We start from the raw sequence: 72089 nt of genomic DNA, 5'->3' as shown, positions 1-72089 counted from the left end.
ACCCTTCAGTATTATCTGAGAACAATCAAAGACCTATTTTTAAATATAAAATAACCAAAAATCTGTTCAGTTACAAAATTACACTCCTGTTTATAGTCTTAAATGTTACAATTTTAGTGAAATTCAATTAAAAATCGAACGTAATGTTTTAATACCAGGTTAATAATTACAACACAATAATAGATCAATAAACGTTCGACAAAATCATATACATATGTACATAACATGGATGCGGAGCAGCTGTCGTTACATTAAATATTGTTAAATTTACTGTTGATTATTTCATCATTTTATTGCAGTTAAATCCGAAAGTTTGTAGGGCCAACTAATTCTCTTTTGTCCGTACAAACAGGTGAGTATATAAACGGAAATTTTTTTCTTCTCATTATTATTAAAAGATCGTATTGTCGTATACAATTTTTTCCCTTTTATTTTCTTTTTACAAAATGTTAATGGTAAAATAGTAAGTACATAAATTAAAAGGATGTCCTGGGCACCTCTTTTTTTTCTGCATTTACCTTAAACCACAATTATTTTGTTTTTATTTTAATATTACAATACCTTTACGTATACACGTTCCCATTCACAGTTCATTTAAAATAGAATAACGTACAGAAAAGAGAACCATAGCAGAACAAATGAAATTATTTTTTTCCTTTTTGTTTTTGTATTCTACTTCAACTTGTAATTTATAATAGCTTTAAAGATTTATATTTTATTTAATAACATTTTTTAATTTAAAATATTTAAAGATTTGAACAGAGCTTTTAAATGCTAAAAATTTTTTTAGCATTTAAAAGCTCACATCATCCCTTATTTACGATCTCAATAAATTGATGTGTAAACCACCTATCGTAACTATAATAACTGTAATTGCAAAATATTTAAGAAATTTAAATTTTAGTTGATGTTTAAAACTATTTGCATTTATTGATTTGATTTCATTCGGCAACTCATTATTTTATTTACATCCTAAGTCGAATATTGTGTCATGACGATTGAATCGAGCATTTGATGAAACAACTCTTATGTTCTTGACCAGTAAATAGGAGTGCAAAGTAAGTTTATTTTTAATTAATAAGTCTATAGGCAAAATATTGTGAGTTCTTATATGGCATCCGAAAATATTTTTTATAGCCCTGTTTTGCGTCACTTGTATCAGCACTATATCCTCGCCGTAAGCGTTTTCTCTTATATCTGAATACAGTATCTCCATTTGGGCAATGAAACATGGAATAATATAATTGGAGTTTTAAATTAGAAGACACATGTTACCCTATAAAACTAAAAATTGCTCCTATTTTCCCAGCTTTTTTGTGTACACTAATAATTTGAGAACCCAAGTTAAATTACTATCAAGTTGCACTCCTAAACATTTGAATACGCTTACTCAACAGGTTTGCTATCATAATAAATATTCAAATTATTGGCTGATTTATCTCTAAACATACACTTAGTTTTATCTGCATTGATATTCAGTCTATGATGCTCTATCTAATCATATATTAATTCTGCATTCTGATCGATTGTCGCATGTATTTTCATGTAAGAAATTAAGCAGACTATTGATGTAGAACAGGAACAGTGTTGGACCCAATGAGCTACCATTAGTATGACGTAAACAACACACTATTTTTCTATTAATATGAATAAAAACTAATAAATAAATTATTAATAAATATAGAATAACAAATTCAGCAAAATGATTTCAAAAAAAAAGAGAAAAGGAATGGAGCAAAATATTTGCCAAATTAATTTTATAATAAACCTTGAAGAGAATATTTTTTTATTTCCAAATAAAACCCAAATTGTTTGTAATTAAATATTCATGGCAGCTCTTTTAAAAAGAATTTCAATTTTTTTTTTGTTATGAAAAAAAAATTACATTCCATCAACTTTAAAAATATTTTTTTTTATATAGATACATATATACATACATAGGTATGTATGTTATGTAGGTACTCTTCTTTTAAAATTTTCACAATATTTCACCACTAAAACCATAAAAAAATCAAATGACATATACAAAATAGTAAAAAAAAAATATATATTCTGACTCTGATTCTGATAAGTTGAAGTGTATAACAGTTATATTAAAATGTTCTCATATACTGTATAATATGTATATACATATTATGTATGTACGAGTATCTATGTGAATTACAAACTGGCAGTGCAATAACACTTTTCTGTAAACTGGTCAGATCCATAAATATTAAATCTGTCATTCAAATTACAGTCATCACAATATATAATATTATGAATTTTTATGATTCTCAGCTATTTGCTTTACTTTTATAAACTTAAACTGTACTATACGTAACACATAAATATGTTATACAGCAAAATCATAAAATAGTATTATAATGACAGTAAAAAGTACACAATAATTAATGAAGAACAGTAGTAATATAATGCAGAGTTTATAAGTTATAAAATGAAAGTGAAAGTTAGAAGTAAAATTTAATTTTTTTATTTTAACGGCAACACTGCAAAAATTATTTTGAGTAACTGCGTAATTACAATTTATTAAATAAATTTTTGTAGTGTACAGGAAAAATTGGTTTAACTTGGCATTTTACCACGAACATAATAAATATTGAAGTCTCCTTAAATTTTTCCATCACTATTGCGGCAATGCAAATAAACGGGTATTAACTTTCATAAATGACTCTACATACACTTAATCGTCACTCTTCAAAGAACTCATGTGTTTTGTTAATTTAATATGAAATCAATACTTACATTTTACTGATTTTCTTGGATTATTCTCATAAATAACAGTACATATTTAATTATATTTCTCACAGAATATGATTTTATTTTTACTATAAAAATATCTTCTCAAATAAATTGAATAAACCACGACAGAATAAATTTTTAAAACAGAAAAATAACTAATAAAAAAATAAGAGAGTAAAAAATTAAAACCAACATTGGTTTTCAATTTGTAGGTACATTTATATTTTAAAACTAGCATTTACATGTAAATGACAAACTGTGCTATAAAAAGTAAAACAAGATGTTTCAATGTTCATTTACTTTCGCTAATACTGATAGTCAGTGTTACGATATTGTGGGATTTTTCCCATATTGTGGAAATTTGAACGAAAAACAAAATTGACAAAGGGAAAAGGGTATATAAATTACAATAATTTCACCGTTCACACTGTTAACTGACCTGATATTAAACATATACAATCAAACAAACTATATGAAACAAAATTTGTGAGAGTTCTCCACACTATCTATTTTATTTGCAAATTTTTATGGAATTTTTCTATCGTAATAATATTTTGTATGAAAATAATTTTGCATCGTCAATTTTAATACATCAATATCATGGCTATTATTGTCTTATGCTTTACGAGTATCATAATGTCATTTTATTTTCACTGAATTTTGACAGGTGTTTTTCATGTTTTATGCGAATATGGGAAATTTGTGAGAATTTCTAAATCGTTTTGTGGGATAATCTAGATTAAACATTGTATTTTGAGGGAAAAAAGATAAATGATAAAATCGAAAACCTTAATACAGCACTGCTGATAGCCAAATTTAAAGAAAAAAAAAAGTTTACATGAGTTTTTCCAAAACAAGCGTTTTCGTGTATTGAGAAATTTTGAGTCTTATTTCAAAAGTGATTAAAAAAGAAAAGAGCCGCTTTTCTCTTTTATAAGAATTCGCCGTTTTTTAAGAAATTTTTAAAAATTAATTTTTATTGACGTTTACTCTCTATTACTGTTTTCGTTGCCGCTCAACTTCTTTGATGAAACACACTGTATTTATCCATAAAATATGAAAAATAAAAAATTGATGACAAATCGTAAATAGTTTTCTTTTTAAATGACTCAAAATATCAACTCATCACTCATTATCGCATATGACAGCATAATGAAGTAAACACAAAAAAAAATAAAAATAAATAAAATATTAATTTATTTTTTATGCGAAATTTTTTTACTTTTTTTTTGATATTCAAGCAATAACTATGTATAAAGGCAAAAAAGCTATACTTTCAATATGTAAGTTAATTATATTTGTAAAAAATGAAATTTTTTTGAGATAATTTTGGTTTTTTTTTTGTTTGGTACGTAAAAAAATTTTTGAGTTCTTTTAAATTTTATGCCTGTATGTATGGGCATAAAATCTAGTTATATTGTATGTGTGCTTATTACAAATTTTTAAAGTAGTTTTTTTTTTTGTTTTTCAATAAATTCATTAAAAAGTCAATTATATCGAAAAATTTATATGGCAAGACTTTCATTATATGAAATGAAATACATTGTGTGTATAATGAGGTTATAAATTTATAGAAACCGAATATGATTTATGGATTCTATAGGCAATTGTATTATGTATGGATATGACAATATACCTACATATGTAAGTGTACATATGCATAGTTGCAGAAATTCATTTACACATACTAATCGTATACACTTAAAATTAACATTAAAATGTATTATGTGTATAGTTTCTTATTGAACACAAAAAAAGTTCTAACAAAATTATTCATTAAAATTCTAACCTACAAAATTTTGCAAGAAATATCTGCTTTGTATATTTGACATGATATGAACATAAATACAGCGGTGGATCTGCCATCTGCCATAATGTGTAAAGTACGAATTTGCAATGAGCGCCAGAAAACTGGGGCCGAACTTGAAAACTTAACGTAAAATTTAATTCCAGACTATAAATCTATGGCTAATCTCCCATTCACCATGATAAAGTTACAAGAAAGTGATTTATTATGCACTGTGCGCAATGTTTATTGGATATTGTTTCCTGTTCTGAAAGTGCGGAGGCCGTTCACACTTTTTAGAAATCGCATTTAGGGCATCGAACCGGTCAGAACCGGGTTTGCATTCATATTGACATATTATATTACGAGTAAGTATATATTTGAAATTAATTCAATGTCAAAATTTTATAATTTTATAATTTATCACACTTAATTAACTCAATTTTTTTCTTAACTTTGAATCACTTTGAATAAACACTTTTTACATAATATGAGATAATTATCTCAGTTATTGCACTTAATCAACCCAATAATTATTAATTATACTCCTCGAGATTTTCCTTCAATAAAATTGCCCTTTAAAATTTCACACCATACCATGGCATTTTAATTAAACTTCTAATTATTCTACGTTTAATCTTTAATTAAAAACTTGTAAGTTAATTTTTCTTTTATTAAAAAAAAAAATTAAATTAAATTGATAACTAAATTAAAAAATTATTTCCAAATGAACACTTTTTTATAAATCTAACATTTTTGTCTCCTTTATGGAATAGTAAGGTTCTAATTGAAAAATTTATCACATCAAAAAAAAAAAATTTTTTTTTTAGGGAAATTAATTCAAGTAACAAAGGGAGATATTAAAAATATTTAATTATAAACTTGGTCATTTTCCTTAAAGAATTGAAAAGCATTAAAATGAACAAGTCGGAAAATATACAAGTATGTACCTACATATACACAGATATGTATAACAGTTATTAAAGTAAAATTAACAATATAGTAAATGAGAATAAGAAAAAAGCAAAATATAACAATTTTAGTAAAATGTTCGTATATAACAGATACATATATATGTTATATACATAATATACACTTATATCATTATTTAAAGAAAATGTTTTCTTAAAGGATAACTCCAGGACATTTGAGTTACTTCAAAATTCAAGATTTTATATGTATAACATTCTCCTACCAATGTACTCGTATATATACAATATTATTAAACAAAAAGTATCTACTTATACATATAGAAAAAGTGTATATCTAAAAAAAAAACAGAAAGACAGAAAGAAGATAACAAAAAAAAATGTACATTTTCTCTTTGCTTTCTTTGTTTTTTTGGAAAAATGGAAAAAAATTACTAAACTCAAAGAACAAAAATTAATAAAATAATACGAGTATAAGAGTCGAAAATTTTTACAATGTTCAAATTTCATAGAATCCATTTCTAATGACTCAATATTTAAAATAATGAAATTTTTGCCTAATATGGCAACATCATACTAAATAATGTCTTAAATTTGATACTTTGGACATTTGTATTCCTGATAATGCTGCAAAACCTCTAAAGACAACAACTCAAATGTAGACTAGTATTTTGATCAGTTGTCATTTTGAATGTGCAAGTAAAATTTTTATTTTAAAATCTGTGATTTTAAAATTTTTATTTTAAAATCACAGAACCAAAATAAATAAATTTAAATAAATTCCGATAGTAAATGATGGTTTGTGTATGTACTAAAAATTAACAACTGAGAATACTGAAAATGTTGTGATTCTTATTGACATGTAGAGCTTTTACGTCAAAAAATTTCTAATTTGAAAGAGTATACAATATGGGAGAGGAATTGGAAGTAACAACGTCCAAAGGATACAAATGTACAAAGGGCCTATGATTATCTTAATTTAATTTAAAAGCAGTTGTCAAAAAATAATAAAAGCAACTAAATATAGTGTTGAAAAGTTGACATTAACACCACCCAACAACTATTCATGCAGAAGTCGTCGTGTAAACATAAGTAATAAAATTTGTATATAAAAAAAAAATTTTGTCAATCATTTTCAATACTAAGAGTCGAAATATTTGGACCACATTCAAATTTTACTTTTTTTTAATGCTTGCCCTATAATACCCGTAATGATGGTAACATTGACCGGATTTCAATTTAAAAGAATACAAAAAAAAACCCAAATTGTCCTATGAGATTTACGAATAAAAGCAGGTTACATTTCTTTAACTTTTTATACTTTTCCCATTTTTTATTTTTTTTTTATATCTAGTTAAGAAAATTAAATATTTTGATTCTTTTCCTTTTATAATTCCTTTTCTATTCTGTTTACTTTCATTTCCCTTTTGTATAGAAAATTACGTACAGCTGTATAAATATTTGCAATGGTTCGCCTTTTTTTCTCTTTTTTTTTTTTGGAACTCTAATATTTTTCGTTTTTATTCGATAAAAGTGTACAAATCGGCATAATCTATGAAGAGGGTTCATTTAATACATGAATTGATTGGTTATTCTTTCCTTTTTATTTAATATAATATTTTAAAATGGATAGATTTTAAAAATGAGGTACAATAATGGAATAAGTTGGGCTGCTACCCAATAACATGGATAATCCAAAAATAATTTTTAGTTTAATTTTTTTAAGTATTAAATTCTAAAATAATTTTTGTATGTTTTTGAATATAATTTGTAGAATTTCATATTAGAATTTAATTTAATGAAGTGTACGACAGCAGTTTCTTACAGCTTATTATCATATATTGACGGATTCTGTGAGTTCCTATTGATCATGATAAACACTTGGAATAACTCTATATTTTCTAGTTTTAACATATTTGAAGTTCGATAAAATATAATAAATGGCAACATAGAATGTCATGAACGTAATAATGCCAGTAAATTATGTATGTTTGTATAACACTATATTTTGATTATACATATATTCAAATATTATTAATCACTATGATAAATTTCCACGTAACGATAAGGTACTGTTTACATATCAGACTAAAATTATCTGATGTTGCCAAGACTTTACGACAATATTTAATAATTTTAGTAGGATGAAAATAAAAATCATCTGATCACTGTTCAAAACTCCCAGAAAAAATTAATTTTCGTTATTTTACTTTTATAAAATCTGGCAAACAAACTGATGAGAATCGAGTAATTTCTATTATTTGCCATCATACAATGTGTGATATCAAACAGAGTTTACATATTATACGACTTTCATCAGACTCATATTAAATTGTAGATTTTGTCGTAACACTAAATTTCAGTAAAAATACGATCACCTATTATATGAATTATCAATTTTGACATACTAAATTTCTGACAACTTATATCTGTGACCTAATTAGGTCATGTATGTAATTAAATTCAAATACGAATGAATATTTTACGATACGACATTGAGACTTTTATAAATACTATTTATTTGTTATATGAGTTCAAATTTCATTCCATTTTTAAAGATCTCCTCAAATAATTAATAACAATTATTTTGAAAAAGTAAAAAACAAAAATTAAAAAAAAATAAAATATTCGTTAATATACTCAAATTATCGTATTTTTAAAATACTTTTAATTTTATCGTAATAAATCTTGGCATATGCTCATCATATCATACATACGACTACAATTATATGGGATTGTCATAAAAATTTTTTTAACAAAAGAAAAACTTTGATATAAACAGCTAAATGTTGGTTTGTTGTCCTTAAACATGAAAACACAATAAAAAATTAATTTTTATAACATTTTCACATTTTACTTTCAATTATTTATTTCTTTTTTGTTTTAGGTTTTTTCCTATCTTCTATGTAGATTCTATATGTAAGTCTAATGGTTATAGAATAAATTATCAGTGATATACTCGTACTATATACTCGCTAATAATAATAAAAAGGTCTTTAAAATGTATAATAGATTATAGTAATTCAAAATAAAAAGCTAGTAAATTTTAAAAAAATAAATGTCAACATTTTAAGTGGTAACCATTATAAAAAAAACGATCAATATCTAAAATATATAGGGTGTGTTATAAATAAAAAGAAAAACTAAATTTTAAATAAAATTTAGAATTAATTATGGTAATAAAGCACACGTTCGTACATATACACGTGTATAACAATTAGGTAGACAACGTTAATAAATAAGAGCTAAGCCAGTTTTGTTTTCACTTTTAACATAACTGTACTATATTATATACGATTTTTAATGAATTAAATAACAAAATACAGCTGTCAACCATAATGCAAGCTTTGATTATAAAAAAATCTAATTTTAGCTTATAATTAAAACTGTTATATGCGCCAAAAAATATTTTAGGTATAGTGATTATGAGTATACGACAAAATCTGTGAATCGAATGAAAGTCGTATAATATGTAAATATTGCTGGATTCCAAATAATAGAAATTTATTCTATTTTAATTAGATTTTTTAAAAAATAAAATGACAACAATTCGTTTTTTTTACGAGATTTTTAAATAGCGATCAGGTGATTAACGTCAAATTATAAATTTTGAATTAAAAATTATATGTCACATGACTTGTATGTAAACAGCTATTAAAACTTTGCCGATTTGATATATATATACATATATATGTGCTTTTGTATAAACAGCACCTTACTATTGAAATTTTAAAAAAATTATAATATCAAAAAATATTGCATATTTTTAGGCCCACATTCCTTTTTTTCGAAATATGTACATATTAATTTACTTTAAAGCGTGTTATAATCACAAATTCGAATTTAAATTTATATAGTAAAATTGAAAATCATACAAAACAAAGTTATTATTTATTATACAATTCATGTTATACAACAGCGTGTTATACAAGTACATGTGTTTTAAAAATTAACAACCAAACCTTGTGATTCAAGGTTTTTGAATTTTCAATAACATGTTGTATAATGTCATAATACAAACATTTTCAAATATGACGTTTAATTATTTTGTTGTCTAATTCTTGTACAATTCAAGTAAATTCACAATTTTATATAACAGTTATAAAGCTAATATTATATTTTATAATAATATAACAATTACAAAATAAACCTAAGCAATATAAATATGAAAACATTTGAGATCATTATTTATGAACAAAAAGTAATTATTAAAACTGGTATACTGTATAATAAACGTAAATTTTTATTTCAAATTTACAATTCAAAAAATTATTACATGTTATATGAATTAAATTATAAAATTTTAAAATCAAATCATTTACTTTTTAACCTTAAATTTTATATGCTTACATAATACGAGTACGTAATAAAGGATAATCCACTTATAATACGATATTATCTAACATATACTTAAAAGAAATATTAAAAATACGGTATTAACGTATATAAGAATATATATATGTATATTCTAAGCACATAACGTAATAAATTAAGTATGTAAGTAATAAACAGTAGCAAAGTACTCGTACACATACACATTGTATATAGTAAACAATTTTATTACTTTATTATTGTTATACTAGTATAACAATACATGATTTCACTTTATTGTTATACATATATAATTTATATTCTCCATTTTGTTGTTTTTATGTTATTTTTCTTTCTTGTTTTTATTATCAAAGTTTTCAATGACATCAAAATTTATGTATTGATATTAAATTAAAGAAAGGACACAAAACAAAATGAAAAACAAAAACCGAAGAAATTATAGTACTTTAACATGCAAATTTTTTTTTTTAAATTTATTATTTAATTTACATAAATATACATAATATATACATATTTAATTATATACATATATTAGATATATATATATATATATATACTCTGATGTAAATATTATTGTATCTATAAAATCCGTGACGAATGTAAATTAATTTTTTAAGTTAGACCAAATGTACTAAAATTACAAATTACTTGGTATATAATAAATATTTTTGAATTACCAGACTGTACCTTAAATATAATAAGTATATGTAATATAAATATGGTACACTGGTTCCCCAAAATACGACGGCTTCTAATACGACAATTGCAACATTTTGAGTTACGACACAATATAATTTAAGTTAACATTTTTGCGATTTGCGCGACGCGACATAAGCTTCGTGATATGTCATTTTTACAGTATTTCACATTCTTTATTGCTGTATTTATTTATGAAAGACTCCATTTATTTCTTTTTTAGTTTAACTGTGTTTTTCCATTTTCCCGCATTTTCATTGTCTAGTTTTTTGTACAATGTTTAATATAAATGTAAAATTGCAGCTGATGCAAAACTCGAAGTTCTTTCTGTGTCAATATGAAATGTATTTTTATTTCTTGTGTTTATATTTATATTTAGACAACCCTCCCTTTTTGTCAATTTGGAAGTTTTGTGTATGCTAACACTGGTAATATCATTTACATGGAGAATTAATTTCTTGTCAATAAAATTTTTAATAAAAATCTAATGAAGAATTTAATGACATATATAGGACACCAATCTATTTATCAGGTCACTAAAGTGAAGTTATTTTTCGAACTATATTCCGAACTAAAAAAAAAAATACTAAAGCAATTCTTAATGTTTTTGTAATTCATGAGCATTCGTGATTCTCATTTTTATTTTGCTTTGAATTTGAATAAAAATATTAGTCAATTTATACAAAGTATTTCCAACACACCTAGCGTTTTTTATACAAATTTGAAAATTATTTTTGATTTGCTATATGAGGCCTGGCAGATACATGTGATATTAGAAGAAATCATTTAGTATTTCAAGTAATTTGTAATGAATATGTTCCTACAGCTATATTTTCATATTTTATATCTAATTGTAGTTGCAATTTGAAAAGATTTCATACCGGTTAAAATGTGTGAATTTAATTATCCCATTCTTGCTACAATTCGACTTACAATTCGACAAATTTTTGTGCTACAAATAATGTCGTATCTTGCGGACATAGTGTATAATTTAAAATTTTTATATTTAAAAGGATCATTGTTATAAGTAGTAATAAATTTTCTATTTCATTTCAAGTATATTATATTTAAAGTAAATTTATTTAAAGTAAATTTTTTAAAGAAAAATTGAAAAATTAAGGAAAATATCAAATCAATTAACACCTACATATTTTTCAAATTATATTTAAAACTGAAATAGCTATTGAATATAATTATATTTTCAAATTTATTTTTAAAAATAAATTTTATTATTCATAAAAGAGAAATGTAAGAAGTACGTGTATTTTCATAAAAAAAAAAAAAAAACATAATGCATTTGCATGCGAAATGAATTCAATATTATTATAGAACAAAAATAGAAATTTTTTTTTATAATAATTGAAAATCGAAAATGCTAATTAAATTCGAATGAAAATTGTTTAATATTCTACAATTATATAAAATGTATGTAGGCAAATAGTAACATTTAATTTTAACAAAATTTACCAGAATCGAATGGAATTTAAATGAGTTTTTAAAGTATTAAATTTCTAAAATATTAAATTATTTTTTTCTTAAGAATATTTAACTCGAAAATATGAGAATTAATATTGTTAAACCTCTTATATGACAATTAAATTGTCATTCTTTAAAACGTCATTTAGAATGACTTAAAAATTTTAAGTTAATAAATTTAATTTAAGACTTTATATTTAAAGATTTTAAATCCTGTGTTGTTGTATATTTCATAGCATAATTTGATATTATTTCATAGCAATCTTTTAAAATTTTTCAAAAAATGACACTATTGAAATGTCAATGCGTATATGCAAATAGCAATGTTCTTGTGTTACTTCAAGATAATTTAAAATATAATTAAATATATTATGAAGTGTCATAATTTATTCAAAATTATCTTAATTTTGTTTTGAAAATATATTGTTGTCATAATATGTCAAATTGAAAGATTGACAGCATAATGACACATTTTAAGAAAGTTTTATAAATTCTAGCTGTCATAATATTATGAAAATAATTTAGATTTTTCTAAATATTTCAAATAAGGGTCCGGACATTTCCTTTAGTTCCACATATAGAATCTGCAGGTGCCTTCATTCTCTCCAAATCCAATTTACTCAGAATTATTTTATTACAAGACGTAACAAGTACCACACAAATTGAAGTATAACCTAAAATTTCTAAATAAGTTGACATAATTCTTATAATTTAAATAATTGACACCTAGACTTTAAAACATTTAAAAATCTAAAATTATTAAATAAACTTTTATAAGATTATTCTAAATGAATACTATTATTGGGGAATACAAAAATTATTCTTCCATCATAAAACAACATTCATATATCGAATAGAATGGACCTGTAAGAAAAATCAGAATTAATAGTAATAAAATTAGTTTTGCATCACATGTTTTTCTATATAGAATTTCCTTTAGAGAGCAGATGTCAAACTAGCAAGAGCAACAATCAGTATCTATATATATTAATAATTTACCCTTGTACATATAGAATAAAAGAGAAAAAAAATTCACTTAAATTTCAAAATTATTATAAGCATAATGTACCTGTGTCCTCTATAATTTTAAAAACAACAACATAAATTGAAAAATCAACAGCCAACATTTTATGAATTCAAGCATATCAAATTCATTTATAAATCACAAGATGCAATTTTGTACTCGTACATAAACCAATCTCTATTTTATTCTCTTATTTCTCTTCTTCCGTTATTTTTTAACTAATGTCAAACTCTATGTAACTATACTTTTATATTCTCTAGCCACCTATACCTTCTAGCAACCTAAATCTCATTAAAAAACAACAAATTTTTTCTTGGTTTATTTTTGAAAATGTCAGTACCAATACGAGTATAACAGTAAAGTTAAAATTTTAAAACTGTTCAGTTATGAAAATTTTTCCATTTGTACGATGACAGATTAAATCATTTTATAACGCTTTTAAATTTTTATGTACCGTATCCGAAAGTATATAGAAAAACTGAAGACAACTTAAAATACACCTGGATGAAAGCGGCAGCAACGAATATTATGGGAAAAAACAAACAAATAAAAAATAAAATTAAAAAATAATTTTTTTTCAAAGGAGAATGCTAAAAATGTCCAGTAAGTGATTTTTTCTCATATTTTCTCATTTTTTACCGACTGTATTGTGTAAACAATAGGTAGGTTATGTGATGGCAACAAATTTTGCATATCGAGTTTTCGGTGGGAACGTACTTCTCCATAGTAGGGAAGTGTAAATAAACTATTTTTAGCAACCTGTCGGTCTGTCGGTCTGTCGGTCTGTCGGTCTGTCGGTCTGTCGGTCTGTCGGTCTGTCCGTCTGTCGGTCTGTGTGTGCACGCGTGTATCTCAAGTTCGGCTGAACCGATTTTGATGAAATTTTATATGTAAGTTTGTTTCCACCATGGCACGGATCGATCAACTTTTGGTATATATCAGGCCTCGGGAACTGCACTTTTTAGCGGGCCTGTTTTACATTTTTGAACATTTTGAAGAAAATATTCAACCGATTTACTTGAAATTTTATATATAAGCTCAGCTCGACCGTCCGCAAAAATTCGTATGTTTTGGAAAGATCAGGCATCGGCAACTAGACGTTTACTACGGGCCAAACATACATTTTTGTGTATATAAAGAGAAATAATCAACCGATTTCATTGAAATTTAATATATGAATTCCTCATATTAAAGCAATGAACATATAACTTTTTTGGAAAGATCAGGGCTCGAGAACTGATTTGCGGGCCGATTTTACATTTTTCACCATATCCACAGAACAAATTGATGGAATTTCTTGAAATTTGATATTTGAGTTCTGGTTGTTACCGAAACTAACTGGCGAGCATTTCAGGGAATTCGGGTAGCACAAAGCGAAACTCTACTAAGAGCCAAATTTACATTTTTCTAAGTATGTTAACTATAAGCTTACTAATGTCCTAAAAATTGGAAAGAAGTATTTAACAGACATTTTTATAATATTCTGTAACACTTTCATTTAACTAGACAATACACAATGCGGTCGGTTATGTGCTGACCACATCAGATTTTTTTTTTTTTGGTTCTCTCTTCTTTTACCGTCAAAATGAAAAACTATATAGAAACTGATTTTTTAAAAAATACTACACAAAAAAAAACTTTTAAACATGAATTTTACCTCAAATCACCTACAATCTGTATATGCCCTAAAGGGCTGACAGTTATAACAAAAACAAAACAAATATAAAAAGACTTGAATAAAAAATAAAAAAAAATATGTTTTTTTCTTTCATATGTACAAAAGTCATGTACTCGATTGCATCCATACACATATTGCACGTATATATATATATGAAATGGTCAAATGGTAACTGCAATTTTGAACCGGAAAAGTTTACATAAATTTATTGCTATATATACTTACATATTGTGTATATTTGCACATGGTTGTATGAAAATAAATCCAAATGTTAATACGGCCATAAAATCATGTTTTATCAAAAATTTATCGACTTAAATAGAAGTAAAGCGAAACTAATAACTTAACAAGAGCATTAACATGTTCTTTAAGTCAAATTTTTCGGGAAAATACAAAAAAATTATATGTATGTAGTTTATCATAAAAAATTTTAAAAATTTTATTATAGACACGAATCATTTGTATAAATTGGTTTGTGTTTACAATAATAATATCAAACTTTTTACGATAAAAATCACTTGTGATTCGATATTCAGAATAAGCTCTAATCTCTCATAATTATTATTAAGAATAATATTTACATATATTATGCGCCTAAATATATGCAATTTTTTGTATGTGAAATTTACATTCAATCCAATATGAATTTGTTTTGTCCAACTGAAATTTAACCATTTTCTCTCCAATCTGCTCAGTCCACTCTAAATTTAATCGAATTAATTGATTTTTTTTAAACATACTACAATAAACCGAACCCTATTATTATTTTCGCATTTGATTTTATTTCAAAACGCTTTATTTCTTATAGAACACGAAAAAATGAACACAAACAATTTAAGTTTTCATATATAAAAAACATTTTTATAGTCATAAATTACAACATGACTCTGTAACTATGCATAAAAATCACTTTAAGAAACTCTAAAATTTTTGTTTTTTTTTTGTAAGGATGCAATTTTCCATAAAAGAAAAACTTTTCTCTGCATTTTTTATGCATTTTTTGGTATATGCACAGAAAAAACGAACACTAGCAAGAAAAATATTGTTTTTGGGGTATGAATTATATGAAAAGTGTTGATGCTATAAAAATGCTATATTGTATACATTAAAAATATTGAAATGAATTTCATAATTCGTTTATAATACAGAATGTATACACTAAGAAAATTATTGAACAATATGTAGATTATAAGAGTAAGCGAAAAATATACATTTAATTCGAATATCACCAATAATCTTAAATAAACATACCAACACTTTGTGACTTATTAATCAATTGCCAGAAAATTGTATTAAATCACAAATCTTCAATTGAACATAATTCTTCTACACGAAATTTAACCCAACAACTTTTCATTATAATTGTTTAACATTACTGAACCGGGACAATATTGTACTGTGTCTACTCGATTATTAAGTGATGAAAAATTTCATTTAATTCCTGTGCCATAATACCCCAATACGTGAATTGAAAAGAATCGTATACATATGAAGTATTTTCAATGCCATCTAGTAACTGCAATTAGGTGACCCACAGATGATATAGAAAATATACTAGCCTATATATAAATTAGAGTAAGAACATAAGCAGGATCAACTACCCAAAAAAAAAAAAAAATTTTGCTCAAGAAATTTAAATTTTTTGTTTTTTTTTTTTATTATTTTACTTCAAGTTCTCGTAAATAAATTCAAAAGACGTTATCGTAAACCATAACCAATTTTCTTTAAGTTCAAATATAAGAGAAAGATTTCGGTTTTTTTTTTGTTAGGAAGGGTCATTACTGTAAAAAAATGAATACATATAGAAATTTTTAAGGAAGAAATGGAAATTGCAAAAAAAAAATAAAAAAATTTTCTATTGAACAAAATTATTATTATTTTCTTCTAAATAAAATTCTTTAAGAAACCAAATGAAATTTAAAAGTTAACCAAGGAAATTTTTTTTTTTTCTTCATCAAAAAGAAAGTTTTTCTTTTATACATGATTTTCGTTTGTATATAAATTTATGGAATACGCAAATAACATTCTTGTAATATATGTAATATGTGTATATACAAATACATAAGTAGCTATGTATATTGAAATTTTCTCTCATACTGGCCACCCTTAAATAAAGGAAAAGTTTTTAATTTCTATTAAAAAATAATAAAGAAGAAAAAAAAATTGCTTAAATAAATACGTGGCTTTATTCCGAAAAAAAAGCAATGTGGTACCGTTGCATAAATAATTTAAAGCAAGGCTCGATTTTTTTTTAACTCATTCCTGTTAACAATTCCAATTTCTGAACGCACTCTAATGCATATATAGGGCCTTTCCCAGTATCGTCAAATGCATGCAACTGACGTTAGTCATGAATCCCAAGGCAACATGACGCTAGCGTCATAAATCCCAACATATGTTGCTAACGCAATTGATTGTCATTTTAGTTTTTTTTTCGCATGTTTTTAAAGGCTAATGCATAAGTGATTTGTTTGAAAATTGCTCAAATTACAGGTGATTGTCATTTGCAAAATCAAGCGATTGACGTGATTGACATGATCGTCAAATCTTTGACATACTGAGAAAGGGCCATAGATTCAGACGCTATAGGTACTTATATGTAATTCGATGCCAATAATTATTGCATATACGTTAATTTTAAATACCATATTATTGCATATTTTAAGGCTTTTTTTTATAATTATAATGTTTTCATCTAATATTCACATAGTGTTAAGGGTATATTAATAATTATTTATTTTATTTTTAATGATATTTTTGTAATTTCAAGATAACACTCCAAAACTACACCACTCTATTCAAAGCAGTGATAATATTGAAAGAAAGGTAGTAACGTACGTAAATTTATTCCAGTAGATGACTCCAAAAAATTTTTGCATGAAAAATAAATCTTTAATATTTAAATTTATAATCCTATAATTTTTAATTATCCATTTTCCAATTAAAAATTATATATCCAATTGTTCCAGAGTAATTTTGAGTTCTACATTCCTTTAAAAGAAAACAAATTATTAAATGAATTACAATTAAATGAATAGTATTTCAATTACATACAATATACATATAATTTATTTTGTAGAGTACAAAATGACATATAAATATTAAGTATCTCGAATCTAGCATAATATTGTAAATTTTAATTGTTCTATATACATCAAATATGTAAACTATATTCATTATTAATTCTAGGAACTTATTGAATTTTACTAAATGACCACAGTATATTTTAATTTCCTTTAATTATAAAAATGCTATCATCTGTATGCCATACTACTCGTATATGAACACAAACATTTAAGTACACACAATATTCACAAGTATATTTTGTACATATATAAATTATTTTAATTATATAAATAAACTTATATAACAGATTTTGTAAAAATCTCATTATTATTTTATTTTATTATTTTAATTATTAATAAAATATTGATATTTTTATATTTAAAATATTATAAAAATGAAAATCACTTAAGTTTGACAACAACCTATACATACATATATAGTATATATACTAGATACACATTCAACAATAACTGTTTAAAAGTATTATTTTTAAATGTATGTATTTTTAAATATTGTTGCTTTATGCTAAGTATCATTTGAACTTGAAGTATTATTATAAGATAATAGAAATTTATTTAATTAAAATTTTAAGTAGACTTTTTAAAATAATAAATAAATAAATTTAAATTATGTTTAAATAAAATAATATAATATTGGATATTAATAATTTATTTGTTATACGTTATTATTTTGTTTATTATTTTGATTTTTATTATGTATAAAATTTTATTTACTTACAAATTTTTTCATGAAAATGTAAACTAAACCCATAATTAAAAATTCGACAGAATTTTAATTGTTAATTTTTTTTTCATTTTCATTTCTTCTTCATTCTCGGTGGGAACACAGGGCTTCAGCAATGCCCTCTGAATTGCATTCTGTTTCGGAATAGGCACTTTATTTCTGCCCAGAATTTTCCATTTAATTCGGCTCCATCAAGTGTGGTTCGTCGCCGCGCGTTACGTAGTCCCAACCAGTTTAATTACTGAATATGAAAGTATGTCAAATTTACATTAGATCTACATTCATGTATTTGTTCCATTATTTGATTATAATTGCGGGTACAGTAATATATAAATTTACCCTTCTCATATACGTATAATCTGTAAATTTTGAAATTTGTGTATAGATTTGATTTTATTTTTTCCAAGATTTATTCGATTAAATATAGTTTAATTTTCAGTTATAGTATTGCCATATATATATATTTTTTTTTATTTAATTTTCCAAACTAATTTTGAAGGAAAATTGATTTTTTAAGAAAAAAAAAAAAATATGAGAAAATCACTATTGTCTTTTTATAGTAACTCAAAAGATTAATTGAATAAATTATATAAGAAATATAGTAATAATTCTTCTTTTCGTTTTAAAAGTATTGCAAGTGATTTTCTCAAAAAAATTTAAATATTTATTTTTATGCACGGAGTAAGAATAAATTTAAATGTAATGTATAAAAATATCTTCATTGAGAATACTAGCATAAAAATCGCGTTGCAGATGTTTATGAATTCACGCGCTTAACAAAAATGATTTTATTGCAAAATAAAAATTTTGATAGATAAAAAATAAATTTGCAATCAAAACTGAATGCGACGACATGATGTCTTTCAATTTCACCAACATTATTAACACTTTAAGAATAATTTAAGGAATTAAATAAAATATTGATAGCAATTTGTGGAGTAAGAGAATAAGAAATTCGCAAACACACAAACAATGTGCATACATAAATATATTGAAAACTCTTTTGATTTTTGATTTTCGTATTTCAAATTTTACAAGTATAGCAATGAAATAAAGAGGAAAAAATTATTTTGATATTTAAAATATTTGCATTTGAATCTGCATAAAATTATTATACATCGGATTATCCATGCATTTTAAGTTTTTAACAAACCAAGAATGAAATTTTGATCCCGAATTCTCTGGAACATCAATTGCTTACAGTCATAGGTAGAAGATTGCAATTATGAAAAATGTTTTTTGTACTTTTTAATTTAACTCGAAAACTTTTGAAATTAACAATTTTTTAAAAATTCAAATTTTAAAATTTTAATAACATTTTAACATCTCATGTAATTTGTAGTATGCCTGACATCTTTTGGAAATATTTTAAAGTAATATAATATAGATATGGCAGCACTGTCATAATGAAACGTCATTATAAATATTTATATGTATGTTTGTATTTAAATTTATGACATAAAACAACGTGTATTTTGTTTTCAATTATAAAAACCAAAGCTGTAGTAAATAAAATTTTGTACAGAAAGAGTTCACATAAAATAGAGAAAATTTTACACCAATTGCAATTTTTCTAAAATTAATATAAAATCATGTCTTTATTGAGGATAAGGTAATTAAAATAAATAAATAATTCGGAAAAAATCGATTATTGAATGAAAATTTTTAGAAAACCAAAAACACGAAAAGGAAAGAAAGTATTGGTATCCAGAGAGCCACAAGTACTTGAACCAGCAAAAAATGTATTATTTTTAGAAGGCAGAAAATGTTCAGGTGCTATTAAAACTTTATTAAAAGATATGTATCAATTGAAGAAACCATTATGTAAAATGCTTAATAGAAATAATGATATTTCACCTTTTGAAGATACTTCATCATTAGAATTGTAAGTATATTATAGCTTTACCATTATAATCCAGTGGGAAACATTTAAAAGCTTTGCAAATTTTTTTATAAATTAATTTTAGTTTAACAATGAAAAATGAATGTGGTATATTTATGATGGGTTCAACATCTAAAAAACGTCCAGACAATTTAGTATTAGGAAGAATATTTGAAAATGAACTTTTAGATATGGTGGAACTAGGAATAAAACATTATCAAGGATTAGCTGATTTCCCTAATGAAAAAATTGGTACATGTGTAAAACCATGTTTAATATTTAATGGTCCAAAATGGGCGCAAACAGAAGAATTACGCCGTTTAAAAAATCTCTTCATAGATTTATTTTATCGTGAAAAAGTTGAAGCAATTCGTTTACAAGGTATCGAACATGCATTATCATTTACATTACTTGATGATATGACTGTATGTATAAGATCATATAAAATTCTATTAAAAAAATCTGGACAAAAAACTCCAAGAATTGAATTAACTGAAATTGGACCATCAGTTGATTTTTCAATAAGAAGAACAAAAATTGCATCAGATGATTTATATAAACAATCTAGAAAACAACCAAAAGTTTTGGCTGTTAAAAAGAAGAAAAATCTTACAACAGATGCTTTGGGAACAACACATGGTCGTGTTCATATTGATAAACAAAAAATACAAAAAATACAAACACGTAAAGTTAAAGCATTAAAGAAAACTCCCGAGGAGAGAAAAGAGGAAAGAAAGAAGAAAAAAAATGATTTAAAAGCAGCAAAATTAGATTTGTAAATTTTCAAAATTCCAATAAGTTTTTTTAATTCAATTAACTATTATTTCAAATATTTCATTTTTAATTATATACATTTTATAAATTTGATTGTCTATTGAATTTGTGGTATTGAAAATAAAAATCATTTTATATATGAAAATCAAGAATATTATAATGGAAAATTATAATACAATTAAATTATCTTGTTTTTTTTTAATAAGAGTTAATATAAAACTCTTTGGTTTGTTACACGATTTATCCAAAATATTAACAAATTTATCAGATTTGTTTTTATATAGAAAAACCGACTCCCACATCGAATTTCCCGATTGAAAGACCTGTTTGAAAAAATCAGCACCAATTTACCAATAATTTGATTAATGAATTGATTCGAAATAATTGTAAAAACAATAAATTAAAATTAAATTTTTTGATTTTTCATAAGATATTTTTATTTTTGTTCTTTTTTTTTTTAATTTTTTTTTTTGTTTTTTTTTTTTAATTTTTTGCATTGATTTTATGCAGCCCTTTTTAAATTTTTGTATGTCCCTTATTTTTTATTGAATTTCATTTTCTTTTTAAGTTTTACACAAATAGAAAAACTTGCATTTTTTTTTTTTTGTTTATTTTAATGTTATAATTTTCTAACCTATTCTCTATAATTATTTATTTTTATTATTACATATTTAATTTTGATATTAATATTATTAATATTAATTAAATGTATGTAGTTTCATTTTTTTTTCTTTTTTTAATTTATTAATGTATTTGTAAAATTTCAAAATGCAAATACTACTGTAATTAAATTTAATTCAAATGAAAAATGAATCAATGAATTCACTCTAATCACACAATTTTAAATTGCATTCAATTATAATATTACTGCATTTTGGAACTCAAAGAATTTTAACGATAATTTTAAAGATAATAACACAAAATATATAAATTTTATAATTAAATATATTTCCTAAATTTGTTAAAGAAAAAATTAAAAATAATTTACATAATAAAATTTTTTTTTTTTTGTTTTTGTAATATTATTATTTACAAAGAATAAAAATATTTATTATATTTTTATTAATTAATTGTTTTTTATTTATTAAAAAGTGCTTATATAAAAATTAAATATTTCATTTCAAAATAAAATAAAAATTGCAATGAAAAACAAAGTATGTATGAATAAATAATGAATTATTATTAATTTATTTTTAATTAATAAAAAATGAATTTATGAAACATCAAAGCTATTTACAAAAAAAAAAAAATTTTTATCAAATTTATCAATAAAAATATTCTTATATCATATTTTTATAAATTGTTTTCCAATATTATCAAATTTAATGTTGATATAATTAAATTGCTTTAAAACAAAAAAAATGTTATTTTTTATACATTTTTGATATTTTTTTCTTTTTATAAATGCCCTTGTTACAGAAGACGAAAAATATAACTAGATGTTACAATTCCCTGTCTTCAAAATTGCAGTAATACAGTACTTAAAAAATAATTCAAGGAAGATTCTTGACTTTCAAACTGCAGTAATATGGTGTTAATACATAATTCAGAAATACAAACTTATACCCTGAATTATGTATTAATATTATACTACTGCATTTTGGGAGTCAAGACTTGTGAGATAATTGTAATTCAGCTTGTTATTGGTGAAATTGTGTAACAAATTTTATTGCAATTTTGAAATTAAAATTGCAATACAGAACTTCAAACATATTAAAACTCTCATTAATTTGACATTTTAATTCAACTCAACTTGACGTTTGCACAAATATACTTTAGTTTGCTGATTTTCATTTATTTTCATTTATTTATTTATTTATATTTTCGTCTATGTTTCGACAAAAGTTTCTCTTTTTAAAAATTCATAAGAACACGTATAAAATCGCAATTTTTTCATCTTTAATAAACTATCATTTTACCTGTGTACGAGTCTTTTTCGTTTTCTGTAATTTCAGGTCAAAATTTTCAATATTATTCTGACATATAAATAATTATTTTTTTTTTTTAATTTTATAACTTATGTTGTATGTTTTTCACAAATCTTTTTATAAACGTTTACAACGCAATATTGCATACATACTTATAGTTTTAATTGAACATTTTATATTTATCATATGTATGTATATAAAAGATTATATATGTACAATGCATATTATTCAATTCAGAATCAAAAAAAAAAAAAAAATAATTTTATGAGAAAAATAATTTTAAATTTTAATAAAAATACAGAATTAAATTCAATTATTTTGAATTATGACTGTAAAAAATGTACCCTAATTTTGTACACTTGGAATAAATTATTTTTTAATAGTTATTTAAATCATGAAGTAAAGAAAATTGTTTATAAATTAGAGAATCTATCAGATTTAACGACAATTTGACTTATTCACCAATACTGTTTTTATTACTGTATAAGTCAATTTGACATTAGATCTGCATTTAGATGGACTCCCTTATTTTATAAAAATATTTTATGTTATTCAAAAAACAAAATTTTCTTTTCAAATTATTGATTAATATTTTTCAATATTTTAACAGATTTTAAAATATGTATTTAATTATTTAAGAAAATAATTATTTATCTTTCAAATTAGCTGACATATTATCTGACATATCGCAAGCGTTATATCAAAACTACTATAATTTTGATTTGATTAGTAGGTGTCAATTGATTTACAAAAAAAAAACCTCAATTGATTTATAATAAATTTTAATTATTTTAATTTATTCAAATTTTTTTTTTTAAGAAATAGAAGAGGAGAAATATTTGTTAAAATTCATTAATAATTCAATACAAATAAATTTTTTAAGATTGAAATAAATAACTAAATGAAAATATTATGAAAAATTAAAAAAAAAAATGATAGTAAAAATTCTATTTTATCACTAACACATTTTTTTTTCACTAAAACTAATCAAAATATACAATTTTTATTTTTATCCAGTTTATATTTTTCAGATCATTTTGGAGAATTTATTATTTTGCACATACATGCATTTGTCATTTTAAAAAATATATTTATTTTTTTTAAATTCTGACTTCAAATTTCCAGCAAAATTGTAATTACTACACACACCACTTAAGTTAATTTATGTACCAATACAGTATTATTGGAATTTTGAAGTCACGTAGAGTTGATAGTCAAAATTTTTAATTTAAATATTAAGACAAAAAAAAAAAACAATATAACTAAAATATAAACTTAGGATTTAATATATCGAAAAATTAATATAATTTTTAGACTATTTTAATGTTTGAATATTAGCAGGTTGATTTTTAACCAGAAATTTTCATACATAATAAAAAAAATGCTTTTTATTTCATTCAATAGCTTGAATTATAATATTAATGTATGTATGTATTCAGTCTTGTTATTTCTAATCTCTCTGTTAATTATTATTGATGGAATTTAATATTCCATGTTACCACGCCCGTATGACGTGATTGCTAACACTTGATCTAAGCGAATTGTTGAAAAAAGTGCAATTATTTTCATTTTAAATTGTTGCATGGAAGAAATAAATGCTATATACGAATTTAATTCATCGTTCAGCTTGTGTTCCATAATGCAGTGCAGTTTTTAATTGCATAATTCAGTAAATTTTGTCAAACAAATATGTGTCATTAAAATATTATTAATGCGATTTGGCTAACAGAAATCAAAATATGTAAAATTCTAAAAATTTTTAAAAAAAAAACTAAATGTAGAAAAGTTTATAATTGTGCATCAAATATTACAATATTATGATTTTGTATTATAATATTGTAAAGAAATTCTCCAAAAGATTTTTTTTATTTCATTATGATATGACATATTAAGTTCTATGCTAATACATTTTTTTAAGGATATAACAAAATTTTATCCATAATTGCAAAATTTAAAAACCCATTTGAAGCTCTTTGCTTTTATTATTTTTTTTTTTTTAAAGAGATTTTACAAAACCTTTATTAATGTGATACTTTATAAATTTCATGATGTGAGCGCATTTTTGAAATCACGGATATAATTTTTGTTTTCTAATCAACAAATCAATATTTATATATTTTTTTTTTTGAATATGAATATAATGTGCATAAATACTTTTAAAGTACTATAATAAATATTAAAAATAACAAATTATAAAAAAAAAAAAATTAGAAATTTTTGTTTCATTTTTTTATGTCAAGCTCAAAAATTGTAATTAAATAATTAATACACAATTCAGCTACCTAATTGTAATTGCTGAATTGTTTAGCAATTATAGTATTAAAGCAATTTCGAAATTATTTTTTACTAATATATTCTGTATATGCGTTGTTATATGTAATATATGTATAAACAAAAGTATGTAACAATAATGGAAAAAAATATTATGATTAAAAAATTATTTAAAAACAAGCTAATATAAAATATTTAAAAAAAAAAAAAACAAATAAATAATATTATTATATCAAATTATTCTTTTTATACTTTGTGTTTCTTTTTTGTTCTTTCTTTTCTCAGCCAGATTAGAAACTATTAAATTAAAAAACTAGCTATCTTAACAAAATTGCTGACTTCAAAATTGCAGTTAATATGATATTAATTAAAAAAATTTAGTTTATAAATTTTAATTGCTGAATTGTGTAATAAACAATATTAGCACAATTTTGAAGCCATGAAAACGTTACTAATTTATAAAGTTTATTTCGTTCTATAAATTAATTAATGCAAATAATTATGGAGATTATTTTTTTGTTTTTTTTTTAATTTGACTCATTATTTGCCTTCAAAATATTTCTTTAAATGAAGGAAATATTAGATTTCTATAATTTACTTAAATTCAAATCAAAATAGTATTAGATTTTTAATATATCAATTTTAATTAGTATACCACATAGTTTTAAAAATTTTAATTTTCTGAAAAAAGACCAACATTTTCCTCATTACCTTTCTACAGCACTATTAAATAGATCTGTTTATATAGATTAAGTAAATATAGATTAAGTAAATTTTTAATAAAATTCTAGTTTGAGCAATAACAAATAATAATTTTATCTTTTATCATTAAAACTCTTCATAATATAAAGGTTCTTTATTTTACATTCTAAAAGAATTTACTGAAATTAGTAAAAAAATTTTAATTACTTTAATTTATTAAAGTGAAATTAATTATAATTAATTAATGCTCTTTATTATTTTAAATACTTTCTGTGTTTTAGAAGTGAAAAAAAATGAAGAATATTTATTTTGAAAATTTTTTTTTGATCATTCATAATTAAATAAAATAAATTATTTTAATTTTTACTTTTTTATACTTAATTCTGTTAAATTTTGTTGGAATAATACAATGATCATTTTTGATTTTTCATTTTAAAACTAATAATTTCAGTTTATAACAAGAAAATTAAGTTTCTTTAAAATGAAATGTATAAATTCCTATTATATTTTTACTATATTTAATTTTGAATCCGAAAGTTGATACTTTAAAATCAAAGTATAAAATCGTTTAACTTTCTAAGTACGCTTACTTTACAACTTTTTTAAGTACCTTCAACAATTTTATATTCCTACCCATTATTTATACGCACATAGATGAAAAATCGAGAAAGTTTTAAAAGTAAAAATTTTCAATTTTAAAGATATAAAATAAATGTTTGCAAATAATTTGCATTTAATGAAATGTGAACTTCTTTAATATTACTATTTTATAAATCTAAATATATATTACGGGTATAAAAAATAAAAATTCAAACAACGAATTGACAAAAACAACGTTTTATATTCAACTTTTCAAATTGATTATCAAATTTATAGAATTTTTAAAAATTTAGTTTTATAAAATTTTCCATCATATCGTGAAACAATTCAAAAAAATAAAATTGAATTTTAATCAACCCACGACTTAAACAGTAGATTTATTTTTTGTATAAAAACAAGTTAAGCTTTAAAATTAAAATAATGCAAATAGAAAATTATCTCCATAACTATTAAATCAAAACTAATATCATTACAAATTTCTTACAACTTCTAATTTGTCAAATTCACTAATATAGCGATTTCCTCATTATTATTTGTATAAATAAAATTAAAAAAAAAAAATATTTAATAATTAAATTATAATTAATTAAAAAAAAAAAAGAAAAACTAATACATAGTATATAATTTATAAAGTTAGATCAATAGACAACGTTCTATTTGGCGAACTAATTTTATTGATAACATCATTGTTGTCAACATATTGCATTAATTGTTGCAATTGCAATAATTTATTTGTTGTAACATTTGCAACTGGTGTAGTAATATTTGAATTATGTAACTGCGATGTTGAATTTGTTATTAATGATGAATTTGTTACAATTGGATTCATATTTTGTCTAATATGATTTGATGAAGGATTAAAGCTAGTAGATGATGTTATTATACTATTGTTATTGTGATTGTTATTATTGTTATTTGTAATATAATTGTTATAATTACTGTTATTATTGTTGTAATTATTACTATTGTTACTATTATTATTATTGTTATTGTTACTGATATTACTAATATTATTATTTGGCAACCAAATATCTTCTGAATTTTTACTTTTATGTAAATTATTTGTAGAAAGATCAATTAAATTTTCTTGATTATTGCTGTTACTATTTAAATCGCTATTAATTTGTTGTTGTAGAATCATTGTTGTTGAATTTGCATGGCTAGATCCATTTGAATTCGCTGTATAATTAGAAAATAAAAACACAGAAGGTTGTAATGGTTTTGTTGAATTTGTAATATTTGATGATAAAAAATTCGCTTCGAATTTATTTTGCTTACGAATTTCTTCAATAATATTCGATGAAATTGAATTTGCTATTGATGCTCCTGACAAAATTATATTACTAGATGGTTCTAATGAACTAATTGATAAAGGATCTAAAATTTTCTTAACTGGTGTTACAGTTATTTCATTTGCATTATTTAATTTGTGTAATATTTTTTGCACTTCAAATTTAGGTCTCTTAGAGTTTGCAAATATATTAAATTGTAAAGGTTCCATAAGATGATCGGGTTGTGCTGGGCATTCTTCAACTATTTGAAGAATATCATCATCTTCTTCATTTTCATTAATATCAAGTTCAAGTTCATTACTATTTGATAAATTACATTGAGCATCTAATTGTACGTCACCATAGTGCGCTAAAGATAAACCGCCATTAATATATATTTTTGATTTAATGTCCGAGGACTCACGTTCTAATTCTTCATCCGATGAGCATAAATCTATTGTATCTACTATTATTAGTTTTTCAGCATTATGTTTTTGACGTTGCTGTTTTCGTAATTCATGTTGCTCAAGCTGCAAAATTTGTTGTCCTTTCTGATCGCTGTTGTTTTCTTGATGATGCGTTATTTTCCATTTTGGTGATCCGTGTGACTGATCACGTATAAGTTTTATATTTAAATCTGAATTGATAATTGAATTACTACTACAACTACTAAACGATGATCTCCTTTTTCTTTTTATATCATTATCAGTAATTTTTCTCAATCTTACTGTAATTGGCCGGCAGCGTTTTTTCAATATTAAATCATTTAGGAACTTTAAGCTATCGATGCGGTATTGACTATAGTACTGCCTACGGGGAAATGTATACTTGTGTGTTGAATATTCTTGTGGTTTTTTATAGGTACAGTTAAAACTATGTATTGATGAATAACGTTGTCTACCAAAAAATTTTGTTGGCCGTGGACAACTTTTTTGTAAAACTGGCGTAGCACAAAATCTTTCAAGTCTATCCAAACGTTCTGTTAAATATTCTTTATTAATATAAGATCTAAACGTCCGTATAAGCAATTGTCCAGCTGGTGATGAAAATGGAATGTTTGGGCATCTTGCCAAAGCGTAAATTGTCCGATTATTTCTTGTTATTTTAGTTTTTTTATCCCGATAGTCAATAAAATTATCAGTAAAAGCATTAACACAAGGCCTCCCAGGCTTTCTGGGAATGTTAGATTCTTTGGTTAATTTGTTATTACTAACATTATTAGATTTGTTTATGCTATTGTAATTATCATTATTATTATTATCGTTATTATTACTATTACTGTTGTTCTTACTGTTTCTAATATTTTTGTTATTATTATTGTTATTACTATCATTATCAATACTAGTACTATCAAATTTATGTATATTATGATTGCTATAGCAACTATCTTCGCTATTAGAATTTTGATGTATTGTTGATGAAAGTGATGATGCACTCTCTGAAGATCTTTTGAAACATAATTGAAAATTTAATAAAAAATCTTTACGTAGTTCTTCACTATCAATAACTGCTTCTATATGGGTGGGTACCGCATTATTAGTAGTATCAGCTAAATTAGCTGCCGAAGATCTCGTTGAATTGTTATATGCTTCACATTCTTGTTGAACCGGATTACATAAAATTACATCATCATCATCATAAGATGTACAAATTTTTTCATGCTCCTAAAAAAAAAAATAATTTATTACTATTTATTTTAATTCAAATTGTTTTGCAAAACATAAAATTTTATTATGTTTAAAAATTAATAGTACAATATTAGCCGAAATTCACATTATTTAAAAAAAAATTCTTTGAATAGTAAATGTTGCACTTACTTTGTTGGCTTCATAAGAATATAATTCAGCGTCACAATTATCACATAGGTATATATCAAAAAGCGCCGGTTCTACCATCTGCTGCTGTTGATTATCATTTTGTGTTCGTGCTTTCTGTTGAAGTAAACACTTTCGTTTTTGCGGTGGCTGATCATAAGTCTTAAAATAATATTAAAAGATATTATAAATATAATATTCAATTTTAAAAGCCTTCTCCAACATACCATATTTTCATTTCGGAATGTTACTAGCAATTTATTACTTCGTCTATCATATAAAGATGTTGTTGAATTATGATTATTAATAAAACGTAACCAGGTATGTTCATATGCTGCCAAATCATTACAAAAACGTAATAAAAATATACTTTTATGAAATTGATAACAAATTTTAACAATTTCCTTCATTTTGTGTAACCAATCCTACAACAAAAATAAAATTTATATTGAACAACAGAAAATAAAAAAAACAAAAACTTTATATAAAAACTCACTCCTTGGAACTTTTTTGGTCTTGTTATAGGTATTGAAAATTCGATATCTTCAGGCCACCATTCCGGTTCATTATATTCTTCTTTACCCGGTACATTTATATTTCCTAAAGAACATTGAACCATGAATGGTATAAATTTCTGTATTTGTGTTTCAGTAATTTTTTCTAAAGATGTTGGATAACCATTAGCAAATAATAATGGTAAATTTGATACCATATTATTTACTGAATCATCGCTATCATCCATTTCTACTGAAATAAAAGAAAAATAAATAATTTAGTACTGATTAGTTTTTAATTTTTTGTGTTGTGTATTTTAATTGAATATATAAAAATTTTTAAAAACTGTTATTAAAACAATCTTAAATACCCATTAAAAATCATTATATATTATAACATCTATATATATATGTAATTACATAAATACATATATGCATATGTATGTATTTAAATAAATTCATATCACTTAATAGTAACTAATGCTGGTAAATATTCAATAATTGCAATAATATGGTTTTAATACTAAATTCACCACGATTCCGATGAAAATATGGCAATTAAAACACAAAGCCATCAAGCACTATCCCAAAACATATACGCAACTTGAAGCAACAATTTTAAGCCTAAATTACAATATCAATTAAGTCACATATGTATTTATGTGCTTACAAAATATTTTGGCATAATAATTAAAGATAAGACAATGTTTATAATTCTGCTAACATTTCATTCCTATTGCATTAACATTACATCCCTGTTAGATTATTAACATTTGATAATTTAGTATTTTCGAAAAGTATCAATTATTAGTAAGACAGATTAACAAAGAGCCAATACAGTTTGATTTTATTAATGTTGAAAAATACATATTATGTACACCCAAATGTTGTGAAATGAGAATTATTTTTTTTGAATACATACCACGTATGTATTCAAAAAAAATAATTCTCAATATAGAGATAAATTTAACTTTATTTTGAAATACTTTCTCTTTTTTCTCCGTTTTCATTCTTTTCATTGAAATTGAAATATTGAGTATTGTATACTATTTTGTAATTGTACAAACGTGTGTATTTCTCTCCATTTAGTTACACATTTCTCAAAAACTAATGAATAAGTAAGAACAAAGCAATTCGTGAAACAAGAGATTGTGAACAAATAATAATTTTGTAGATTAGCAAAAATATTAGCAAATAGTAAAAATATTTGAAAAATTTTATGACAAAGACAAAATAGACAAATTTTATATGAGAATTACTAAAACTGTTAATATTTTTATCAATGAAAATCTTCGGTTTTATGGGCTAAAAAGCTGAACTTTAATAACTTCAAATAAAAAGTTAATAAAAGTTATTAAAAATTTCTTCAACAATGTTTTGAATGTTACTAAAATTACAATCAAATTATTTTAAAAATAATTTTGATACTTACCGTATGATAGGTATTCAAGACAGCCCATTTTTTTTTTATGAAAAATTCAAATAAACTCTTAAAATTTGTTAAAATTAAACAAGATTTATTTATTACTCAACAAAAATTAACTCTCTACTACTACTTTAATTGTTTTTATTCTTTACAATCTACTACGAAATGTTATTCTCTCCTCGCACAAACATATGCATACACAAATATGTATTTATTCCGTGAATTTTGTTTACTACTCAAAAATATATCTCAGATGACTAAGAGAACAAAATAATTTTGAAACTATGTAGTTGAATTTTGCTTATCTTTACACTTTAAAAAAATATATTTTAATTCCGGCAACGAATAGGCCAGTAAAAACGAAAGATTAAAAACAAAATACATTCATAAAATACGTCATATCAAAACAAGCGTTAAGAATGTACTAACTGAACTAGGTATCAAGCAGCACAAACGTTAACATAATAAATACTCAATAGTCAATAGTTTATTATTTTTTGGCTTGTGGTTTGTGAATGTATAATTCGAACGGTGTTGCCAAGTCGCATGAATTTTCTTATTTTTTACTTTTTTATTGAAATTTTCAAAAGTTTAATCAACAAATTTAGTGCAAACAAAAAAAAAAAAAAACTAAGAGAATTAAATATTGTTCCCTAATTGTCCTTATGTATTTTAAAAACCAGATATAGCATTATCCACAAACTTGATACACATATATTATGCATGTATCTGAGTACTTATATAATAGTATAATAATTCTTAGCTTAATTTAAGAAGATTCGACGTAATGCCGTTTTTAAATCCAATAAACAAAACGCTATGATAAATATAAGAGAATTAATAAATTAAAAAAATTATTAAGAAAAATATTTGGCAACAGTGAGAGAAGCTTGTGTTTTTAATTATATATCAAAATAAAAATAAATTCAGCAAATAGTGATAAATAATAAATTATTAAAATTGAAATTGTCCATGTCTCTCTTTTAATTGCGTTTTATCTTCTACCTACATGTGAACATACCTCCATACATATTTGAGACCTGAGATTATTGATAATGTAAAAAAAATGTTTGTAGTAAACTGATAAATAAAATTTAGTTTTTATATTGGTTTTTACCTTTTTATATGGGTTAGGGCAATAATATCGAAATATCGATTTTTTAGACCTTATTATTTAAACAGGTATAATATGAGGCGATATTTTGAACTTGCATTAAATATATGAAACAGGTAATTTTCAGATATATTTTAAACTCATTTAATAGGTTTTAATGGCAAAACTATGGGACGCTGAAGAAAATATTATATTTCCAAGAAATTTTTTGTGTTTAAAAAAAAAAAATTCGAAAAAAATCCAGAATTCCATTTTTAGGTAACTTTTTCTCAAAAACTAAAGGTCAAATATAATTGATTGTGAAAACAAGAATAAAATTCTATTAATTATCTTTAACACAAATATATAATAGTAACTCTTGGTTGCACGACTCCGAAGTTATTACTATTTCTTTACATGAAAGCAAAATCTGGGAGCGATTTTTTTCAACAGGCTGTAGTTCGAAAACCAGTATATCTGCATTTTCTCCTCATCCATAGGATTTTTTGCTGGAAGATGATCAAAGATTCATCCCTGAAATGAATCGCAACCTTATGCGATAAGTAAGCACAATACAGTTTTTTAAATCATAAAAGATTACAAATAAGTTGTTGCTATCTCACTTCATTTAATTTTTGTATATATTAGAGTTGCCGTTTTTTTTATCGATATTTACAATAATGTTGTTTTCATTTTTAGGGTATTTATACATATCTTAGTTTTACGATAAAACAATTAATCTAGCAGGACAAAATTATCCAACAAATTAATATCGAATAAATGATATTAATAAAATATTTCCGAATTTGATTTTATAAAACATTTTTTTTCCACACATTAAACATGTTTCCACAAAAACTTTAGGTCTCCCTTAGATTTAAGTTAGATTTTCATGATTTTAATCTCAGGTTAGATTAATTTAAGACTCAGGTTAGATTTTAATGATGCACATGCTTTCATGAGAATATTTTAATTTGGAAACTCGCTACGTAGATGGTGACAAAACAACATTACATTTTTCGATCACTCTGTTTTATTTTTAAATTATAAAAATATTTAAGTTAATTTTTTCGGATTTTTTTTGCATTCAAGGAACATTTTAAGAAGCGGTTTGTTATAATTTCATAAGGGTAATAAAAATTTAAGTAACAAAATATTATTTGAGCTTACACAATATGATAGAGATGACATTACAATATTTCATTCATCTAAACTACATAACAACATAGAGTTTACATTCATGCATGCAGACACTATGTGTTTGTTATTTGTGCAAGTGTTTTCAACTTTAACTAAAAAAGTTTTAAAGTTCATAAACATAAGTAAGCTCCGAAAGTAAGTCAGTTGAAAGAATACTAAAAAAAAAATTTTCGAATTCTCATTATAAAGCTAGAAATTTAGTGCTAACAAAAATATATTTTTTAAAAATCAATTTTTTCCGTATTCAATAACATTTTACACCTCCTTTTCCAATAAATTCTTCATTCCCTCATTGAGTTTGTACCTAAGATGATCTAAAATTATTGAAACTTTTACAAGATCACAAATAACCAAATTCAATAATATTTTAAAGAGTCCTTCACGGAATCTTTCTAGTGTCAGACATTCAATGCCGAATGCTACAAATTTTTCGATTTCTATTACTTTTGTGCAATAATAAAGCAGTCAGTATGCAATTCAGCAAGCTGATCCAGATTCATCCAGAAATAAAGAACACAGGATTGAAATACAGAAATGCACAGACTAAAATAATCGCTAAATGAATCATGACTTTAAATTTTCCATATTACTATATTGCTGTACAATTCAGCAATTAAGCCTCATAAGCTGAATTGTATATTGTTTTTCATTTACACAATAATATACAATTCAGCTTATATTAAGTAACTCTTCAGACAAAAATTAATTTTCTATCAAAAACCAATTAAAAATTCAAACAATTGCAAGCCAACGTCGACAATCCATCTTAATCACGTTTAATTTTTTTTTTAATTTTTTAATCACAACGTGACCCATTACAAAACAAAAATTATTTTCTACACAACATGTTATATAAAAAAAATATTACAACAGTACTGCCAGATATATTTTCACTCATTCGCTTCTAAATTGCTGCTTTATACACTGGTGATATTTAAAAATAATGCTTTTTTGCAGTACTGTACAAAACCTAATGACGTTGCCGTGTTGTCGTTGTTGACATCGTGAGATAGTAAAAAAAAAAATATTAAAAACGAAATAAAAGCATAACAACACGAATATATTATTCAAAAGCGGTTCATAGCGCTTGGAAAATTTAAAAATAAAACAGAAAAATAAAAAATGAAAAACAGAAAAGACAAACAAAACAAGCAAGTTTATATTTCTCTTTCTCTGATACTTGTTTTTTTTTAACTTGTATTTTGTTTTTATTTCATTCGTTCTTGTTGTATTTTTCTTCTGTTCTTGAAATTTATCATGAAACAAACAGCCATTTTGTGATTTTTGATATGAGGGAAAAGAATAGAAAAGATAAAATTACAGATTTTTTTTTTTATACAAGGTTTATTTTTCCATGTGAAATGAAATATGTAAATGGAACAGAAGTAAAAAAATTCATATTTGGAAAAAAGATTAATACTTTAGATGTTGGAAAATGTTTGAACAGGAAAAAATGTACACACGTGCATACTTACATACATATTTTATATATTATGCATAGCGATGTAATCCATAGATGTACATAAGCACACAAACTCCATGCCTAATAAAGAAAAGTAATGTGGAAACACGAAGAAAACAATATACTTATATGACTGTATGTATACTATTGTTTCATATAAAAATATACATACATATGTATGCATGCTAGCACAGCCTAAATTCACGGTATATTAATGTACAAATTAAGTTATTTTGGGATTTTAAATTGTTGGTGTAGTTTATAATATCTATGTCACATTACATACAGCCAAGAAAGTTCCTAAAAATCAAGTATTAAAAGATTTATCTTAAAAATGTTCTCAGTTATATAACAGATTTTTTAAATCTGTAGTTGCTGTCATTGTCACAATTGGCAGAAGTCATATGCACGCAGTAATATCAAAAATTCAGTAATAGGTACTGTGTTATCAGTTATGTAAGTACATAACTAAACTGTTAATTGCTAAATTTTGCAGCTATACATTAAGTTGTAAATGAAATATCTATTTTAAGAACGCAATAGATACGGAAATTGTCAAACATGTGCACACTTCTGTCAAAGTTAAAAGTATACAATAAACTGTCAGCTTGTTACATTAATTGAGTGATCCCTTAACTGATTACTTTTTTGCTTAACGAATTACTTAAGCAAAGAATATATATAAATGGTATCAGAACTTTACGAATATTTAGCATAGCAGAAATTTACGAACTATACGAATATTACTTCTTCTTCGGATAGCACAATCGGAAAACTTTTCGAATACTGTCAAAAATTGACACCCTAAATTGTCAATTTCAAATGTTTTTCCAAAATATATTTAGTGTTTTTAATGTTTTTCATTTTAATTTCGAAAGAGCCTGAGATTTTAAATAAAATTTAATAACCGAAAATTGTCAAAGGCGTAATATGTTTTCGTACATTTGTCTAGCTATATTGTATTATTGTACTGTTATTTATCGATATTTGCTATTGGAAAAATGTACAATTTTTTGAAATTATGGGAATGTAAACTTAAAAATTAATCTGGTTTTCGTTGTATTAGCGACTAATTTCTATTGTATACACACATATGTATGTCATAACACGACATTTTTATTTATTGAACTTTATTTAATTAATTCGTACACAAAGGTTGCGTAAATTTTTTTGATGACTTCCTGAACCCCATTATAAAAATCATGTGATATGTTGTTAGTTAACTACTTTCTTCAAGATTACGTTTCAAACACTTTTGTTAATTAAAACGACTAAAAATGGCCGTCTTATAAAAATAGCGTCATGTAGCCGTTTACACTCCGTCAGTTGATTTGACATTTAATGACGTTTCATAATTTGATATTTAAATATCAAATAAAACATATGAAAGATCATTTCATTCGTGAAATATTATATTCACGACTTAAAAATTTAAGGTAAACAGTGTGCTGCAGGCTTGGAATAATAGCAAAATAAAATCACTATACGATTTACATCAATAACAAGCGCTATTGAACCGATGGTTTCATATTGATTGTTTCCCAGTAAGTACATCAAAAATTTGGCAATTATGTTATTCGCTACTTAGTTGTAATATTTATTGTAACGAGCATTTGTTAAGCATTTTCGGTTCAACATTGAGTCAGTCCAGTATGTAAGCACATGAATTTGTGTATCCCTACTAAAATAACTTTTCAGAGCATAATAATTTTTAATAATTTTTTATTTGTATTGGGTAAGTTACAATTCGTTAGATAGCTAAATCTTTGTTCGAAATATTTACAGCTGCTTTTTCGTAGTTTTTGTTCGACTTAATTCGTTTTATAGCAAAAAACGCGGAAGTAAGTAAAGAAAATGAAGTAATTTTCTTTGTTTATTCTTCGCAAACAAAATCTAGCGTTAAATAGGCTATTGGGATTAATGACGCACATAACGATAATGATAAACAAAAACTGCATGCATTTGGAACTATGGGAAATACCCATTTTTTTTTTGCTTGATTCAGGTTTGAGTCTAAGATCTCGGCCTTAGATAAAACAACTGTACTGATCAAATTTTTCCTATGACGTATCAGAATAGAAAAAATAATTCTGGATATTTACCTTTTTACAATAAATGTCAAAACTAACGTAATTACAAAAGAGATACGACAAATAAATAAGCAACAGTAAATTGGCACTACTTTTTTTTACAGCAAATTCTGTGGCAGATCTCTTGCAGAACTGAAAATTTAACAGGAATTGGACATAAAAGAAGAAAAACATGCTGTGATTGCATTTCTAACTGCAAACAAACTTAACGTATCCACATCTATAGTGAAGAAAAAACAAATGCAGTAAGGCCGAAAAGTTTTTGAATTTTGAAAATATAACTACACACCCATACATAAATAACTAACACAAGGAAGATTACAATATTAGCAATACATACAAAATATTTAAATTTGATCAAGTTACGTGTACTTATACATATATTTTCACATACCTACATACATTTTTTTTAATACACCAACACATTTATATATATATTTTATACATATTTTATTTTTTTGAAAGCGCATATACGTACAAACATAGTTTCAAAATGTAAATGTGTTTGTGATTTAATTATTATTTTTTTAAATAATTATTACATGTACATTTATTTTTATTAAATTTTTTGAATATGTTTTTCGACTTTGCTTCCCATTTCTATTTTATTTTCTTTATTATTTTTATTCCCGGGCATAATACCACCTCCTTCCTTATATATTCTTGTTTCCCTCTTTTTTTTTATGTTGTGTTTATTAAAAAAAAAAAAAAATTATGAAAAAAAAATTCTTATTTTTTTTTTGTATGGTATTTTATGCGCACTTAAGCACATATGCACATACCTATACTATTTTCACATTTATATGTGTATATATATATGCGTACATTTACACAATTTATTCATATAAATATACACACACACGCTTACTGATTTAACTATTTAAGCATATGTTCACATTGTATTTATAAAAAAAAATAAGAAAAAGAAAACTCTACTGTTGCGTCGAAACTTTAAAAACATATGCGCTAAATGAAATTCATTCTAAATTTTTTTTTAATTTTAATTAAAATTTCTCATTATTTTTAACAAATTTAATAATCTTTTTTTAAATTTCCCGAAAATCAAAGTAAAATTTAATGAAATCTAGATTTCAAATAAATAATTAAGAACGCAAAATTTTAGAAATCGGAAAAAATCAATCTTTGAGAGCATAACAAAAAAAAAAAATTAGGGCGGAGTTTTATTTACAAAAAAAAAAAAAAACTCCACCCACTATTAAATTACCGGGTCCACTTCGTGTATTTTAATATTGTATGTATACGTTTGCATGTATGTATGTATGTACACAAAAAGCAAAAAAACAATTTTTTTAGTCCCACCCCCCATTTTAAAATGGGCGTTTCTTTTTTAAGTAGGCGGAGTTTTAATTTAAGCTCCACCCATTGTTTTTTTTTGCTTTTAATTTGTCGGCGCATATTTTTTTTTTAATTTTAAAAATTAATAGTTTTAAATAAGTATATTTTCAAAAATTATCCAAAACTATTAAAAATAAAAATTACGCAATAAAATTTATAAAGAAGAAAAATTTCTAAATTGATTTTATTTTATTTTTAAAGAACCATTCATTAATTTCTCATTAATTATTTTTAATGGGTATTAGAGAACAATTAACTAGAAGAGCTACTACTGCTTCCAATCTCATTTCCGAAAAAAATTGGAAATCCTTGCAAAACCAAGTTTCAAAAAAAAAAAATTAAAAATTTTTTACTTACCCAATTTATTCTCCTTTATCTTTGTTTTTTTTCTCTGTCCTTTTTTAATATAAAAAAAATAATTAGGTACTTAAACCTGTAATCAATCCCAAGATCACCAAAAAAAAACACAAAAAGGAAAAAAGCGTACTTTTTTTTTAATTTTTATTCCATCATTTTTTTCTTTCCAATTTCAAAAGTTGCTTACAATTTCAAATTATCTGTGGTGGCATTTTAGAAACTTTTTCTTTTTCTATTCTTTATTTAAAAAAAAAAATTAAGAAAAAAAAAAACAAATATTTTTTTTACAAAATCAAAATTTTCTTTTTTTTATCATTAAATATTTTTAATATTTTTTTTTTCTTTTTTTTTTTTGTAAAAACACACAAATAAAACACAGTTTTTTATTTAGTATTTATTTTTTTATAGATACTTTTTTCAAAAATGAAAATACTTCGGTTCTCCACAAAAAAAAAAAAATATTATGCAGCCATTTTTTCCCTTAATTTTTGGAGACTTTCGTTCAATCAGAAGTTTTCTTCGCACACAGATGACAATGTAGAAATGTCAAATAATATAAAGTAAGAAATAAAATGTCAGTTTTCAACTCATTTTTTAACAATAGCTCTACACTACACTATAAACAAAAAATAAAATTGAGATAATGAACCTTTGTGAGAGAGATATGAATGCGTCTTTAAAGTAAGATTGTCTTAACGCGACCGACATACTTAATGAATTCACCTTGAAATTTTAGAGTTGGAATAATTAAACAAATTTATTTATGTAAAATACAATTTTTTCGAAGCTTTAGGCTAGATTTCCTTGCTCGCCGCCACTTAAAGTATAAATTTAACCAACTTCTCATCGCGTCAAAAAATCGACATGATTTATTCAATTCTGATTGATAATAACGACCGTTCTTGAAAATGAACAAACAAGAATAACCAGCATAAAGATTCAAAAATTATAGATTTATATTAACGTACTAACTTTTTACTTTAATAAGCGTTGCCATAACCACTAGTACATACGCTACTCGCTAGAATGATATTAGTGCTTCATAGTAAGTTATTGTTCAAGTAGTAGAAGTATTAAAAGTAGCCAAAGTCAAATACCTTAAAAGTATTAAAAATTGTGATAAAATTTTAAATAATAATTTTAAGAGATCTAATAAATTAAATAGTTTCTCTTCAACTCATGTGAAATCACGAGCAGGTAATAATTTTTAAAAAGAGTAAAAGAATGAATTATGGAAATCCTGTTTCACAAAAGTATTTTAAAATTTCTTGCAATAAATGTTTTATTTTCCATTTTGTGTTTACTTTCCACTAGTATCATTCAAACAGAGCTGGAAAAATGAAATTAAGTATTCAATACTGTTCATAGGGTTCATATCCAAATACACAAATCGGTATATAATTGTTACAGCCCTTAAATATGTCAATGTCATATGGCATGTGTAGTTTTTATACAATGTTTATGGCAATATATTTTTATGTATATTTTGTTATTTGCGGCAGTGATTTAAAGACGTAGAAAATAAATAAAAATTAAAAAAAAAAAAAACATTTTGTTTTTTAATTGGAATGTAAACAAAAAAGAAAAAATGATTCAGAAAAATATTTTATTTAACATGTTTAACAGTTTCGTAAGTAACTTAAATAGGGAAAATGAAAAAAAAAATAAAAATAAATTTTTATATTTTTCAGAGGGCTTTTAGTCCAAAACCTCCAACTCAACAGCAAATCGATTTAATGACAAGAGGATTACCGAAAAAAGCTCCAATACCTGGTGTAAACAATATTATTGTGGTTGCCTCTGGTAAAGGAGGAGTTGGAAAATCAACAACTGCAGGTAGAATTTTTAGATGTAAATCTAACATTAGTAAAAATGACTAGTGGTATATGTACATATATAATATATAACTATAATACATAATACCAATTCACTAATATTTAACTCTAAAGTTTAACGTTTGTTCAAAAAACATTTGTTCATACAAATATGTTGCAATGATTACGATTTAATTTTTTTCTTAAATTTTAGTTAATCTTGCAGTAACAATGGCGGCATTAGGAAAAAAAGTCGGTCTTCTAGATGCAGATGTTTTTGGGCCATCTGTGCCTTTAATGATGAATATATCAGAAGAACCAATGGTGGACGATCAGAACTTTATGATACCACCAATAAACTATGGTGTTAAATGTATGTCAATGGGGTTGCTTTCACAAACTGGAGCAATAATTTGGAGAGGCATGTATCAAAAAAACTTAATTAGGCACACATATTTAATTATTTTAAAATTTTAGGACCTTTGGTAATGTCTGCAACTCAAAGATTAATTCGTGGTGTAGTTTGGGCTCCGTTAGATATTCTTGTTGTTGATACCCCGCCAGGTTAGTTATTTTAATGAAAAATTAAAATATTAATTTTATTTTAATGAAATATTAAAAAAATGAATTTTTATTACAGGGACGGGTGATGTTCATATATCATTGGCACAAAATATACCAATTGATGGTGTGATTTTAATTAGTACACCACAAACTGCTGCTCTAGAAGTAACAACAAGAGGTGGAGAAATGTACAAAAGATTAGGTGTTCCAATAATTGGTATGGTCGAAAATATGAGACATGTTGTTTGTGCTAATTGTAAAAATGAAATTCAAATATTTCGTAACGTAACTGAAAGCTTCGCAAATAAATTAAATGTAAAAATTTTGGTTAGTATTCCATTAGATCAAGCGATTACAGAAGGTGGTGATTGTGGAACACCACTTGCGGTCAAATCACCGGATTCAGAATATTCAAAAAGCTTACAAGTTTTAAGCAGGGAAATTTTCTCATTTTTAGAAAATCATAAAAAACAAACTGCAAAAGTAGACTGATGTTAAAAACTTTTTCTCAATTCAATTTGAGCAAAAAAGAAGAATAATTTTTTTTTTGTTTTTTTCTTTTATTTTTGGTAGAGAAAAATACAAAAATTTTTCGACTTCCTAAAGTACCTTTAAATTTTAATTTTTGTAAACCGAATAACTGAATAGAAGCTAAAATTAAGATAATCCTAAGCTAAATCATATTTGTCTGATTTTTTACTAAATAAAAGTTTTTTATAAAATAAATTTTCCATTTAATGTGTACAAATAGTTTTTTTTGTTTTTTATATCAAAAAACTCAAATTCGACATTTTTGTTTTAATATTTAAAGAGCGGACCTAATATGTACCGGATGTACATAAATCTTATACAGTTTAAAAATTTGATTTCCAAATTACGTCAAAAATTTGATTTCCAAATTACGTCCAAATTACGCATACTACAATTAAATGTAGTATGCGTATACTACATTGATACGCATAATATGCATGCGTATCAATGTAGTATACGCATACATATGTTTGTATACTTATGTATGTTTTTATTATGGTTAATCATTTTTAAGGCAGGTTATTAATAAATTCAGAAATACAGTAAAAATAAGAGCTTAAATGCTGTAATTTCAGTGTTTAACGGTATTGAAGATTTGATCATAACGTAAATTATGCGCATGCTGCAAAAGAATTTTACAGTTGTGGCCCGGCCCGTCTGCTTCGGTAATTCTGGAATTGGATACGTGAAACAAAGTCGAATTATTTTGGGTTTCTATAATATTAGGTAAAAGTCTACCTAGTCTTAAAGATTCGATAAACTGGGTAATAATAAAATAGATATAGGCTTCAGTAAATTTGGTGGGAATATTTAAGACTTTCCGTACCTGTCAAACTGGAGTATATTTGAGAAGTTCTGTGGTCAGTCACACGTTACGCTTTCGATAAGAGAAAAAGCTGCTATAAATTCTCATTTTCTAAGATTCCATTGCGTAATGGAAATGGGAATTAAATCAAAAGGTTCGAGTAGAAACATCATTTAAATTTCTTTTTTAAAATTCTGTTGTTTTTACTATCACCTTCATTCCATTTTATTTTATACCCACTTTCGATTTTATCGTTTTAGTATTTACACGGTTTTCTTCCCTAAATCCAGTCGATTTTTGTGTTGCCGTTACAACAAAACGCTATTATAACTGTCTAAAATTGAAGTTGCAAAATATTGTTAAACGTCAAAAGTCTGAAGAAGTTTTTATTTCGAAAGTTTCTGTTAGATTTTTGTTGAAATATCATAAATTTTTATCAATTTTTTTATGTAAAGAAATGCCTAAAGAAATATTCCAAAATAAAAAAGGTTGTTGTGTCAAAAAATGTAAACTTATGGAAAGCATTTTATACAATTTTCCTCAAGATATGGAACTACAAAATAAGTGGAAAGAAGCTCTTCAAATTGCTACCGAGGTTAATGATGATTTTTTAGTATGTTCAGGCCATTTTAATATTAATAGCTTTTCCGGATGTAAGTCACGAAATCACTAGTATTTGTGGTTAGTTTAATTATCAATTTAATTTGATTTTTTTTTAGCAAAATATACTCTTAAAGAAGACTCAATACCAGATAGGAATTTACCGCCTATAGAAAAAGGAATGAAAACAAAGACAAATCATACGTCAAAACCATCAAATGAAAGAAGTTTTGAAATAAGAAAGAAATTAAAATTAAAAATAAAACCTTTAAGGTACAGCTACCCAAGTAGACGTATTGATAATAGATCTCCCAGTCCAGATTTTTATGGTTTCGATTTATCAAAACCAGAAAATAATAGTGTAAGTGAACCAGTAATAAAACCCGAAAAACTTGGTGTTGAAATCTTATATCTTCAAGAAAAAAATACCAATTTTGAAGATATAGAAGATCCACATTCAAATAATATGTCTCTTATAACTTCGCAGGTAATATAAAATTATTATAATAATTCCTTTTAAAAAATCAACTCAAATTATTTTAGAAAGAAATAAAGTGTTGCGTTGTCAAGTGTGAATCGACTGACGATATTTTTTACAAAATTCCCCGTATAACAGAATCTAATAATAAATGGTCAAATATGTTATTGGCAAATAGTGAAACAATGGATGACTTACTTATGTGCGGAACTCATTTTCAAGAATATAATTTTCCGCCGAGTATGTAAAAATATTGTTTTTATATATATAAACATTTTTTGATTCTGTATACTTACTTATTGTAGTAAAATATTCATCAAAAGATCATAGCTTCTCAGACAGAGTTGCAACTAAAGATGTAAATATGAAAATATCAGAAAATTGTGTGATTAACAAACCTGAAGAGATTAACGAAAACGCTACAAAAATATATAATAGATCAATTAGTCCAGATTTTTATGGTTTTGATTTAAAAAATGAATGTACAAATTATAGAATAGAAGAAAATCCTATTAGCCTACAAAAAATTAAATATGAATTTGAAGATGAAAAATTTATTTCAGATATATCGAATGATTGTGATTCTGATTTTGCGATGCAAGGTGAGGAAGATTTTTTAGCTATGCAAGATATTGGGATACAGGTAAACTTTACTTATTAAAATGATCTTGAAAATTCATAAAGTTAATTAATAGTAATTTCGAAAATTTATGCTTTTTATATTTTAATTTAGACTGATTCATCTGATATTTTAAATGATGTTAAATTGCAATTATCTATTTTGAATAATAAATCAACAAAATATTTTTATGAAACTTTAAATACACCAATTAAATTAGAATGTTGGACTGGTATTAAAAATTTGGATATATTTAAAAAATTAATTAAAAAAACAAATAATTATATAGAATCAGAAAATGAATTATGTAAAATTGAATATCTAAATAAAATTCCCATCGAAGAATTTATAACAATCTTAATGGTTCATATAAGAACAAATTTAAATTTTTTAAGAATGTCAGTATTATTTAATATGACAGAAGAAGAAATATCATATAGTTTTGATATATTTTTATCAATTCTACATTCAATTTTATATACGGGAAATAATTGGCCATCAAAAAGACATGGAGAAAGTTTTTGTTTAATTATTGAATTATTTGAATTTTCAATAGAAAAAAATAATTCTAAACATGATAAAGGTACATTATACATACATATTTAAAATATATTTGAATTAAATTTTAATATTAAAATTTTATTTTAGAGAATACTTCTATTAAAGCATTAGTCGGTTTTAATGATATTGGTAATATAATATGGTGTAGTAAAGTTTATTATAATTCAATATCATCTCATCAAATATGTAGAGAAGAAGGAATTTATGATAAATTAAGACGTATTGATAAAGTAATATTAGAAAAAGATTTTGAAATTCAAAATGAATTTAATAAAAGAGGTAAAAATAAATAAGACCGGCAATTAAATTCAAATCATTTACATTTTGTTATATAATAATATAATTTTTGTTTTTAGGTTTAAATTATTATACTGATGATAAACCATTAAAAACCGGTATTTGGAAAATAAAAAATTTTGTTCGAGATCATATCTATTCATTTGAAATATTTCAGAATACTATTAAACATCAATATACATGTTATATAGAAAAAATTTTACAAACTATTTGTTTTTTAATCAATGAAAAATCGTAAAATATATTATTTCATATTTTATAATAAAAGCAAGAAATTTTGTGAAAATTTTAATAACAAAATAAACGCAATATGTACTTTGAAGAATCATTTTTTTTTTTTATAATATTGTATACGTATGTATTTATGTATCTTTTTATTTGTTTGTAAAAGAGTTAAGAATAAATTTTGTTTTTATGTTAATTGAAGTGTATTACAAATTATGTATAAGTTCATTAAAGAAATTGAAGTAAATGTATAAAGTTAAGAATATTGTTAATCAAAAACTAATTTGATAACTTTGATAGTAGACAAATTCCATGAAACTGGATATCAAAATAGATTTAAAATATATTTTTTATTATTTTATAAAATGTGTGGAATTTAAATGAAAATTGTCTGTATTTGTTTCAAAAAGCTTTAAAATATAAAATTAATTTACTTAACAAAAAAGAAACTTAAAATGAATTAAATTCAAATTCAATTTTTTTTTTTAATTAAATATTCATTAAAAAGAAATATATTTATTTTAACATAAGTAGATTTACAAATATTGTAATTTGTTTTTTTCTTTTTTCTCTTTTTCTTGTAAAGTTCATAAATTTTTTTTTTTATTTCAATTAAATTACAATTAATAAAAGTGTTAAAATTAAAAACTATACCAAAAAATTTTTTTTTATTTTTTTGTTCTTAATTCTTAAACTATAAACTTCGAAAACATTGCTAAAAAGTTTTGTTTTTTTTTGTTTTTTAAAGCTGAAAAAAAATTAAAATGTGAGAAACTAATATTAATTTTTTAATATTAATTTTTTAAATTGCAGTTTTCATTTTTCTTTTCTAGTTGTAATAAAAAAACATATAGGGCGTTTACCAGAATGCAGATATAACATCAATCTGATTTATTCAGCAACAACAATTTTTATTGCTTAACTATATAAATAGATGTTAGATCTGCATTTTGGTAGATACACAATGGCTATCACTAAATTTCAAAAATTTCATGAATGACAAAAAAAAAAATGAATAATTTTCTTCTTTTTTTTTTTTTTTGATTTTGTTTTTTTTTTTTTTGTGTTTTTAAAAAACTATATTTTTTATTTTTATAATATTATAGTGTATTTTAATTTATACTGTAAATTTTTCAATATTTTTAATATTTTCTTACCAATGCTTTTCTACTAGTTTTTTTTTTTTATTATTATTTATAATTCACCAAAAGTGTTTTGTTTTTTTGTTTTTTGTTATAGTTTAACAAATTTTTTGTTTTCAAATCGGGTATAATATTAATATTAAAATTATATTTTTATTTATACATAATTATATATATATGTATATATATATATATATATAGTAATCATCCTATACAATAATAGATTTCCTTAATTATTAACACTAAATTTTAAATATTTCAAATTTTACTTATTTCAATTATTTATTTATTTTTTTTTTATGTATGCATATAAATATATATTATATTATTAATATATAAAAAAAAGAATTTCAAACATATGTACATATATTCTCAGTTAAGGGTTTTTAAAATTTAAAATTTGAATTAGTTTAGATCTATGATAAAATTAAATCTTAATGTCATAAAAAATTCATATTTAGAATTACAAAAGTTGGAAATTTTTTATTTTATTTATTAAAGTTTTAAATTAATTTAAACTCAGATTAGAAATTGCCGATACTAGTTATAACTTTCTATAATAGTTAATGAAAGCTAAATTGCTTAGATTAATTAATCTAAAATTAATTCTTTTGTTTTTCAAATTTTAATTATTAATTTACGAAAATCATCCAACTTCTATGAATTTTTTTAAATTTAGGAAATTAAACTGATATAAAGCAATTAAAGAAAATTCTCATTTTCAATAAATAAAATATCGAAAATTAATGTAAGTTTAAAATTTTATGAATAATTAAAAAGTTTATGTTCTTCAAAAAAATTTAAATAATTTTAGAAATTTGAATAATTTTTGGAGAATTCTACATACATAGAATGAAATTATGCCTTTTTTCTTTTTATTCCAATTTATATATTTTAATATTTTGAATAAAATTTACATTACTTAGTTTCTTTTAATATTTTTGAATTATGAAATTTTTATAATTTTTATTTTAAAATTTTACTTTTATGCAAATTTATTTTTTATAACTTCATTATTTTATTAATTTGTTTTTTTGAATTCATTTCATATCATATATATTTTTTTGATATCGGAGAGATCAGTTTTTTAAATTTAAATTTATTATTTTAATTTATAAATTTTATGAATTTATTATTTTATATTAGGTATTTTTATATATAATAAATATTTACAGCTTATAATTTCTATGAATTTTTGATTAATAATTATTTATGTAGTAGTGTAAATGAAAATCAGTTTTTTGTTATTGTAATGTATTACAAAATTAATAATTAAAATTCAAATAAATATGCGTGTACATTTCATAAAAATAAAAAAAGAAAATGAAATTATAGTTTTACAAAATACATAACATATTTTTTTTTTTAAAAATATACAAAAATATAAATTTAATTATCATATTTATGTACAAATTTATTATTTACAAAAGAGCAAAAATATAAGAAGAAAATCTAAAAAATTTATAAATTAAAATGTAAATTTTAGAAATTTAAAATTTCTTTTATTTTTTTTTTTTTTAAATGTTGCAATTATAAAATATATATTTTTTTTTATAAGCGTTATTAAATATTTTTCTATTAACATAATTGATTTTAAAATCTCTTAACATTGATTACATTTTTTTCTTTTTTAAATTTTTTTTTTACCATTCTTCTTCAATAAAATAAAATAAATAGAATTTTTTTTAATAGTATATTAAAATTTAAAATGGATCATTATTAATAATCTCATAAATTAATGAAAGAATTTATAAAAAAATTTAAATTTTATAATAACAAAATATTAAAAATTTTTCAAAAAAAAATAAAATAGAATTTAAAACTTTTAACTTAAAGAATAATATATTTATAATATTTACATTATAGAATTATATTTAAATAAAAAAAAAAAAAAATGAAATTATTTTTTACGTTGTAATAAAATTCATTAAATTTTCATGTATTGTTTTTACATTTAAATAATCTCCAGTAATTTCAACATAATTTTCACTTCCAGTTGTATAAAATCTTTTTAAAGATGTTGATATTTCATCATTCATAAATAATAATCTTTGTGGTTGCTGAACAAGCATCCATAATTCTTCACCAGTTAACGATGTTACAATTATATAATTATTTAAATTTAATGCTGATTTTATATTATCAAATTGTATTGGTAATTTATGACCATAAATAAGGCGATATGATGGTGAATTATGTGATATATTTAATGCAAAAATTTTTAATTGCGGAAATGTTTCTTCAATATTATCAGGATTATCGTCTTCAACGTGTATCAATTGATATAATAACATATAATCATCAGACTAAAAAATAAGAGTATTTTTTTTGAAATAGTATAAACGTATATTATATAAGACATAAATCATCCATATTGTATTATTTGCATCAGTTGACGTGATAGGTTGTTATTCAAAAATTTTTAAGTTTTTCAATTCTATATTGGAAACTAAAATATTTTTCAATAATATATCCCATCACCTCAAGTGATATACTAACAAAATAAGGGTGAATAATTATAAAATATTTTTTTTTATAATATTTACCTGTATTGAATACATTATTGCACCTAAATTTCTACCAATATTCATTCCCAAATCTAAATTTGATAAAATATCTCCTGTATGATAATCCCATACTGTTACTTGTGTTTCACCAAAACCAATAAGTCGTTCTTCTAAATCAAGTTAAAAAGATTTGGTTTTTTTTTTTCAATATAATTAAAATAATATTTAAATTTATGCTTACCATTAATACATTCGAGACTACAAATTACATGTCTTAAATGTTTAAATTCTCTAATACTGGCCAAGGTATCTAAATCTGGTGTTAAAGCATATTTACAAAGTCCAGTTCTATTTGTACTATTTGGTGTATCTTGTTTCCAACATATAATAAAATATCTACTATTTGTAATTGTAGTATAAATTACATTTGGTACTAATCTGTAAAATATATTTTTTATGTATTAAAAAAATATTTTATGAATATTTTTGTCTTAATTTAAATAACTTACGATTTTATTGAATCTAATTGTATAGCATGTTGTTGTACAATATTTTTAATTGCATCAAAATAATAGATACATATATATGGCGATAATAGACTGCATTCTCTATTAGAATATGGCAATTGACGTGCTCGAATTTCAGTGTATATTGGTATATTTTCATGTAATAGGAGACGATTTTTTAATGGTGATATTATTTCTTCATCTAAAATTTGTATTAAAAAATTTAAATTATATAATTATTTTTTTTTTAAATTAATTTTTAATAAGAATTTATTAAATTAATTTACCATTTAAATTCCTTTTCGATTCTCCTAATAGTTCCCATTCTTGATCTTGACCCAACATCTGTAATATTTTTGAATATTTCCAAAAACTAATTGTATTTTGTTGTACAACTATTAAAGAATCTTTTTCGTAATATGCATGTAAGACATCACCATCTTCAAATTTTAATGGATTTGGTATTAAATTAAGTTTTAGATTTTCTGATACAACTTCATTTGATGATATTGTTACAATACTTTTTGGTAATTGTTGTTGTAATAAGTTAGTTTTTGATAAATTTTCTTCAGGTTTTTGCACAGTCTTTGCATTATTAAGTAAATTTAATGATTTATCTGAAATAGACTTTTGTCGTCGATTGCGTTTATTTAAAATCTTTGTTTCAGTAATTTTTTTTGTTAATTTCTGTTTTTGTTTTGGATTTTTTAGTACTAAACGAAAGAATTTTAAACTAGATGGATTTTTTACTAATGTTTTAAATTTCTTTGATGGACGTCCAACAGGTCTATTTTTCGTATTCGATTTTGGAATTGGGGAAATAACTAATTTCTTATTTATATTTTTCAATGTTATTCTACTCTGTTTTTTCATAGGTTTTGCATTTATATTTTCATTTTTCATTTTATTTACATTTTCGTCGTCTATTTTAAATGACTTTTCGCTTTTTATATCATGATTTGCTAATACAATATTGGATTTATTATCATCAATATTTGAATCGGTTTTTAAGTTTTTACTATCATAATTAGCAGCAAATTCTATTTTAATTTTATCTTTTACATCTTTAGAATAATCAACAGACGTTTGCATATGATTATGAACGTTATCTGAAGTTTTTATTCGATCGTAAGCTATAAGTGGTGTGTCCCTTTTTACAGTTTTTGGAGAATATGTTACTCTTTCTAAAATTTTTATTTTACCTTTATCTCTATCATTTTCATTGGAGTCTGATTTCGTAATATTTTCGTTTTGAATTGATATTTTATGTTCCTTATTCGAGGCTGTTACTGGTATTATACTTGGATTTATTTCCGGTGATGGTTTTTGTTCATATGTATTTTTAACAATAATCAGGGAATCTTTTTTTCTATTTATATTTACATTATTTTGACTTGAATTTTCATCATCTGCATGACAACTGCTCCGACCCAGGCTAAGTTTTTGACTATTTTTACTATTTATACTCAAAGGGCTTAAACTGTTGCGAACTTCGTTAGGTAATGTTGTTTGTGGAACTGAACTGCTTTGATTTGAAACTGGGTTACTTGCTATTACATTACTATTAAGACTACACACAATTTTAATTCTAGATTTTTCTTTTGCTACTTCTGGTAAAACTGTTGACGGGTTCTGATGCAATACAACTTGAGGAGGTTGTTGAGAATTCTCTTTCGTAGTAGGATCCATTTTCGTTGATCTAACAATTCTAAAATTAAATCAAAATAAGAATTCACGTTTTCACTCATAAAGTTAATAAAAAAAAACAAATGTACCTGATTTCACCATTTTTCTTTTCATTTATTTCGTTATATTTAGGAAAAATATTCGGATTTCTAATCTTTTCTGGTTTAACAGCAAACGCAGTAAAATCAACTCCGTCCGTCTGACTTTGTATTTCCCGCTTTAAAATATTCGATTTTTGCATTGCCTTCGCCTGACATTGAATCTGCCTAACGCGTAACGATCTTCTTTTTAAATCTGGATGTTCGGAGGCTGATGATAACATTTCACCATTTTGAGATTTAGTACTTAAACCTAAATATTTACAAAACTCTTCTTTATGTTCTTCTGTTAAGAGCTCGCAGTCACTATTTCCGCAACCTTCATCAGAGTTCTGACAAGGTTTACATATCAAATATTTTCGAGGAACATTTGGTATTTTAAATGTTTCAGAATTTGTCGAAGTTATTTCTTCAGAATTCAACCGTCCATTAGCAATAAGTTTTAATTTTTTTTGATTTCCACACTTCCTATGCCTTGGTTTTTTAGGGTATTTAATAGAGGATTTTTTCTGTGGTTTTAACATATTCATAATTTCGTTTTTAGTTACATTTCCCTTAATAGTTAACTTTTCCAGTTGTGACGAATTTTGATGTATTTTAAGCATTTCGTTATTATTATTATTATTGTTCTTGCTATTACTACGGAATTTCATTTTGAGCATTTGTCCGTGTTTATCAAATTCTACAAAGTCTTCCACATCATCAACATCATTTGAGAAATTCCAATTCAAAACTTTATCTTCACTTGATAATTTTGTAAAACGTTTTTCTAAATTTGCTAAATATCTTTCAAAATTTCCAGGAGTATTCTTAAGCATTGGCCGTAAAGGAGGAGATGGTGGTGGTGATGGTAAAGGTCCAGCTTTAAGTTTTTTAATTGAAGATGGCGTGGATGTAGCAAAATCACTTGTTTTTTCACTACTCGTTTTAAATAAAATTGAATCTAAAGGAACCGGTGGTGGAACAATAAGAATTTCAGGTTCATTTGTATCTGAAGATCTTGAATCAACTTCAATTATTTCTAGAAAATTTTGAGACGGTTGTATATCTAAAAATAAAAATATGTAAAATAACATTTTTTTACCAACTATATACGATAAAAATAGTTTTTTACCTTTATATGTTTTTAATTTTTTGTTGAAGTTATAGTCTTCATTTTCCCCCGTTTTATTTTGGAATCTTATACTCTTCGTTAATTGTAATATATCATTTAAACTGTTTGGTTTCATATTAATAGTGTGATGAACTGTGTTAAAATTACTTATATTTTGTTCTGTTTCGCTATCATCAGAAATTATATGAGTGTCTAAACAATCTGGTACAGAATGATTGATTCTATTTATAGGTCGCTTACAATTTTTTCCACTAGTAGAAGCAAACGTTTGGGCGTTCATATTTTTTTTAATTTTTAGTAGTCATACATTCAATCTTTAATCATGATTTTAATTGAAAATGTAAATTTCATCTAAATTTCTTATCAGTTTTATTGTAAATATTTGTTATTTTGTTATTATCCTATTTTTTTTTTTTTAATTTATTGCACTATTTTGACTTGAGTTCGACTCGTTTTAAGTTGAAGTTTCAACACAAACAAATTTTACTAATTTGAATAAAAACATAAATTTTTAGAATATATTTGTTCTTCAATGAAATATTTGTTTCACTTATGCAATATACTTGCATCCCAGTTATTTATAAAATTACTATTTTTTAAAGTACGCAATCTTGTGGTACCTTCCATTAAAGAATTTTAGATTGACGTTTAATTGAAAAAAAAAAAATAAAACAAAAATAAAACAAGAACAGAGCGTCTCCATGTTTTTAATTTACGTTTGACTTACATGTCAACTCGGAAAAATTTGACGCACTGCTTATATTTTTTTTTATGTATATTCTTTGTAATTTTAAATTATTTCTTAAAATAATTATACCGATGTTATTTGAAATAAATAAATACAAATCTGGATTTAAATTTAAAATATTAAAAGCAAAAGGTGTAATTGCATTAACTATTAAGAAAAAATTGAGAATGGGTTCCTTTACGAGACCTTATTAAATATTAATTCAATTACTTTAATAAAAGCTTTGTCCTACGGGCATTTTTTTTTCTTTAAGAATCATTATTTCATTTTCCAACAAATCGTATTAATATTAACATCTAGGAAACTTTGACGTTGTCAAAAAATAGCCCAGCTAATTTTTGATCAAATTATTTTGAAACCAGTATCGAATTCATTAATTATTTGAATTACTGTTTAATATTTATCTCGTAGAAAGACTAAATAACTTATGTGTTAGAATAAATTAATATTTTAAAAAACAAATAAGGGTGATATTTAGCTCTGTTAAATGCTGTCCTTCCACTAATCAACTTGGTCTATCAACATAATGACAACATGAAACCTTGCTGATTATTAACATATGGTAACAAAAAAAATAGGTTCCGAACTGAATAAAAAGGTAATACTACTTATATGCAATAGCATGTTGTTTGAAATTGTAGAGTTTTTATAATATTCCTATATTTGTAAAAATTTAAAAAATCAACAAAGCTTTCAGTCAATGTAATTGTTGTATTGTACAACACTGCAATACTTGTAGCAAACGAAAGTACTATAGTAGTACAATTTTTTCTTTGACTTAACTGGCATTTCTAAGAATTTGAATTAAAAAGTAAATTGTCAAATATTTGAGATATGTAAATTTTATCCGCTGTTTTAATTATTTGAAAATTTAAAATATTTATTATACATAATTTAAAAGCTATATTACATTATTATTAAATTAAATTATAAATATAATTGTACAAAATGCCAAGCGAAATTATTACGCTTCAATTGGGTCAATGTGGGAATCAAAGTAAGTTATCGATTAAAATATGAAAAAGTGGAATTTATTTATTGTACGCGCCAACTGTTTTCTAAAATTGATTTAGTTCAAATTATAATTAATAATTGTGATACATAATTTTGTAGTTGGATTTGAATTTTGGAAAAGGCTTTGTTTAGAGCATGGAATATCACCAACAGGAGTTCTTGAAGACTTCGCAACTGATGGCTTGGATCGGAAAGATGTCTTTTTTTATCAGGTTATAAGCTTTCTTTTTTTTAATCAATATCTTATTTAAATAATTTGTACAAAAAAGGCTGATGATGATCATTACATACCCCGTGCAGTTTTACTTGATCTGGAACCTAGAGTCATTCACACAATTATGAGCTCACCCTATGCAAAGGTTAAAAAAGAAATGTTTAAATTTCATTATTTCTCTAATATTAAGTTATTGTAGCTTTATAATCCCGAAAATATATATTTATCAAAACATGGTGGGGGTGCGGGAAACAACTGGGCTTCTGGCTATAGTCAAGGAGAAAAATTACAGGAAGAAGTATTTGATATTATAGATAGGGAAGCAGATGGCAGTGACAGTTTAGAAGGTTTTGTGTTATGCCATAGTATAGCTGGTGGCACAGGATCAGGAATGGGTTCGTACATCATGGAAAAACTTTCCGACAGGTTTCCAAAAAAATTAATTCAAACATACAGTGTGTTTCCAAATCAAGATGAAATTAGTGATGTTGTTGTACAGCCATATAATTCTATGTTAACATTAAAACGTCTTACAAGTTGTGCTGATTGTGTCGTTGTTCTTGATAATACTGCTTTAAACAGAATCGCAACCGATAGGTTACATATACAAAACCCAAGTTTCACACAAATAAACTCATTAGTTTCAACAATAATGTCGGTTAGCACAACAACACTAAGATATCCTTCTTATATGAATAATAACTTAATTGGGTTAACAGCACCGTTAATTCCTACACCTCAATTACATTTCCTTATGACAGGTTATACGCCGCTTACAACAGATAGTGACGTAAGTATCTTTGATCAAAATAGTTCCAAATAAATAACATTTTAACGTTTTAGCAAACGGTTAACGTTCGAAAAACAACAGTTCTAGACGTTATGAGACGATTGTTGCAACCAAAGAATATGATGGTATCGACAGGTCCAGATAAAACAAATCATCATTGTTATATTTCAATTTTGAATATTATTCAGGTAATAATTTTATTTTTATTATTTAAAATTATTCTATATTTGTTTTTTAGGGTGAAGTTGATCCAACTCAAGTTCATAAATCATTACAACGTATTCGTGAACGTAAGTTGGCTCAATTTATACCTTGGGGTCCAACAAGCATTCAAGTTGCTCTTTCAAGAAGTAGTCCATATGTTCAGAGCAGTCATAGAGTTTCCGGTTTAATGTTAGCAAATCACACAAGCATTTGTTCACTTTTTGAACGGGCATTAAACCAATATGATAAATTAAGAAAACGTGGAGCGTTCTTAGATCAATTTCGTCGTGAAGATATGTTTAAAGATGATTTATCTGAATTAGACATCTCACGGGATGTCGTTGATTGTTTAGTGCAAGAATATGAGGCTGCAACGCAGCCAAACTATTTACAGTGGTCGGCTAAAAAAACAGAAACGTAATCATATTTTATTTTCATCGTTTTTTAAAGGTAACTCAAAAATTGAACACAATTTAATTACGTTGCACATTATTTTATGGCATTTTAAACATTTAACCATGTGAAATCGTTGTTCTTTGGTTTTTCATTAAAAAATTTATTTAAGTTTTGAAGTTGATATTAAATTTTAGAAAATAGAATACTATCAAGGGAATCTTATCGATTGTTTTTTGTTTGACTGAATTTTTAAATAAAATGGAAATTGTTTTCGAAAGAAAAATGTCGACACTTTTATTTATTCAACCATAAAATAATATCGCCAATTTTAAAATTTAAATTCATAAATAGCCTTAAAAAAAGAGATTTGCAAAAATCAATTCAATATTCGCTTACTAAATTTCATTACTTAAATATAAATAATTTCAAATGCGTTAATCTTAATTCTAGAAAAATTATCATTAAGGTGATAAAAAACACGACAAGTATGAGTAACCAATTGGATTTTTTGTATTAGAATATCATAAGTAGTTTAATTATACATATAATACACATATTCGCGTAAAAAATTCGTATTTTTAACCTTTGATTACAGCAATTGGCCGAAGTTTGATACATTTTGAACTAATTCCAGCAGCGTGACATGTATCGACGACATCGGTAACATCTTTGTAAGATTCTGGAGCTTCCTCCATTACCAATTTCGGTGATGCTACTCTTATGGCAATGCCCATTGATTGCATTTTTTCCAAAACTTGCAAATAATCTAAATTTCGTCTTGATTTAGCTCGAGATAATGCTCTTCCCTAAAATTTTGTACGTTAGAAATTTTAACAAATATTAATTGCGTTTAACTTACAGCCCCATGACATGTTGAGCCAAATGTCTCCTGCATACCCTTTTCTGTACCCGTCAGCACATAACTGCACGTACCCATTGTACCACCAACTAGAACTGGTTGACCAGTATACTGATAATCAACTGGAATTAATGGATGATGTGGAGGGAACGCTCGCGTTGAACCCTGAGCATTCGTACATTTACTGTTTACTATAGTTCAATATTATTTAATGTAAAAATTAAATTACCTTTCTATGTACCAATAACTTTTTCTCTTTACCATCAACTATATGATTTTCTATTTTGGCTATATTATGTGATACATCATATATAACATGCATATCTAAATCGTCTGGCGTGGTTTTGAACATCTTAGCAAATGCTTGTCTTGACAAAAATGTCATAGAACTTCTATTTACCCATGCGAAATTTGCTGCAGCAGCCATTGATTTTAGATAATCTTGACCTTCTGGGCTATTTATTCTTGCACATGCCAATTGTCTATCATTTGTCTCAATTTGATCTCGTTTCATAGCTTTTTCCATTGCAACTAAAGCATCTGTAGCTACCTGATGTCCAAATCCTCGGCTTCCAGAATGTATCATTACACATACTTGCCCTATCTCTTCGATACCCATTGTGCTAGCAGCAAATTTATCATAAATTTCATCAACTACTTGAATTTCTGCATAATGATTTCCAGCTCCTAGTGTACCCAATTGTGGTAGACCACGTTTTTTTGCTCGCATACTAACTTTAGATGGATCAGCATTTAACATTCTACCATATTCTTCACAATGCTCTTTATCTTCAGCCCATACATAACCTTCTCTGAGTGACCAATCTACACCCATTTCTAATGCTTCTTCTAAATCACGGCTATTCATTGGAATAATACCTTTTGATCCAACACCTACAGGAATATGATCAAATAACGATTGTGCTAATTGCTCTTTAACAGGTTGCACATCTTTTTCAAATAAATTTGTTCGTAATAAACGAACACCACAATTTATATCAAAACCTACTCCACCAGGGGAAACAATACTTTTTGGATCATCCATATCGAATGCTGCCATATTTCCAATAGCAAAACCATAACCTGAATGAATATCAGGTAATCCAATTGATCTACCCACAATACCAGGAAGTGCAGCTACATTTGCTATTTGTTTTACACCAGGCAAAAATCCACCTACAGCACCTGGACGACAGGCATTTCTCAATTCATCAAACATCAATCGTTCAAGACGGGAATTTACATAAAAACATCCTTCAACATTCATATTTGGTTGGAATCCCTTTTTAATACGCCAACAGTTGTTTGTTACCTTCTCCAAATATTTGAGTTCTTCATTGTACTGACGCACTACCATATTGAGCTAATTTTTTTTAACTTCGTTTCAATTACACTATTTAAATATTTTTATTAAAATTTATAAAGCAATATTATAAATTGAATCTTTGAATTTCACAAGCAAAAATAAATACACTTACACTATCAGTGGAAGAAATTAGAAATATTAATGAAAATAAATTAGGTGTAGGGTATGCACAATGATGCCGGCGAACAAAATGTCATATTGACAATTTACGATAAAAAATTGTACTACATGTTTATTATGACAGCTTATGAAATATTTATCGTGTGTTTGTCTTAGCTAAATAATGTTGTCCAGAATATATTAACGGTAGCTCGCGCTAGCGCCAAGTTTTAACTGAAGTAATTGATTGGATTAAAATATAAATAATTTTTAATGTAGCCAATAAAAAATCATATTTCAAATATTAAAATTAAATGCTGAAATAACTCCGAAGACACATGATCCAATTGATGAATACCAGAAATACTATTTTCCATCTACCGGGAAAAAATAACATAATTGTCCAGATCGTCTACGCATTTTCGTCAAGGTAGTGTGATTAATATTCTTTATTACTTCAATTGAAATTTATTATTGTTAAATTTCACTAATTTTATATATAAATGTGTAATACATTATCAATCAATAAATGTTACACACATTACACATTGAGCCTAAATTTGATTACTTTACGATTAGTCTATATGCGCATGTACACTCTTTTATAATATTGAAACTGACGACAAACGTTAATGAAAGTAAAACTGCGAAAAATCGAAATTAATATGCAGAAAATAATCTTTTTTCTCAGTTTTTAACAAAACAGAAAACGAATGAATGGAAAATAGTGATTTTATAGTTTATTTATGTACATATAATATTAGCTATTACCAAAATATAGGCTGAGAGGTTAATGAAATAAAAAAAATAAAAATATTTTTTTTTCCAAATTGATAACAACGTTTAAAAACTATATTTGCAAAGGGGTTTGTATACGCGTTATGCTAAAAGTTCTACATTAGCAACTTAAATTTCTAAACCGCAAAATGTGTAAAAACTCTAGCTAAATTTTTTATGTTTAATAATTCTGAAACGCAGCAGTTGTTCGAAAATTACGTAAATTATTGTAGAGTATATTTTCAGTGTGAGCATTCAAACGTGTCAAAAGTTCAGAACTTTTCTAGAATTGAATTAACGAAAACTCCACCAATTCTAATATATTATTGCATTTCTTGTTAAGGTATACGAATACGCGTATGCTTATAACCTCTATTTGAAATAGAGAAATTTATATAACAAAAATATTAATTATACTAGTATAATAATTATTATTATAAATGCTTTATATGGTGAAAATAAAAATAGGGGTCAAAACCAAAATACATACTTAATACTTTAACATTTTTTATTTTATTTGAATCACTTTTTTTATATGACTCTTGACATATGACTCTTTGACTACACATATTGCAATATAATTTAATTTCTTCTTTGTTTTATTAATGTATATTTATTTATTTATTAATAACAAAAACAAATTAAATTCACTTTTAAATTATTTTTTTATTATAACACTATATGTAATGTACATATTTGTTGTTGAGGTTATACTACAAGAATATCTACATAATATATGAATGTATGATGATGAATATTATATGCTCTGTATGTGTTTAAAAATAATGATGAAAAAGTGTAGCATTACGACACTTATTTTAAAATATTAAGTGAAAAAGAGTGAAAATATATAGAAAAAATGAAGAAAACGAGAGAAGAAAAATTAAAAGAGAATATGTATAACATTTCGTTCAATATAATAAAAAAAAATACGATATGAAAGAAAGTGAAATTTTTAATTATTTTTTAAACAAAAAGTTTGTGTATAATTTTTACAATACCAGAAAAACAAAACATTTTTAACGTTTTTGTCTTATATTATACTTTAAACTTTCAATCGTCACCTTCTTCGCATCATCCAAAAATTAATAATGCAATGGTAAAAGATTATAAAAGAATAAAAGCAAATATGGTTTAGGAAAATAATGTTCATTTGTATATGCATTAAAAAAAAGTACTCATTTCATTATTTTGTAATTGATATTTTTACTTAAGCGCCCCAGAGGTATCTACCCATATATGATTACGAGACAAAATAATAATAAATTTATAGTGGTTTACACTAGCGTATAAAACATTTGCCTATAACAAAATATGTATGTACAGGTAAGCCTCCTATAACGTTGCACCTTACACATATATCACTTAACGTAGCTTTGTTTTTTCAAGTTACCAAAGAAAATCATATTCAGCTTGCCAAAATTATTGGCTTTTCAGAAATTAAAATTGTTGTTCAAGAGCTATTTTCGGAAGAATTAATAACTAATTAGGGGTTCTTTCCAAACCCTATTTTAATGTAATTTCACTTAACGTAGAAAATTTTCGGTCTCAAAGTATACGTTATAAGAGGGATTACTGTATACGAAAAAGGTTTATTTAGGAAAACAAAACAACGTACAGAATGCGATCATAGGTATACAATGTGAGTGATGTGATCGTATAACACTTATAAAAAAGTGTGGATATATTAATGTTTCTTTTTAAAAAAATCTATTCAAATAATTTCCTTTAAAAGCTCACGATTAATAATATTTTTATAGTGTTTAAAAATTATTTAATGCGATTATTATTTGAAATTTTGTTTTTTGTCTTTTAATTCTCTTTTGTTTTCTTGGTTTTTTTTTTCATTACACTTAAGTGAATTTTGTGTACCTAAGTATATGGAAAAGTAATATGGATTAAATAATTATTTAAAAACAAAAAATATGTATTTCTTTTGGAGTTAAAAAAAGAAAGAAATAAATAAATAAATTAGGTTATGTTTCAATTGAATATGTATACAGAGCATAATGTAGCGAAGATATACGAATATTAAGCGAAATGTAAATAAGATTTTTCTTTTTGAGTAATTTTTCATGAAATTAAATATGTGTAAATAAGTCATTTAGGTATTTAATGTCAAAATTTTAGAAATGTTTTTCTGTCAAAAACATAATGCCTATACAATAAAATGAAAGTGTTTCCTTTTATTTTTTTAAACAAAAAGAAAATTGACTTATACTTAATATTATTATTAATTTCTCTAAATTGTAAATTATATAGCATAGAAATAGTATACTTCAACTTTTTTAATTAAAACATTGAATTTAATTGCAAAACTTATTGCATAAAATCCGTCCTCTATTTATTTACTTATATTTATTAAAATTTCAAAGAAAAAATACCCCTGAGATCATGAAACGGTACAGTTAGTAATAAGTAAATTATACAGTAAATCCTTAATTCAGCTTATAATAATTGCTAAATTGTGTTACAATGCCTTCAAAATTGCAATAATAACTACAGCTCATAGTCATCAACAATTTGACGTTCATGTGTTAATGATTTTTATCATTGGTGTCAGAATTGTCGCTTCTTGAAATTATTTGCATTTTTTATAACAACTTTAGAATTTCTTTGTAGTCACTAAAAAATAATTGCGTGGTTAAAATTATTGTGAAAAGTTATTTTTGACGAACGTCAAATTGTTGACGATTATTAAGTGCCTTATATTGTATAAAGGCACAATTTAGCTTATTAAAATTTCAATTACTGAATCGTGCATTAATGCTCGTTAATTACTTTAACATTTTTATAAATTATTTTTCATATTTTTCATACACTTTAATAATATATATATGTATATATATATAAATATATATTATTAACTACTTTTATTGTTATTAATTAGCAAAAACTACTTTATCATATTATAATGTGATTGTATAGGGAAAACTTGCAAAAATTAATTGACCTTATACCCTAGTTTAAAATATAATTTTCTTACATATTTATGCTAATAAATTATTAATCTATATATTTATATTAATAGTATCGTTTTTAGTTAACATAATGTTAAAATCAGATAGTATATAGTATTTTAAATATGTAGCATATTCAAATATTTATCTTATTAATTATATAGCTAATGCATAAATGTTAATAGCGAGTTAAAAAAAAATTATGGTTTTTTATACAAAAAAAAAAACAAAAATACAAAACAAGTTTTTATTTAATTATTTAATTAATAGATTTTCTATATTTAAATATTAGTTATATTTTATTAATAAATGATTTCTAAAGTTATAATAAAAGACTAAAATGGGAAACTTGATATTTTATTTTTTATTATTATTATATGTAGATAATATTATAGAAATTATGTTGATTAGAGAAATTAAAAGTGAATTTTGATATGCAATATTCTATTTTTTTATTTATATTAATTAGATATATTAAAAATGCTAATACAATAAAATATCAAATAAGTTTTGAAATTTATTGTTAAATATTTGAGAAAAATTTGAATTTCATTAAAAATTATTTATACTCGAGTCATAGTGATTCAAAAATTATTTGTACTAACATAATTATTAAACAAGTATAATTAAATAAATTATTTTGGCTTAAAAATTCAATTAATTTAAAAAATTTTTCAATATTTTTGTACAATTTTAATCTCTGAATATTTTAAGGGTTAATGTAAAATAATTTTGTTAAGGATTTAAAAAGTCAGGACTCAATTGAACCAACCACTTTTATTTTTTTTTCAATCAATTAGTGAAAAAATTTGCAAAATTTCTGTTGCACAAAATGTAGGGTAAAAGTTTTTTGGTGCAATAGGTCCCAGATTAAATGAGATATATAAATCTGGAATATATTTATAACAATAGTGTTATATACTACAAAATATTATAATAATTATAATTTCTTTTAAACAATTCTGAATTAATAATTATTTATTAGAAATTTTAATAAAAATTTTTCGTTTTATAATTTATCAATCGTATTCGTATAGACATTGTATCAGTACATAGATACTATATATATATAGTATAGATAGTTATATTACAAAATTTTCTAATAAAAATTTTCAAATTCATTTTTTTGTTTTACATCAATTATAATAAAAATTGTAATTAATTTTAATTTAACATTAATAAATTAACACCCTGATTCCATAATCACAATGAACTCATATATATTTCTTTTATAAGGAAATATTACATTATTTTACCTTCTATAATACACCTTTAATATTAAAATATTGATTGTAGGTGGAAGATGTCATTATACTTAAGTAAATTTCATTTGAAATTAAATATTAAACGAAAACAAAAAAATAAATAAATACAAAATAATAAAAAGAGGCACAGTCAATTCTAATGTATCTTTTTAGTAATCATAGTTAATGAGTTTTTTACTATATTTAAAAAAAAACAAAAAACAACATATTAAACGTATTAACAAAGTATTTTCTAATTTATATTGAGAAAAAAAAATAATGGTGTGATGATGATCAGTTTTTATTTTTTTAATTTTATTAATCTGACCATAATTTTCATTTTGTTTCTAGAATCAAATTAATGTTTTTAACCAATTAAAGTTGAAAAAATAATGAAATCATTAAAAAAAATAAAAGTTTTTATTTCCTATAAAAAATTTCTTGTTTCTTTTGTTAATTTATTAAAATATTTTCAATTAAAAAGTTTGCTTTTAATTGGAAATTTAAAAAAAAAATATTGAGTTCTAGTGAAAAAAATTAAAAATGAATTATAGTAAATTTTTTGTTTTGTTTTCATTTTTAAATAAATTGCTTATTTTAATTTTTCAATTACATATTTTTCTTTTATTATTTATTAATAAAATTTACTGTAATTAATAATTGAAAAACTAATTTTTCCATATAAAATAATAAAATGAATTATTTTTATGCCTTTTTACGGGAATTTCAGATCTTTCTTGTTAAATTTAATTTATATAAATTTATAAGTTTGTTTTAGAATATTTCTCAATTTAAATCATGTTGCAATACAATGTAATGTTTATTCTTTAGTTCTTGAATCGTCTCATACTTTTGTAATCTCCAATATGATTTATACAGCTCCCTTGATTGTTAACATTTCGTGTTTGTTGCATTCTCCTAAAATATTTAAAAAACGTTTTTAATAAATTTTGAAATTATTGATTGAATTTTCTTAATCCTAAACTTAATATAAAGGCTGCTTTAATTTACAATTTTAATTCATATCTTATTCTATAAAATAATTGTACATAATTTAATTGTTTGATAATATAGCAAAAAAATACATTTTAAATATTTTTTATTTATTCAAATATTTCGCATGTATATTATTATGTATATACATATAAAGCTTCACATAAATTTACCCTAAATATATTTATTTTATTAAATTAAGAAAATGTTGAAAATATTATCCTTTAAGTTCCTTAAATTTTGATAAATGCCTTCGACATTATAAGAATTTTTTTTTCCTTAAATTTTACATATAACAGAGCAACAACAAAAAAATAAAAATAAATAAATTGAAATGCTAAAGATTATGTCATTTTTTATATGAATGCTTATAAACTTCTTAAATTATTTGTGAACAATGTTCACAATTATATTAAAAAATAAAACTTAATAATCTTCTTAAAAAGTATTTAAAAATAAAAAAATATTATAAACTGGTCTTGTCAAATCTAATATGAAATTTAATGTCAATAAAAAAAATTTATTAAATTTTTAAAATGAAAATCAATGAAAATAGCAAGAGGGAAAGAAAAAGAAATTTGATTTATGAGCAGCGCATGCAAACATTAAAAATTTAAGAAAAAATTAAAAAATTTAATTATTCAACATAATCCGAAAATAAAATATGCAATAATAAATTGCCCAATATAAAATTATTGTATACTTAATTAATATTTCACTACTTATTTATATCTAAAATCATCAGTAATGATTAACTATTATTATTATATTATTTTAGTTGAAGCGAAACAATTTGCATGAATTAAATGATGTAGGCATGAAGGTGATCCAAATATAAATGATGCTTTCTTTGCCGAGCTTTTCATCTTTGTACATACATATGTGTTTACAATCATGGATGTGTAGAGGATTATCTATTATGTAAGAATAATTTTAAATCCAGAATTATAAGCCCCACTAAAATATGTAAGAATAATTTTAATATATATACTGATAATATTTGACAAAAATAAATTTTATACCATATCAATAGATTCCATTTATTTATGTCGTTGTTTTCTCAGACAGTCTAAACTTTAGTCAATTTATTCATCACATGACAATCTACAACTAGAAAAAGAAAACATTTTATATAATTTAAAATTTTTTTACAATTTCATATTTTAAATTCACCAACATTTTTTCATGTTTGTACTTAAATTAAGAATTTATCTTTTCATAGGCTACAATTCTTAAATTTCAAAAAATTAGTGTAAATAAGGGTAACATACAACAACTACTGGCAACAGTGTTTTATACATATAATATCCTTCTATATTGTATTCTTAATAAAAGAAGGTCAATGGACGACAACGAAATAATCAAAATATATTTTTTAATACATATTTTCTATAGTTCTTGATTTATAAGAGCTTAAACAAGCTCTTAAGGTTCAAAAAAAAATATTTTGTTTCGTTTTCAAAATAAAATAATAAAAAAAATCAAGTCAAAATTATAAAAGCCCTTTAAAAATTTCTATTTTTGTTAAGAATTGTGTGATTGTTGAATATTTTCAATAAATCAAAAATCTCTTTGATCTTAAATTATTTTTTTTTTTGGTTTTTTCATTATTTTCAATTGAAAATTAATTTAACCACATTTGTCACAATTTTTTTCACACTTATAAAAATCTAATGATACTTATGAAATTTTACAACATTAAGATCATTGAAGGTGACATATTATAAAGTAAATACAAAAAAAACAAATTTAAAAATATGAAAATATATAATAAATATTAAAATATTCTTGCTTTTTTTTAAGGTATTATGAAATATAACAAATTTCGTTTGATTTTAATGTCTATTCGTTGGATCTTGAATATAACACCTACAGCTACATTCCATTTATATTGGAACTTACAATTTAAAGGCTGCAAAGCTCAAAAAACATGGATATTAATGATTCTATTTGATTTGTATAAATTTTTTATAAAGGTTGATTCATTGGTACAACGCATTAGAAGATCTACTTTCAAAGACGCTCTCATTTCTCTCATGATGGTTCATCGCCTGCTATTCTTGCTTATTTCATGAAATATAACAAATTTTGTTGGATTTTACTGTCTTTGCGTTGGAGGTTGAATATAACACATACAGCTACATTCTATTTGTATACTGGAACTTTTAATTTTAAAACTTGGAGTTATCATGTCATTAAAAAATTGTAATCCATAGATAACAAAGCGTCAAACTGTGTTAAGTTACTGTCGCCACCTACAAATGAACAAAAAAAAAAAAACCACAATGAATAATTAATATAATAATTAAATTTAGAATACCCTTATATATTTTTATTACAATTTATAAAATAAATATGATTATAATTCTTAAATGTTAATAATTAATCAATTTTAATTTAAATCAATTTAATGAAAGAGAATGTTAATTTTTTTTAATATAAAATCTATAAATGTATAATAGAATATAATAGAAACATTGTTGCAACAAGGTTAAACGTTTATAATATTTTTATAGTATAATTGAATATTGAAATTTTATTTTCACTACAAGAATTGTCATATAAAATTAATGTAAAAAAATATTATGTATATAAAAATTACTACATTTAAAGATATTTTTAGGTATTTTCAACAAGAAGAAGAATTTATAATGAAAATTTAAAAAAAAAAATTGAATTAAATGTCGAATCATAAGAATCATACAGTGAACATTTTATACATTCATATTTAAAATTTAATTAAAATAAATTATTAATTATATAAGACACATTTATTATAAAAATTTGTGAGTTCTCAGTTTCTCTATAAGAGTGAAGTGCATTTTCTATTTCAATTGTAAGAAAAATTTAATTTTAAAATTATTTGTAAGATTCCCAAAAAATTGTATTCAAAAAATATAATTTTATAAAGTATTCAATATACTCGTAATAGACATATTTTGTAGGTACTTACTTTATTTTTATATTTGCGTTAAACACAACATTGACATTATTGACATTATAACTGTTTGAATGTTGAACAAAAAATCATGATATATGACAGTTATACATCTTCCATGTTATTTTAATTTAAAATCTAAAAAGTAGTGATAAAATATATCACAATTTTTTTTTATGTGAATTAGTTTATAATTGCTCCAGGATACATATACTATACATATACACTTATATTTTGCATACAAAATGTGTTAAGTAATTTTTATGATAAATCTATTTGTACGCTTAAACGATTAAAATTAATTTTTCTTTTTTGTGTGAAATCTTTTCTTTATTCAAATTTAATTATTTTGAAAAAAAAAAAACAATATACGAGTAACCACAAAATATATTTTTTTGTAAAATATATATACATACATTACAGTATACACATATTTTATACGCGTAATGTTCCGGTATTATGAATTTCTCACTACACTTTTGACACATAATTGAATTACTCAAGCACGAATTGTATGATTGTATATTGAGCTATAAATTTGCTCAATAAATCTATAAAGAGAGAAACTATTCAATTTAAATGTAAGTAATATTATTTAAATTAAATTCGCTTTAAAAGGTGATATTGCGAGGTGATTAACTTTAAATTATTAAGGATTTTCATACTGCAATGTTTATAAAGAAATAAGATTAGCAATATTTGTTTATGAATAAAAATATGTGCAGTTTTATCGTTATATCGTGATATACTGCGTGATATACTGTTTCAAATTACAAAGCCTTTTATGCAGTATTTGTCAACATCTGCTTAAATAAAGGACTTATTTTTCTGAAAGTTATAATTTTTTGACAGAATTACAGAACTTTTTAACAGAAATTAAGTGTATGTTTTACAAAAATATTAAAAAAATATCCCAAAACTCCTAGTCTCAACAACTTGAATAAATTTTATTCGTTGCGTATACAACACTAAAAATTTTTCTACATTTTTTTTTTTTGGTTAAACTTTAAAAAAAATTTTCATTATATAAATTTTTCGAAAATTATTTTTCTTATTCTTTTTATGAAGCATGGAATACGAATATTTTCATATTATTTTTATTATTTCTTTTATTTTCATATGGATAGGATGATTGATTATTTATGCTCTCTGTGTTACTTGATTAGCCTGGAAACGCCTTAAGTGCCACCATGTGAGATAATTTTCTTTTTTGTTATGTTTAGAGTTAAGTTTATTTCATTGTTTTTCGAAATTTGTTATAGAAAGACAGGCAGGCAGGTAAGCAGGCAAATCTTTTACAATTTTTTAGGTTGCTTTTTGCAAAAGCATCACAAAATTTATTTAATATATTTTTCTTATTTGTTGACGTTGTTATTGTTGTTGTTCGTCGGAGTTCTTGTCATTTTTTATTATAAGTATAATTGCAAATTTGTAATTTTTGTTTATTTGTACAATATAACTGGTATTATTATAACTACCATTTGATACTACCACTATTATTTTTTTAAATATGATAATTTCAGACTGCTATTTTATTATTTTTTTTTTGCCAAAAAAAAAACCAATTATTTTTTGTAACTCTTTTGAAGTTTAAAATTCATTCAATTGTTAAAAATTTATGATTATTGTTATTGTTATTATTATTATAGAATAAAACGGTAGAGGTTCGATGTAAATTAATTTAAAATTAAGAGAAAAAAAAATTGCTTTGTGTATTTTCAAAAAAAATTAGCAAAAATTATAATGATGATATTGATAATAGTATTATTTATGTACATGTGTGCGTGATGAAATGATGTAAGAAAATATTCCAGAAGCTATTAAAATCGTTTTAATTATAATTATTTAAGATATTAGAAATATTTTGTACAGTGCATGTGCGTATAAAATGGTAGGCAGTGTGTATAAAATGGTAGCCAGTATGTAAATTATGTTTTTGACATTAATTAATCATTTTGTAGATAAAATAGATGAATTAAAATTACATACACACATATATCGGAAAGAGTAAATGCAAACGATTTTAAGCTAGATCTTAAAAAATCAAACCACCATCTGGTATTGATCTCAAATAATTTTATGAGGAATGAGAGGAAATATACGTAGAATATACATATAATGAGAGGAATAATTCTGAGAATAGTTCTTAATAGAATTTAGAATATCACAAAAACATGCAATGACGTAATCTGCAACAAATTTGATTGACAAATTTGACTACTTTAATTGAACTTTGACAATGGTTAAAGATTCTTATTTTTATTTTTTTTTAAATTATAGTCTCATAATTTCTTATGATCTTCACTATTTAATAATATGCTTTTCGAATTGAAAAATTTTAAAAAACTTTTTCGAAATAAATAAATTATGACAAAGAACCCCTGATAGCCCAAAAATTTTTCATATTTCAAAAAATCGTTCTTGACATTTTCATTCTTTTATTATTGTTTTAAACCTATTATTCGGAATTCTATATAACTTTTCAATATTAATATATTTTTTAATCGATTGATATTTATTCCTTTTTCTTTTTGATTGATCCCATCCGATTTTAACTAAGTAGAATGATTAAATTAGCTGTCATTACCATCATCAATAAAGAAAACTAAAAAAAAAAATCTTTTGATAGACAAAAAAAATATTTTTGACAAAGGAAATTTTAATTTAGAATGACAAATCTATTTTTCGGCTACAAAAGAAACTGAATCTAATTGTACTAATGTGCTTTATTTAAAATTCTTTACATACATACATTATGTTTAAAGAAAAGAAAAGTCAGGTAAAAATATTTTGATCGGTCTTAATTATTCCGTAGTAAATGCTTTTTGTATTTTATTTGAATTCGAAGAATGTTTCCAGTTTTGCTTGTTTAGGATCTCATTCGTTTTAATTAATAAATATTTTTGCAACTTATTTTGGTGCCTGCGTAATATAATTACTAACGGCACTGACAGAATGCAGTACCAAATACTTTCTCTTATTTCTATCTTTATGTCAAATCGTAAGACCGCAAATGTCAAGAAATAGCTCTCATTTTTACATATTGCAGAACAAATATTTGTCCGATAACTGAAATTGTGACAAAACAACAACAAAAACTATCAATCAATATTTAATTGGGATTTTGGCTTTTGAATTATGGTCATCTAAAGATAAGTAAACCACATTTTATATTTCAATAATTTTTTATTAATTTTTTGTTGTTTAATTTTAAGTCAAATGAAAATGATCCGGATGACTTCAAAATAGCTATTTTTATTGCGTCATATATAAAAAAGGATTTAAAATTATTAAAAATTTTAAAAGATGGAAATATTTAAGGCGTATATGTACACGATTTCTTAAAATTTGAATAGAATAGATTCACGAGTAATATAGAAAAATAGAAGCAACAATAACCTTGAAATTTAAAATTCTTTTCTTAATTAATTTACGTTTTTTTTTTCTTTTAGTTTTATATTGTTGAATTAATTCTTCCTGAAATGAAAATCTTTTATTCCTCGTGCCATTATAATTTTTATTAAAATTCTTTTATACACACCTAGATCTAAAATTATATAATCATAATTTTTGCTGATATCTTTTACGAAAAATCTTCTAATTTTATTTTTATTAATTAAAAAAAATTTCACTAACTTCTAGAATTTTGTGGCAAATATCTATAATAGTAGATTAAATCTGAAAAAAAAAATGGTAGAATAGTGAATTTAAATATTCTATTTAGAATTTTAGAATAATTTCTGGCAGCTCTGAAGATCATTTCATTTTAGATAAATCTTTGATCTTCTCCTTTAATATTCAAGCTAATAAATATTAAGTAAAATATCTCATATACGTGACTATTGCTGAAATTATTTATATTAGAGTACGCACATATGTATGAAAATATTCTATAAAAAATCCCTAATAAACATACTAATGGTTTTTTCCACACTATTCATTTTCTTCTTTCTTCTTTTAAACCTTTCAACTTAAATGTGTATCTTGTTCTCGTCTTACTTTTTCTTCCCTTTCAAATTAGAATTCTCATTTTTAATTTGAATATTGTCAATGTTCCAATAAGATTACGCAATTTTTGCAATTGGATTTTCGCATTTTTTCTGAAGATAACAACTAAATCTATTACCTTCAAAAACAAACAGAATAAATAATGATTAGATTTTGTATATTTAGATTTTAGAAAAAAAACAGATATGCAATACGAAAACATTTTTCCCACATAAAAATTACATTATACAAAAATGTGGTAGTCACTCACTCTCTTCTCACTTGGCAATTAAAATAGTGAAGTACATATTGTTCTTGAAAGAATAAAATTAATTTTTATTGGTGCTTATGAGTGTGTATTTAAAATTAAATTTTAAAAATTAATTTTAGTTTGAGCGACGAAACAAAATAAGTAAAACAACAATAATGTTTTTAGAAAAACAATTAATTTTAGTTTAGAGGAAAGAGCGGAAAACTAAAAAAAAGAAGAAAGAAGAGGACGATTGGTGTGGAAACTAGGAATTTATATTTAATAGTGTTGAAAGCTTAAATATTAGAGTTTTACCACACACTGTGTCACACATATTTTTTATTATTTATTAAAGTCTGTTTATATATAAGCATAATTTTTTTTGGTATTCATATTATGTATGTCATGTATAGACGATTTATCAAAATAAATATGTAGGTACCTACATAATAAAACATTTTTTTTTTTGGAATTTTTAATTTATGCGATTAAGAATAACATCACGACGAC

General features: G+C 23.8%; 7 protein-coding genes across 11 annotated transcripts; 4 read left to right on the top strand and 3 right to left on the bottom strand.

The window, feature by feature from the left end:
- The first annotated feature begins 20065 nt into the window (after positions 1-20065).
- On the top strand, positions 20066-21166 carry LOC129616595 (ribosome production factor 2 homolog). The gene is made up of 3 exons (XM_055532228.1): positions 20066-20085; positions 20143-20358; positions 20441-21166. The coding sequence occupies exons 1-3, from the start codon at positions 20066-20068 to the stop codon at positions 21132-21134; spliced, it is 930 nt and encodes a 309-aa protein (XP_055388203.1). The 3' UTR covers positions 21135-21166.
- Positions 21167-27224: 6058 nt separating this feature from the next.
- On the bottom strand, positions 27225-39606 carry LOC129615393 (putative uncharacterized protein DDB_G0282133). Of its 3 annotated transcripts, none has more exons than XM_055530587.1 (5): positions 39194-39606; positions 30212-30462; positions 29943-30140; positions 29719-29877; positions 27225-29565 (listed from the first exon to the last, which is right to left on the bottom strand). In XM_055530587.1, the coding sequence occupies exons 2-5, from the start codon at positions 30455-30457 to the stop codon at positions 27256-27258; spliced, it is 2913 nt and encodes a 970-aa protein (XP_055386562.1). In that variant the 5' UTR covers positions 30458-30462; positions 39194-39606; the 3' UTR covers positions 27225-27255. The 3 variants fall into 3 exon arrangements, with proteins under 3 accessions (XP_055386562.1, XP_055386555.1, XP_055386544.1); XM_055530580.1 differs by having other exon boundaries at positions 30212-30459; positions 39194-39605; XM_055530569.1 differs by lacking the exon at positions 39194-39606 and adding an exon at positions 31642-31771.
- Positions 39607-40677: 1071 nt separating this feature from the next.
- On the top strand, positions 40678-42253 carry LOC129616064 (iron-sulfur protein NUBPL). Its single transcript, XM_055531524.1, has 5 exons — positions 40678-40823; positions 40885-41029; positions 41222-41428; positions 41485-41571; positions 41648-42253. The coding sequence occupies exons 1-5, from the start codon at positions 40782-40784 to the stop codon at positions 42061-42063; spliced, it is 897 nt and encodes a 298-aa protein (XP_055387499.1). The 5' UTR covers positions 40678-40781; the 3' UTR covers positions 42064-42253.
- A 1045-nt stretch (positions 42254-43298) lies between these two features.
- On the top strand, positions 43299-45711 carry LOC129616116 (uncharacterized). Of its 3 annotated transcripts, none has more exons than XM_055531604.1 (8): positions 43299-43560; positions 43627-43994; positions 44051-44225; positions 44291-44467; positions 44549-44628; positions 44719-45187; positions 45253-45444; positions 45522-45711. In XM_055531604.1, exons 1-8 carry the CDS (start codon positions 43365-43367, stop codon positions 45698-45700), a joined length of 1836 nt encoding a protein of 611 aa, XP_055387579.1. In that variant the 5' UTR covers positions 43299-43364; the 3' UTR covers positions 45701-45711. The 3 variants fall into 3 exon arrangements, with proteins under 3 accessions (XP_055387579.1, XP_055387571.1, XP_055387566.1); XM_055531596.1 differs by having other exon boundaries at positions 44291-44628; positions 44719-44836; positions 44894-45187; XM_055531591.1 differs by having other exon boundaries at positions 44291-44628.
- Positions 45712-47058: 1347 nt separating this feature from the next.
- On the bottom strand, positions 47059-53350 carry LOC129616588 (uncharacterized). The gene is made up of 8 exons (XM_055532219.1): positions 52741-53350; positions 51618-52674; positions 50130-51550; positions 49846-50044; positions 49578-49774; positions 49376-49506; positions 48753-49135; positions 47059-47071 (listed from the first exon to the last, which is right to left on the bottom strand). The coding sequence occupies exons 1-8, from the start codon at positions 53018-53020 to the stop codon at positions 47059-47061; spliced, it is 3681 nt and encodes a 1226-aa protein (XP_055388194.1). The 5' UTR covers positions 53021-53350.
- Positions 53351-54299: 949 nt separating this feature from the next.
- LOC129615686 (tubulin gamma-1 chain) lies at positions 54300-56356 on the top strand. Its single transcript, XM_055531040.1, has 6 exons — positions 54300-54485; positions 54602-54714; positions 54772-54861; positions 54916-55506; positions 55560-55694; positions 55745-56356. Exons 1-6 carry the CDS (start codon positions 54437-54439, stop codon positions 56129-56131), a joined length of 1365 nt encoding a protein of 454 aa, XP_055387015.1. The 5' UTR covers positions 54300-54436; the 3' UTR covers positions 56132-56356.
- A 130-nt stretch (positions 56357-56486) lies between these two features.
- On the bottom strand, positions 56487-58410 carry LOC129615911 (RNA-splicing ligase RtcB homolog). The gene is made up of 3 exons (XM_055531332.1): positions 57195-58410; positions 56966-57130; positions 56487-56912 (listed from the first exon to the last, which is right to left on the bottom strand). Exons 1-3 carry the CDS (start codon positions 58320-58322, stop codon positions 56685-56687), a joined length of 1521 nt encoding a protein of 506 aa, XP_055387307.1. The 5' UTR covers positions 58323-58410; the 3' UTR covers positions 56487-56684.
- Between the last annotated feature and the right edge of the window lie 13679 nt (positions 58411-72089).

This window comes from Condylostylus longicornis, unplaced genomic scaffold, assembly GCF_029603195.1.
Source record: "Condylostylus longicornis isolate FDR11 unplaced genomic scaffold, ASM2960319v2 ptg000005l, whole genome shotgun sequence".
In the NCBI taxonomy this organism is placed as follows: domain Eukaryota; kingdom Metazoa; phylum Arthropoda; class Insecta; order Diptera; family Dolichopodidae; genus Condylostylus; species Condylostylus longicornis.
This window is presented reverse-complemented; position numbering and strand designations above follow the sequence as displayed.

Bases quoted from the DNA above. Each gene is read 5' to 3' on its own strand.
- LOC129615393 (XM_055530569.1), bottom strand. From the start codon at position 31,669: ATGGGCTGTCTTGAATACCTATCATACG. The intron at 30,141-30,211 runs GTGAGTTTTTAT...TTTTTGTTGTAG, and splicing joins GACCAAAAAAGTTCCAAGGA to GATTGGTTACACAAAATGAA. The intron at 29,566-29,718 runs GTAAGTGCAACA...TTTTTTTTTTAG, and splicing joins ATTCTTATGAAGCCAACAAA to GAGCATGAAAAAATTTGTAC.
- LOC129615911 (XM_055531332.1), bottom strand. From the start codon at position 58,322: ATGGTAGTGCGTCAGTACAATGAAGAACTCAAATATTTGGAGAAGGTA. The intron at 57,131-57,194 runs GTAATTTAATTT...ACGAATGCTCAG, and splicing joins AGTTATTGGTACATAGAAAG to GGTTCAACGCGAGCGTTCCC. The intron at 56,913-56,965 runs GTAAGTTAAACG...ACAAAATTTTAG, and splicing joins GCTCAACATGTCATGGGGCT to GGAAGAGCATTATCTCGAGC.
- LOC129616588 (XM_055532219.1), bottom strand. From the start codon at position 53,020: ATGAACGCCCAAACGTTTGCTTCTACTAGTGGAAAAAATTGTAAGCGA. The intron at 52,675-52,740 runs GTAAAAAACTAT...TTTTATTTTTAG, and splicing joins AAAATTAAAAACATATAAAG to ATATACAACCGTCTCAAAAT. The intron at 49,775-49,845 runs GTAAGTTATTTA...TATATTTTACAG, and splicing joins CAATTAGATTCAATAAAATC to ATTAGTACCAAATGTAATTT.
- LOC129616116 (XM_055531591.1), top strand. From the start codon at position 43,365: ATGCCTAAAGAAATATTCCAAAATAAAAAAGGTTGTTGTGTCAAAAAA. The intron at 43,561-43,626 runs GTAAGTCACGAA...ATTTTTTTTTAG, and splicing joins TATTAATAGCTTTTCCGGAT to CAAAATATACTCTTAAAGAA. The intron at 43,995-44,050 runs GTAATATAAAAT...AAATTATTTTAG, and splicing joins TGTCTCTTATAACTTCGCAG to AAAGAAATAAAGTGTTGCGT.
- LOC129616595 (XM_055532228.1), top strand. From the start codon at position 20,066: ATGTCTTTATTGAGGATAAG. The intron at 20,086-20,142 runs GTAATTAAAATA...GAAAATTTTTAG, and splicing joins ATGTCTTTATTGAGGATAAG to AAAACCAAAAACACGAAAAG. The intron at 20,359-20,440 runs GTAAGTATATTA...AATTAATTTTAG, and splicing joins GATACTTCATCATTAGAATT to TTTAACAATGAAAAATGAAT.
- LOC129615686 (XM_055531040.1), top strand. From the start codon at position 54,437: ATGCCAAGCGAAATTATTACGCTTCAATTGGGTCAATGTGGGAATCAA. The intron at 54,862-54,915 runs GTTAAAAAAGAA...AAGTTATTGTAG, and splicing joins TGAGCTCACCCTATGCAAAG to CTTTATAATCCCGAAAATAT. The intron at 55,507-55,559 runs GTAAGTATCTTT...TTAACGTTTTAG, and splicing joins CGCTTACAACAGATAGTGAC to CAAACGGTTAACGTTCGAAA.
- LOC129616064 (XM_055531524.1), top strand. From the start codon at position 40,782: ATGATTCAGAAAAATATTTTATTTAACATGTTTAACAGTTTC. The intron at 41,030-41,221 runs GTAGAATTTTTA...CTTAAATTTTAG, and splicing joins TGGAAAATCAACAACTGCAG to TTAATCTTGCAGTAACAATG. The intron at 41,429-41,484 runs GCATGTATCAAA...TTAAAATTTTAG, and splicing joins TGGAGCAATAATTTGGAGAG to GACCTTTGGTAATGTCTGCA.